Source organism: Coffea arabica, chromosome 5c (genome assembly GCF_036785885.1).
Source record: "Coffea arabica cultivar ET-39 chromosome 5c, Coffea Arabica ET-39 HiFi, whole genome shotgun sequence".
Taxonomy (NCBI): domain Eukaryota; kingdom Viridiplantae; phylum Streptophyta; class Magnoliopsida; order Gentianales; family Rubiaceae; genus Coffea; species Coffea arabica.
The window spans coordinates 45,403,561-45,455,949 of NC_092319.1; the positions used below are offsets into that span (position 1 = coordinate 45,403,561).

General features: G+C 36.2%; 5 protein-coding genes and 1 non-coding gene across 8 annotated transcripts; 5 read left to right on the forward strand and 1 right to left on the reverse strand.

Annotated features, from left to right (window-relative positions):
- The first annotated feature begins 1,675 nt into the window (after nt 1-1,675).
- Nucleotides 1,676-17,078, forward strand: LOC113690248 (putative callose synthase 8). Of its 2 annotated transcripts, XM_027208085.2 has the most exons (41): nt 1,676-2,012; nt 2,576-2,676; nt 3,271-3,392; nt 3,478-3,559; nt 3,678-3,788; nt 4,008-4,127; nt 4,264-4,356; nt 4,442-4,533; nt 4,783-4,909; nt 5,814-5,951; nt 6,041-6,117; nt 6,217-6,370; nt 6,657-6,791; nt 6,874-6,991; nt 7,322-7,650; nt 8,043-8,095; nt 8,189-8,249; nt 8,716-8,797; nt 8,882-8,931; nt 9,162-9,248; nt 9,314-9,445; nt 9,531-9,619; nt 9,696-9,780; nt 9,856-10,016; nt 10,163-10,286; nt 10,382-10,476; nt 10,556-10,688; nt 10,815-10,966; nt 11,175-11,281; nt 11,411-11,533; nt 11,641-11,709; nt 11,872-12,040; nt 12,205-12,337; nt 12,799-12,918; nt 12,990-13,105; nt 13,218-13,301; nt 13,638-13,750; nt 14,090-14,319; nt 14,711-15,559; nt 16,446-16,631; nt 16,718-17,078. In XM_027208085.2, exons 1-41 carry the CDS (start codon nt 1,775-1,777, stop codon nt 16,949-16,951), a joined length of 5,874 nt encoding a protein of 1,957 aa, XP_027063886.2. In that variant the 5' UTR covers nt 1,676-1,774; the 3' UTR covers nt 16,952-17,078. The 2 variants fall into 2 exon arrangements, with proteins under 2 accessions (XP_027063886.2, XP_071907292.1); XM_072051191.1 differs by lacking the exons at nt 1,676-2,012; nt 2,576-2,676; nt 3,271-3,392; ... (1 more) ...; nt 3,678-3,788; nt 4,008-4,127 and having other exon boundaries at nt 4,258-4,356; nt 4,446-4,533.
- On the forward strand, nt 11,638-11,716 carry LOC113691165 (small nucleolar RNA J33). The gene has a single exon (XR_003448577.1). It is a non-coding gene; the product is annotated as a small nucleolar RNA J33 (small nucleolar RNA).
- Nucleotides 17,079-17,877: 799 nt separating the features above from the next.
- On the forward strand, nt 17,878-19,847 carry LOC113690251 (uncharacterized). The gene has a single exon (XM_027208088.2). The coding sequence runs from the start codon at nt 18,004-18,006 to the stop codon at nt 19,213-19,215; it is 1,212 nt and encodes a 403-aa protein (XP_027063889.2). The 5' UTR covers nt 17,878-18,003; the 3' UTR covers nt 19,216-19,847.
- Nucleotides 19,848-20,389: 542 nt separating this feature from the next.
- LOC113690249 (C2 domain-containing protein At1g53590) lies at nt 20,390-25,576 on the reverse strand. The gene is made up of 12 exons (XM_027208087.2): nt 25,305-25,576; nt 25,134-25,208; nt 24,718-24,861; nt 24,444-24,539; nt 24,209-24,340; nt 23,763-23,915; nt 23,589-23,630; nt 23,375-23,423; nt 22,917-23,009; nt 22,647-22,830; nt 22,041-22,164; nt 20,390-21,730 (listed from the first exon to the last, which is right to left on the reverse strand). Exons 1-12 carry the CDS (start codon nt 25,431-25,433, stop codon nt 20,681-20,683), a joined length of 2,271 nt encoding a protein of 756 aa, XP_027063888.2. The 5' UTR covers nt 25,434-25,576; the 3' UTR covers nt 20,390-20,680.
- Nucleotides 25,577-34,589: 9,013 nt separating this feature from the next.
- LOC140007818 (persulfide dioxygenase ETHE1 homolog, mitochondrial-like) lies at nt 34,590-38,916 on the forward strand. Of its 2 annotated transcripts, XM_072051192.1 has the most exons (9): nt 34,590-34,988; nt 35,793-35,921; nt 36,107-36,214; nt 37,200-37,334; nt 37,630-37,671; nt 37,815-37,874; nt 37,953-38,006; nt 38,408-38,432; nt 38,522-38,916. In XM_072051192.1, the coding sequence occupies exons 1-9, from the start codon at nt 34,734-34,736 to the stop codon at nt 38,611-38,613; spliced, it is 900 nt and encodes a 299-aa protein (XP_071907293.1). In that variant the 5' UTR covers nt 34,590-34,733; the 3' UTR covers nt 38,614-38,916. The 2 variants fall into 2 exon arrangements, with proteins under 2 accessions (XP_071907293.1, XP_071907294.1); XM_072051193.1 differs by lacking the exon at nt 37,815-37,874 and having other exon boundaries at nt 38,522-38,806.
- A 1,698-nt stretch (nt 38,917-40,614) lies between these two features.
- LOC113688041 (large ribosomal subunit protein eL20z) lies at nt 40,615-43,902 on the forward strand. The gene is made up of 4 exons (XM_027205638.2): nt 40,615-41,049; nt 41,913-41,994; nt 42,942-43,056; nt 43,657-43,902. Exons 1-4 carry the CDS (start codon nt 40,809-40,811, stop codon nt 43,708-43,710), a joined length of 492 nt encoding a protein of 163 aa, XP_027061439.2. The 5' UTR covers nt 40,615-40,808; the 3' UTR covers nt 43,711-43,902.
- Nucleotides 43,903-52,389: the final 8,487 nt, after the last annotated feature.

Sequence of the window (52,389 nt, forward strand, 5' to 3'; positions counted from 1 at the left end):
TTCGCGTCTAAAAGGAAGAAACACTTTTTCATAAAAGATTATATATTTCAATCTCGTCATTGATGTGAATGCGATATGAAAATTGTGTTGATGAGCAGTCTCTAAAAACATAAATACACGACATTTGAGGTGCATAAAAACGTTGCTAAAACGGTGATCTGCCATTTAATACAACATTTGAGGTGCACTGCTAAAAGGACGACCTGTAAGAATACACGAACTTCACTAAAAGGGCGGTATGTAAATTTATGACATTTGAGGTGCACAGGGACGTTGCTAAAAAAGTACATGCAGTTTTGGGTTTTTTTTTTTTCTCTTTTTTGGGAAGGGGGAAGACTCCTTTGGGGCTTTAACTACTGGCAAATTTTACTTTATGAAATTTTTTGTTCATCTTTAAAATAATAGCCAAAAAAAAAAAAAAAACAACTCTTAATTGTTCAAACGCTAAAGTAATATTCATTCTCTTTTACAGATCTTCCAGCCTAAGGAAGGAAGGAGGCATCAAGGTCAAAAATAAAGCAACCAGCACTGCTGTTTCTCCTGCTCATACGGGATGCATCTTTGGCATACTTAATTAGGAAGAAAACTGCTGGAAAGGGCAAGTTTGTTTACTCTTCTCAGCGTCGTCTTACTCCTCCAGTTTTATCTTCAGATAGTAACACTTCATCATCTAACATGATAAATTGACCAACTTTTCAATCAAAGAAACTTTGATGACCACATGAATACGAGTTCAACAGCAATAAATTTTTGTTTGTTACAGAAAAGCAAAAGGTGATTTGGTAAGCCCTCCACTTCTGAAATGGATACATTAGGTTGCTTTTCTATCTTTTCTTGACCTTTTTTATCTTTTACAATACAGCTTGCATGCCACATTTACGCTAGCACCCTATGTTGAAGTTAGAGAACCAAACAGAAGAAAGTGGGCTCTTCTCTTTACAGCCAGCACAAAAGCTAGCTTTATGTTCTTTATTTGTAGCAGATCAATGCAATCAACTATTGTGAGTACTAATAATAGGGGGATTTTAACAAAACATACAGGTGCAATCAAGTCTGCAATCACTTCTCTGGAGGAAGACCAATGAAGTTGCATCGAACGAATTTCTTTAATGCTGTCTAGCTTGTGACTTTAATGATCAACTCTTTTCTGAAACTGTGGCTCTGTTTGGATTGTAAATTATTTGAGATATTTTTACTGTAGCACTTTTTGTGATGTGATGTCTGTGAGATAAAAAGGTAATTGAGAAGATAAAAAGGTGCGTTGAAAATTGTAATGATGATGTAAGCAAATAAATTTTGGCTAATAAATCTCTATACAAACAAACCCTGTGTATTTGCAAATTCTTGAACTCTCTATGAGGTTGTCATAACCCCATTTCATAATTCGTCAAATGTCATTCCTTAGCGAGGTGAACAATGGCTCTGTCTCGTCTCCTTTTACTACCAAACCTTTTCCCCTCACGTTAGGCCTCCACTTTCTTTTTCCAACTTTTAAAAACCCCGCCTATCGCACACAGCTTCAAAAAGAGAAGCTCAACGCCAACTTCCCCTTTCATTCCAGACCCCATAAGACACATTCCCAAATTTTCATCAAAAGCAAAAGTGAAAAAGATCAGTCCACCCCACCAAGCTAAAAAAAAAAAGCATCCCAAAAAGCAAAATCAGATTGTCAACAACAATTTAATAGCAGCATGTATATACACCAAAGATCCCATTTTTATACTTCCATGCTCATGCATCTCAGTTCTTGCTCTGCTTGGCTTTCCCAAGAACAATGGCAGAGATTGTTCCTGCAGATCCGAGCACTAGTAATTCTGCAAGTACTAGCAGCAGAAGAGTATATACGACAACTAATACAAGACCCTTTACAAGATTAATCACTTCTGGGCGTGATCATGTGGTTGAGCCCTTTGACAGTGAGAAATTGCCGGTCACTTTGGTTTCAGAGATCCAAAAATTTCTTCGTGTTGCTAATCAGATAGAACTTGAAGAGCCTCGCGTGGCTTATCTTTGTAAGCACCTAAATGGTTTAGAAACAAAGATTGAAACTTGTGCTAGTCATTAAAAAATTCGGTGTTTTAGGTGTTGGATTCTTGATATTGTGTTAGTTAATTATAATGTGTTGCAACATGGAATTTCTTGTAATTGAATTGAAAATCCTCTATGGGTTGGTTGGTTTGTATTGTGATAATTGTACGCTAAATTAGTTTAGACAGTAAGAAAACCGAGTTTCTTGTCTTGATTTTGTTCACCCTTTTGGCTATTAATCTAAAGTTCCTATACTGATTCACTGGCATATCTGTTCTTATTTGTTAATGATAAGCGAACGAAAAAGGTGATATTTTATTCAGTCGAAAAAATGTTGCAGAAGACATCAGAGAAGTGTATCTGAAAAGAAAGAAAATGCACTTCAAGGAGTGATTTTGTTGCTCTTTTCCTTGCTTTTATAAGCACATTCAAGAAAAGAAGGTTTGGTTGTAATGGGATCGCATAAATGATTATAGCACTCAAGAGAGTTTGGTCTGTATCTTTTATGCTAACGATAAAGCACTTATGGATTGATTCTTTTGTGTAGGCCGTTTTCATGCATTTGAAGTGGCACATAACTTGGACAGAAATTCCAGTGGTCGAGGAGTACGGCAATTCAAGACTTCTCTGCTTCAGCGTCTTGAGCAGGTAAAAAATTGAATGAAAGCCACCATCAATGGAAATGTTCTTAAAATACCAAGCAATCTTCTCTTTCTTTTTTCAGCGGACAAAGTTCGTTCATCCTAAGAAATTTGATGATTATTGTTTTGTAAGACTACAATTTCAACCAGACTGCTCTACAACTAAGAGATGGGCTCAACATTTTTAATCCCAAACTCTGCAGTTATTAATCATTATGTCTCTGGCCTAAAAAAATAAAACCACTATGTCTCTGATATGATTCTTTTACATCCATGACAAATACATCAAAGCTGTTATTCTGGTGCCTTTTCTCTTTGATTGGGCTGCAGAAAATGATTCAGCATAGTGTAAGTAACCCTCAATAGTCTTGTTACAAAAGATATCTGTGAAGGAACTTTCCAGATCTTACTATGGGTCTGTATCTTCTGGTTATTGGCAAATTTGTAAATTCTTACAAGTAAAATACTATCAAGCTGAAAATGGCTGCCACCTAAACTGTCACCATCTGTCATTCATTAACTAATTTTCCTCTATTTTCTCGGAACTTTCTTATCCTTTAGTAATAAAATTCTGTGCCCTGACTATTTATGTAACCGACAGGATGAAGAAATTACAATCAGGAAGAGGAAGGAAAAGAGTGACATACGTGAACTTAGACGTGTTTACCGTGAGTACAAGGACTTCATCATCAAGCACAGTGGAGACAGTAATTTGCAAAACAGGTGATCATTCTCTTTTCAAGTGAAATGCTAACAATGTGCTTGGTTGTGTTGTTGAGTAAGCGCATTATTTATCTCTCTCTTACAGCGAAAAAATGATAAAAGCCCGAGCTATTGCTTCAGCTTTATCCAAAGTGTTAAATACAGTTACTACTGCAGCCGGTCCACAGGTTACCTTAGTTTCTGTTTTATTTTTTTTTGTTTTGCTTAAATAGTTTCACTTGTTTTCCTCCCAGGTTATGCTACTTCCATAGAATATGTAGGTTTTAAGTTTGCTGTACATTGCAGGTCCTTGCCGAGAGCGAGAGCATTCATGCAAAACCTGAACTGTATGTCCCTTATAATATTCTCCCTCTGGATGAAGGAGGTGCCAGTCAAGCAATCATGCAGCTGCCTGAGGTCTTAATATGTGCATTAATTAAGTTCCATTCATGGATACTTGTTCCAGTAAATTTATTTTTTCTGCATGTTATCAAGCTCCTGATTGCTGCATGCTTTGAATGAGCACAACTTACTGTGCCCTTTATGCCAAGTAATCTTATCATCTTGCATGCGTTATATGTAAATTGTATCATAACAGCTTGATTTTTGACCAAAAATTTTACATTAAATAATCAGATCAAGGCTGCAGTTGCTGCTTTTCGTAAGGTTCGCGGTTTGCCATTTGTTGAAGATTTTAGGAGAAGGGTAGTTTGCCTGGATTTGTTCGATTGGCTCCAGTTTTGCTTTGGATTTCAGGTGATCTCCTTTCTTCTTTCAATTTGCAATACAAGACAAATTATATTCTTCATTGATATCATCCTCTCTACATTGAGCTCCACAGTTTCTGATGGAAGAGAATGTTTTAATACGAACATTGTTCATCTTCTTTCAGAAAGGAAATGTTGCAAACCAAAGGGAGCATTTGATCCTGCTCCTTGCTAACACTCACATACGGAAAAGTCATAAGGAGACATCAGTCTCCAAGGTGCTATAACAATTATAGCATGAACTCTCTCTACTATAACTGATTGTTTACTTAGTTTGGGTTTTTACTCATTTCATGATACTAGTTAGGTGATGGAGCTTTGGACGAACTGATGAAGAAGTTTTTCAAAAATTATACAGATTGGTGCAAATTTCTGGGGAGAAAAAGCAATATACAGTAAGATTCGTACTCTCATAGTGCTTACTTACATTCTTGTCCCAGGATAGGATTTCTGTCACCTATGCCCTTGAAGTTTCTCTAGTGCATTTAGTGGTGTAAATGGCTTCAGTGAATTTCCCTAGGGCAATAGTTTGTATCTCTTCTTCAGCTTGCAATGTAATTGTTTGACATTCTCATTCAAATTATCGTAGATAATTATCAGTAAAGTCCAGGGATTTTTTTTCTGATATTCTGCTTTAAATGCAGGTTGCCATATCTGAAGGAGGAAGCCCAACAATATAAACTTCTTTATATTGGACTTTATCTTCTAATATGGGGAGAGGCTGCAAACATAAGATTTATGCCAGAATGCCTCTGCTATATATTTCACCATGTATGTTGTGCCATTTCTTTTGGCTGCTTTACCTGTTCGTTCATTGTCTTTCAATATTTCGTCCTCATACAAAATGTGCAAAGCATCTTAGCCATCGTTTTAGCAAGATTGTTCAGTATTTCATCCTCATGTTTCTTGCTTGATTCAGTCTACATTATTCTGACCATAAGACAAATCATGATTTAGTAAGATTTTTCTTACATCATAAACCACAAAACCTAAGTAAAGGTAATACTATCATGTCCATAATTGGAGAGAAAAGAAAACTCTTTTCTATAAGTCAGCACTACTTATGGTTTCTCTTTGTGATTAACAATATGGCAACTCTTGTTTTACTTTCTGTGGAAGAACCATTTTATGGTAAAATGGCAACTTTGATATTGAGCTTTCCTATCCAAGCTTCAGACTGGATTTTTCTTTAAGTTGTTTTTCTTTGTTGTGTCTCCAATCTTAGCCTCACTTGACTTCTCGGCTCACTTCCTCTGTTTGTTTTCTTCTCTGGCTTCTTACTGATAAGCAATATTCTTTACTTGGCTCCCTTTGTTTCTAGGAAACTTTATCTTTTACCTTAGTTTGTTTTTCTCAGATATGCATAAACATACATGTAAATGTTCAGTTCTGAAACTGCATATATGATTGAGTTATGGTTTGGAAGTAACAATCTTGATCTTATAATTTGTGCAATGAATAGTTATACACCCGTTGGATTGCACAATTATCCATTTAGATTCCTGAAACCTATGTTAAAGGTGTTCTCAATTATATTCAACTGATTTTTGCTGATTAGAGCTCTGCATGGATTTCAATTTTTTTTTCCCTGACAGATATTTTTGAACTTTTTTTGGTTGACCAGTAAAACTTTCTCTAATTTGAAAGAATTTTTTTTTTTCACGTGTTCTTTCAGATGGCATATGAGCTACATAGCTTGCTAGTTGGTGCTGTAAACATGGAAACTGGAGAACGGATTATGCCAGTGTATGGAGGAGGATCTGAGTCTTTTCTTAACAATGTAGTCTTTCATCTATATAAAGTCATACATGAGGTACAAAATGTTAGAGCACTTAAGGAGACATTTGCTGAACCCCTAAGTACTTCAATATTGTAACACTAATTTCATTCAAATCAATGAAGGAAGCTATGAAAAACAGAAATGGAACAACTGACCATTCATCATGGAGGAACTATGATGACTTGAATGAGTTTTTCTGGTCAGACTCTAATTCCTTGCTTAATTGAAATCTTTTACATCTGTTGAACCATTGGTTGTTGAAATTACCCCTGAGTTGCTTGTTCCTTAAAATGCACAGGTCTGAGGATTGTTTTCAAATAGGTTGGCCTATGCGTCTGGAACATGATTTTTTCTGTATAGACCCTTCCAGTGATAGCAAAACAAAAAAGCCTCGGCAATCAGTCAGGACTGATGAAGACAAGAAGAGTCCTAATGAAGATGAAGAAATGGAGGTAAACTTTGCCTTTCACTTTAAATGTCTAACATCAAACCATAATTATCAATTATGGAAAATGGTGCATGTATAAAAGTTTAGTATTGCATGACAAAATTTCTATGAAAATAGGCATTAGTTCCCGTGCAGACCACCTCCACTGATATTGCTCAGACTTCTGCCTAGACACCAGCTTCATATAGGCCATTAACATTTGATATCAAGTCATCCATGTTTTTTGTTATCAAGATCCAAGTCATCAATTGCTTCCTAGGATCATTAAACATGCTTATGGTGGTTTTCAGGACATCCCCGATGAAGGACACAAAGTGCGGGAAGGAAAATGGCTAGGAAAGACAAATTTTGTGGAGATTCGCTCATTTTGGCAAATCTTCAGAAGTTTTGATAGAATGTGGAGTTTCTTAATTTTATGCCTTCAGGTGTGCGTTGAGGAGAGAGATGAGTAGTAATTATCTGTGTTTTGCCTATCAGGATCATTGAGTCATTTTTCCTTTGGTATAGGCAATGATAATCATGGCATCGCATGATTTAGAATCTCCACTTGAAGTGTTTGACGCAACAGTTCTTGAGGACGTAATGAGCATCTTCATCACATCAGCAGCTCTCAAACTTATACGAGGTTCATTACTTTTGGAAGATATGGTGAAATTTTGTTAGTTAATGTCGCAAGACTCAAAATGCATTTACAACGGACAGAAACTCAGAAAGCTATAGAAAAATCAGGGCAGGAAAAAATTCTTACCACTAAAGTACCACAGCTTCTTGCTTGACACATGAACAACATGATATTTCGCGATTGTTGTGTGTCCTTTTTTTCTTTTCTGTTTCATCAGCATGTATCTTATGTTCATTGTTTCAATTGAACCTGATGAAGATATTCAGAGTGAATTCTCAAAATTCCAGGATACAAATTTTGAGTTGTCATAAACTGAAATAATTTGTCTTGCAGCTATTCTTGACATTGTCTTCACATGGAAAGCAAGGAACACAATCGATTCCTATAAAATCAGAAGAAATGTGCTGAAGGTGTTGGTCCCAATGATATGGACTATCACACTACCTATATATTATATCAATCATAGAGGGAAATATACTTGTTATTCTACACAGAGCCAGAGCTGGCTTGGAGAGTGGTGCTATTCCTCCTATATGGTCGCAGTTGCATTCTATTTGATGACTAATGCATTTGATATGGTCCTATTCCTTGTGCCTGTGGTTGGGAAGTATATTGAGACCTCAAACTCTCGAATATGCACAATGTTGTCATGGTGGAGACAGGTATGACTTCATATATCAGTTGTAATATGTGGAAATGATGGAAAAGAAAAAATCAGTTTCTCATGTACCATGCCATTCACTAGAATAACAACCTTAGTGGGACAGAGGGGAGCATAAGATTTTGTATTGTAACAGGAGACAGCCAGGAAATCAGTACTTGACTGGGCGCAAGATGGGCATAAATCATCTGATATTTCTTGAGTTGTAGGGTTATTAAGATTGACATTGTTATTGGGAGTTCCCATGAAGTTAAGCCTTTATCCATTCAGTTTCATTGAAATAAATTCCTATATCCCATGTTTGCTTGATCATCCTGTACAACTTGTCTTCATCCTTTGGAATGTTTGTTTGTTAGGCTGATTTTTTATCCTCTGAATTTTTGCATCACTCAGCCTAGGTTGTACGTTGGACGTGGAATGCAAGAGACCCAACTTTCCCAGTTCAAGTATCTATTTTCCCTTACTCAGAACTTTTCCATTATCTATTGACGTTCCCTATGATGGATTTCTGAGGTGTGCATCCCTTGTGTTGCATTTAGGTATACTATGTTTTGGGTGCTTCTAATGCTAAGCAAGTTCATATTCAGTTACCAATTTGAGGTCAGTCTTTTACTTTCTGCATTTTCTCAATACTTGTTTCATTATAATTCAAGAGTTCTTTCTTCAGCCATCTCATTTTTCAAGTGGAACAATCAGGATGTAGTAACACTAAGTTTAATTATTGCAATATGTTAATGATTGCAAGGGATTATGTTGTCTTAATGTCTTTCCATGTCTTTTGGAAATTTTTGGCCACTTAGTGTTACCACCTACTTTCATTTTTTTGCACTCATAAAGTTGGTATGATTCTTTTTAAAGTCTTCCAGCTAGAATTCTTGTAAGCATTTGAATGTTTTTCCTCCATTTTCGCAATTGAAATTTTCTTGTGCTGAAACAATTAAAAATTTCTGTAAGTGAATGATTACAAATTGTTAATTGGTGAAAGAGTCAGTTTAACGAAAAGAGTCAAACTATAAATCCTTGCAAGTGCAATGGTGGGAGTATTAATTTCTTCCCGACTGTCCAGATTAAACCTCTTATATCACCCACTAGACAGATCATGAGGATTGGCATAAAGAACTATGATTGGCATGAGCTCTTTCCCAAAGGTAATTGTCTATTGATATATCCCTTCAATATTAGGTGGTTATATAAGGAACTGGAAAAATCTGACATTGTGTTTATTGATTCAGTCAAGAGTAATGCTGGTGCAATTGCTGCTATTTGGGCTCCTATTATACTTGTAAGATTAAATTCTATTGTACATGATCCCTTACACTTAAAGCATTGAGTATCCTCTGTATGACAACATGTCTAGCATAGGAAAAATGTTTTAATGCTTCCCTATTTAGTATTTATGAATCTCTTAGTCCCTGATGTGGGTTAATAAATGATTTTCCGCAATAAGTATTGTTTGCTAATGTAGAATTTTGTTTGTCATTATATGAATAATTAGTTATCTAATGTTTTCAGGTCTATTTCATGGATGCACAAATATGGTACTCTGTCTATTGTTCCATATTTGGTGGAGTTTATGGAATTCTTCACCATCTTGGTGAGGTAGGATATGTCTCTTGCTCGCTGAGAGTTAGTATGAAGATGTTCTCACTCATCATGTTCTGCAGATTAGGACACTGGGAATGCTGAGAATTAGATTTCACTCTTTGCCAGATGCATTCAGTGCATATCTTATACCACACAAGGAGAAAGATAACAAGGAAGGAATCAGTAAGTGGTTCCTCTGCCTGAGAGAAAAGGTATGGACTAATCTATTTCATGATATAGTTATTATTAATTCTAAGACTTCCTTGCTTCCATTCTAGATAATTTATGAACTTTCAGGCTTTCGAAAAGAACAGTATTGTGAAATTCGTTGTCGTATGGAACCAAATTATTAGTAGCTTTCGTGAAGAGGACCTCATAAGTAACAGGTGTGTAAGCATATCAGATTCTTCTTTGACCATGAAGGTATAGTAGAAAACTAATGCTGGTATATTCAAAACTCAGGGAAATGCATTTGATGAAAATGCCTTTGTCATCAGAACTGTTCTCAGGCCAGATTCGTTGGCCTGTTTTCCTTCTGGCAAATAAGGTATTGTTTCCTGCATTTCTTGATGATCCCGAGTGCTGTTTTCAAAAATCTCTCAGTTGTGGTCTTTCTATGCAGTTCTCAACTGCATTGAGTATTGCAAGAGATTTTTCAGGAAAGGATGCTGATCTTTTGAGAAAGATTAAAAGAGATGACTACATGTACTTGGTAGTAACTGAATGTTACGACTCGCTGAAGTACGTTCTTGAAATCCTTGTAGTTGGGGATTTTGAACAAAGGTAGAGTAAGTAGAATGAATTGATGCCATAAACAAATCTAATGATCCATCGCAGTATCTATTTTTCATTATATGCCCTATAGTTTCCCTGCATGTTTTAATAACAAAATTTGAATACTCATTTATCTTGTACGGTTGGTCATTCAGGATTATATCTGGAATATTGGATGAAATCGAGGGAAGTATAGGGTGCTCAACACTTCTTGAGGACTTGAACATGAGTGAATTACCAGCTCTACATACTAAATGTGTTGAATTACTCGAACTACTGGTAAAATGTTGCACACAAATCTCGAATGGTTTCTCTTCATTTTTCAGCATGACACCTATCCAACTCCTTCTAGTTGATACCTTTTCTTCATTAAGGTTGAAGGAAATGAAGAACAGTACTGTAATGTTGTGAAAGCACTGCAAGATATATTTGAAATTGTTACCAGTGATCTGATGCTGAAGGGATGTAGGTAAGCTGGAAGAAGGATTTCTTTGGTTACCTAACATGCATTGAAATCAATTATGTTGATATCAGCCTAAATGTTCCAGAACATTGGATTCTCTTTATGCTCATCGTGATGGAGATGATTCTGAACTTTTCACGCACATAGAACCACAATTATTTGCTTCGGCTCGTTCTATCCATTTTCCACTGCCAGATAGTGGCCTTATAGTGGACAAGGTGCATATCTTAACTTTCGATGATACATGTTTCATGAACAGCAAATACATGGTTCCTTTACATTATTAAACTTATAAATATTGTAGAGCTGATTTTTTTTTTTTTTTTTTTTGTTTTTGGGGCCAGATCAAGCGTTTTCTTTTGCTGCTTACCACAAAAGATAAAGCCATGGACATACCATCAAACTTGGAAGCTCGAAGACGGATTTCATTTTTTGCAACTTCTTTGTTTATGGATATGCCGAGAGCACCAAAAGTGCGCAACATGTTATCTTTCAGGTCAAACATAAGGGTGGTTTTCTGGAAGTATTATTGCCAGGCACTCTTCTGATTTAATAGTAGAGTTTCTAATTACTAAACCACTTGACAACAAAAGAGACAGCATTATAGTCATTGAATTCCATGACATACTATTATTGCTAATTATTATCTGAAGATATTGTGATACCTATAGTTTGTCCTGACCTGGAGGCTTTTGTTTAAACAGTGTTCTGACTCCTCACTACATGGAGGATGTGAAATATTCATCAGAAGAGCTTCATTCTAACAAAGAAGGCGTTTCAATCCTCTTTTATATGCAGAAGATATTCCCAGGTTACTGCATGCAGGACCTCTTAAGGCTGTGATTTATATATTCTTCTTTTCCTTTTCAGCAGTATTGGAAAGTTAATATTTTAAAGCATGTCCAGATTACTCAACTCTCCTTTTATCATTGTCTCTCAGATGAGTGGGAAAACTTTTTGGAACGTGTTGGAACTGAAAACCTTAATGCATCAAATGATGAAATAAATGAGGAGGATCTTAGAAATTGGGCTTCTTTTCGAGGGCAAACTCTATGCCGAACAGGTTTGTGGTGCCATTTTATTCTTAGGAAACTGGTGTCTGTTTTCTGAATAATAAAAATTAAAAACTATTACAGTTTACTTCTAAGTTTTCTCATATACACGTTGCAGTTCGGGGGATGATGTACTATCAGAAAGCCCTAAAGTTGCAGGCATTTCTTGACATGGCTGCAGATGATGGTATCTGTCATTACTGGCCTGCTTCCTACTACTATTCTTTAATGATTGCATGAAACGTTACTTATTACAGAAAAAAGCAGAGCTTGATACCTTTTTTCTTCAACCTGTTGCCTGCTTGATAAGCATTTAAACTAGTTGCAAATTTTGAATTCTCTTAAACAGATATTCTTCAAGGTTATGATGCCATAGGGAAGGGGAACGATACATTATCAGCTCAACTTGATGCACTTGCGGACATGAAATTTACGCATGTTATTTCTTGTCAAATGTTTGGTTCACATAAATCTTCTGGAAACCCTCAGGCTCAAGACATACTTGACTTGATGATAAGGTAAATTTTTTAATGAAACGCATAGATATTGCAGATGAACGAACTAAGTGTGCAAGAGAGTTGACTATTTAAGGAACTTTTCAATTGACTATTGTGGTAGTTCTTGTTTAAACTGAGAATTCTTTAGTGCATTTTTGTTTTACCTACATAACTGTTTCTTGTAGGTATCCTTCACTCCGTGTTGCTTATGTTGAAGAGAAAGAGAAGATTGTATCAGAGAAAGAGAAGATTGTATCAGATAGGCCTCCTACAGTATATTCATCTGTATTAGTCAAAGCTGTCAATGGTTTTGACCAGGTACCACCTTTGATTTGTGCAGCATTTGAAAAAAAACTGTGAACAAGATAGAAGTGCTTAATTTGATAGAAGTGCATTCATACAACAAAGACCATGAAGTGATTCAGGCCATATTCTTGCATGGTAAAAGCACAGCATACAAATTATATGTGGAAGAGGAACTGCAACATATGTTTAAACGAAAAGTGAATGAAAGAATTGCAGGATTCATCAAAATATGTTTCCCCTCTATAGAACATTAAAATAATTAATAATGCCTATTCATAATTGACTTGAACTTCCATAGAAGTGTGTTTCTTGGTAGCAGAAAGCATTCACTGTTCAAAATTAACTAAAAACATGCATTCCTACAGTCTTAATACCATCAAAAGATAGGTTTGAGTCTCTGCATTTGAACAATGTCTTCTTTGTTTTCCTATATCAGTATTGTGCTTCACTTTTAGATCCCTTCGCTTTTGTAGGAGATATATCGCATAAAACTCCCAGGTCCACCAAATATTGGGGAAGGAAAACCCGAGAATCAGAACCACTCAATAATCTTCACCCGTGGTGAAGCTCTCCAAGCAATAGATATGAACCAAGTAAGTTCAGCCTTGACTAGATGAAGATAAGATGGTTGAGGATATTGTCATCCTGAGCTTGTTTCTTGTAGGATAATTATATGGAAGAAGCTTTCAAGATGAGAAATATCTTACAAGAATTCCTCCACGAGCGAGGACAGAGGCCTCCCACAATTCTTGGGATGAGAGAACACATATTTACAGGAAGGTCAGCTTTTAGGACTCATGAATACTAATTCTGGATATGGCTAAGTCCAATTATAACCTCTACCACCTTTTTGAAACCTGCTGAATGATCTTATCTACCTCTCCACTTGCAGTGTATCTTCTTTAGCATGGTTCATGTCATATCAAGAGACCAGCTTTGTTACCATCGGCCAAAGACTTCTAGCTAATCCACTCAGGTTATTAATGCCTTGTTCTATTACTTATGTATGATAACTTATATTGGTGTCTTCTGACTAGAGAATAAAAGAGATATTGGCTGATGTTTGTTTTTTACAACTGAGATGTAAAATTTTTCTTGTTTTGTCATATTGGTGCCAAGCTATCATAGTAATGCACAAGAACCTGAAATTCTATGAATAATTATTTAGTACTTTGAAGTACTATTGACATTTAGTTATCACAGACAAGCTGCATGCAGGGTTTTTTTTAATCAATTTCTTTATTCTATTAATCTGATATTAAGAAAAGTGCTTATGCTTGTGTGACGTTTTCCTCTTAAACTTGTAATACAGGGTTAGATTCCATTATGGACATCCTGATTTGTTTGAGAGAATTTTTCACCTAACAAGAGGTGGAGTTAGCAAAGCATCAAAGACAGTAAACTTGAGCGAGGATGTGTTTGCAGGTAGTAAAAGTGATTCCTTGTTTCAGTAGATGCATTACTTTTTTTATTAAATCTCTTACTTTACTATCCGTTGGATAATATTCTCCATTTTTTATTGAAAACAAAACTTAAGACTATAAGCTAATGTGTTTCCTCTAATTAACTTGTATGGAATTAAATATTCTCACATGCTTCAAACTTTCTCCTTAGACTTCAGTCTTTGCATATGGTGGTTCCTACAGATAAAGATACTGCACTTTCTTGTTAGAAGTATCATGCCAAGTCAAACTTTTGAAGACATAAAATTGTGGATGGTAGGATTTTTAGTTTGTTCTGGTGAACTAATTTTATGTGCTGTAGGTTTTAATACTACACTGCGACGGGGAAATATCACTTATCACGAGTATATGCAAGTTGGCAAAGGGCGTGATGTTGGTCTCAACCAAATTTCAAAGTTTGAAGCCAAAGTAGCAAATGGCAACAGTGAACAAACTCTAAGCCGTGATATATACCGCCTTGGGCGTCGATTTGACTTCTTCCGAATGCTCTCTTGTTATTTCACCACCATTGGCTTTTACTTTAACAGCCTGGTAATCAAATATCCTTCTTTTTGAAGTGAATTACAAATTTTATGATTTTATCTAGCACTTTTCTGTTTAATCTCGAGAGTTTTCCAGCAGACATTCTTAGAACAAAACAAAAAAATCTTGAAACATTAGTGTGCTTTAACCTCTTAAATATCACCAATTCTGCTCCAAAAAAATGCGATAGAATCAAGTAAATATGATTTGTTGCACTTCATGCTGCATCTCTGTCAGTTTCTCTACCGAGAGCAATAGTTCTTCGTTAGAAAGATTGCTTACTGTTGAAATAGTAATTTTCACATGCAAAATTAAGTCTATATTCCTTTTGCCTTCTACAGTCTGCGTTTTGCTTATGCAGACTCTGGAATAAATATTCATGCTTGTTGACATTATGCAGATATCAGTAATTGGAATATACGTATTCCTATATGGGCAGCTATACCTGGTCCTTAGTGGTTTACAAAGAGCACTGCTTCTTGAGGCTAGAATACAAAACATAAAATCATTAGAAACTGCTCTGGCCTCCCAGTCATTTATCCAGCTTGGGCTCTTGACAGGCTTACCTATGGTGATAGAGATTGGACTTGAAAGAGGATTCCTTAATGCTCTTAAAGATTTTGTTCTCATGCAACTGCAGCTAGCAGCCGTTTTCTTTACTTTTTCTTTTGGAACAAAATCTCACTATTATGGTCGAACTATTCTTCATGGAGGAGCCAAGTATAGACCAACTGGCCGTAAGGTGGTGGTTTTCCATGCCAGCTTCACTGAGAACTATAGGCTGTACTCTCGCAGCCACTTTGTAAAAGGATTTGAGTTGCTGCTTCTGTTGATTGTGTATGATTTGTTTAGGCGGTCCTTCCAAAGCAACATGGCTTATGTGTTAATTACGTATGCAATATGGTTCATGTCAATGACTTGGTTGTTCGCGCCATTTCTGTTTAATCCTTCGGGTTTCAACTGGGGTAAGATAGTTGATGACTGGAAGGGTTGGAACAAGTGGATTGTGCAGCAAGGTGGAATTGGAATCCACCAAGACAAGAGTTGGCAGTCCTGGTGGTATGATGAGCAAGACCATCTTCGTCATTCAGGGCTGGGTTCTCGGTTGATAGAAATCCTGCTTTCACTTAGATTTTTCATTTATCAGTATGGATTGGTCTATCACCTTGACATATCCAGGCAAAACAAAAATTTCATCGTTTATGTCCTCTCATGGGTTGTCATTGTCATGATTTTTCTGCTGATCAAGGTAACTCAAAACCCATCCTATAGGCATGAGATTAAAATTCCCTTCTGCTGTTTCCTCATGTAGATCAGTGTTGTTGCCTTTAATATGTTTCAACAAGTTTACTTTGACCATAAACCCTTTGTGCCACATGTGTAGTTTAGATGCTTTTTCATTTGATAATTCAGTAGCGACAATTACATCGCACTAAATTGATGCATATCAGATGCAATAATGGTGTGTTTCCATCCCCTTCATTTTTACTCACCTGACTGGAACCTTATCAGTCACAATCAATAATATTTTACTTTTAAGGTTCTTTACATGATATAGACGTGGAAAAACTCCATAGAGACATCATTTAAGGCTTTCAGGTGCCTGACTAATGGCTTCAGGATTGGTGTTCTCTTGTTCTTAAGCTACCTTATTGTCACCTACAATTTCTTGTAGTAATTCCACCATGTTGTTGGGCTTTAAGATGGACTCAAGTTGAAAATCAAATTCAGAGCTTCAGAGACTGAATGAATCTTGGTTTTTTTTTTTATTTTCTTTTTAGATATATCTGGCAGGATGTGAGAACATGTTAGTTTGAGCTCCACCAGAAGTCAAATTGGACACTAATAAGGATGGTATCTTATAAACGATATTCTAGCAGCGCTTAATGGAGTGTGTTTCTTGTTGTGTAGTGATTCCAAATCCCACCTCCCAATCTTCTAATTTTTGACAATGTGTGCATCCTTTTTGTTATGTTTTCATCTTTAGGGAAGAGATGCCGATATGATTGAAAGAACTATAGCTATAGTTTTACATGTCTTCTTAAGCTTCACAGACAAATGTGTTTATAACTCGCGTTCATGCAAGTTTGTAATGGATCCTCAACTGTGCTACCTATGAAACATGCTATATACAGGTGGTGAACTTGGGGAGGAAATATTTCAGTGCGAACTATCACCTAGTATTCCGGCTATTTAAAGCACTAATTTTCCTTGGAGTTCTGGCTACCATTATTACTCTGTCAATCATTTGTGATCTATCTTTCAAGGATTTGGTTGTTTGCTGTCTGGCCTTTCTGCCAACTGGTTGGGGGTTGATATTGGTAAGTTCAGAATGAACCTCGTTTGATTATGAAAGCAGTCATGTATGACCTATACACTTCTTTTACTAAAGTGACAATATATCCAGGTTGCACAAGCTGTTAGACCCAAGATTGAAGGCACTGCATTGTGGCATTTCACCAGGGTTTTTGTTCAAGCATATGATTATGGCATGGGTATAGTTCTTTTTGCACCAATTGCTTGTCTGGCATGGCTTCCCATCATTTCAGCTTTCCAGACTCGTTTCCTTTTCAACGAGGCTTTCAGTAGGAGACTGCACATTCAACCAATTCTTGCAGCAAAGAAGAAGAAGCATAGATGATCTTAACTGTAATCGAGTTTAATGTACATAAGATCTGTACATGCAGAAGTAATACGAAAATCATTTTCGTGTATAGTTAGGACAACCAATTATCCTATGCTAAGCTCATTATTTATTCAGGGAATAAGGAGACAGGCTTAGATGTTTAAGCTCCTATTGGCTTTCAATTGCATTCATCCGCCTATAACAATGAATTGTCCTAGTGACAATCATACACCTTTTACAGGCTTAAAGTGGGGACTTAATTGTTGCATCAAGTATTCTTAGAACTTAAATGATGATGTTTTCTTGCTGTGATGCTAGTGTATTTTACTAGCATAATTTTGTTAATTTTTACATGTCGCCTAAGTTAATTTTTTTTTTATTTGGGCTGAATAATTCATTATGAAAATTGTGGGAAAATAAAAAATGGCTTCCACCCTATAAATGAAAGAGGTGACTATTCAAGATAATTTTGTTGCACAAATTAAATCGTGACTTCCTTTCTTGAACTGATTTTCATATGCATTGTAGACCAATCAATGCATTTCACATTCTCTGTGCAAAGCATATGATGATCTTGTAAACAAATGTTCCCGCAATTAGATCTAAAAATCATGACCTCTTGTCTAAAAGATATTATTACATTTTAAACACTTCTGGTGTATACTGTTTTGCTGTAATTCTGCCAGCTGAAGGTATTGTTTTAGTATTGCATCTATTCTAGACTTGTTCTTTCAACCCTAAGTCGAATTCTGTGCTGACATAATTTGTAAAAAAACAAGAAAATAACAAGTTTGAATGTATACATTATTGTTAAGAGCCAAGAATTTGCTAGTGTGGATATGTTGCCTTATATGCATCTGTAAATTTTAAACATTTACGTGATATTACAACAAATAAAAAAGAACCAAAATATCAAACATTAATGACAAAAAACGATTTAGACAAAAAATGAAAAAGATAGATCAAATTATGAGAAAAATGAAGAAGACGGATGACATAAAAGGTGCAGACTTTAGGCAGCTTTGAAGCCATCCTGTAGCTCGTCGGACAGTCTCAGAGGGAAGACCATGATTTCACGTTCGTTGCTGGTCAAGAACGCCAAATTTCGGCTAGCCATCTTCAAATCTTCACTGTTCTATCAATCTCTTCTGCAAAGATCAAATTTTTTAACGTCCTCTCATCCATTTTCTCCATCCCAAGAATCCCATATCCCCAACCTAGCCAACCACAAAGACTGGTTAAGCCCAAATGAGACCATCAAAATTTTCCAATCCCTTAAAGATCCCAACTTTACTCTTCCTTTGTTCAACCAAATTTCGCAAAGGAAAGACTACAATCCCAATGAAGCCCTTTACTCTACAGTCATAAATAAGCTTGCACTAGCCAAAGATTTTGATGCAATTGAAGCCCTTATGGAAAAAATCAAGCTTGAAAGAAAATGCAGACTTTCTGAGGAGTTTTTTGTTAATGTTATGAAGATTTATGGTAATTTAGGTGGGAGAATAAATAGTGCTATTAAGACCCTTTTTTATATGCCTAGTTATAAGAGCTGGCCTACTGTTAAATCCTTCAATTTTGTGCTGAATTTGCTTGTTTCAGCTAAGCAATTTGAAGTTATTCACGAGGTTTATATGGGTGCTTCTAGGTTGGGAATTGAAATTGATGCTTGTAGTTTGAATATTATGATCAAAGGGTTGTGCCAATGTGGGAAGATCGATGCTGCCTTTGCTGTGCTTGATGAATTCCCGAAGCAGAACTTTAGGCCTAGTGTGAGAACATTTTCCACTATAATGCACGGTTTATGTGATCGTGGGCGTCCTGATGATGCATTTGGGTTGTTAGATAGGATGGAAAGGGATGGTATTGAGCCTGATGCGATCACTTTTAATATATTAATTTCCGGGCTTAAAAAGAGTGGAAGAGTTGAAGAGGGTATTAAGCTTTATGATAGGATGGTGATTAAAGGGTGCGATCCAAATCCTGGAACTTATCAGGAGGTTTTGTATTGTTTACTTGATGCCAAGAGGTTTGTTGAGGCGAAAGATTTTATGTGTAGAATGATTCAGAAGGGTGTAAATCCAAGTTTCGAGTCTTACAAGTTGGTGATACAGGGGTTTTGCAATGAAAATCTTGTGGGAGATGTCGAATGGGCGTTGAAACAAATGACAAGACAGGGTTTTGTTCCCAAAATGGGGATGTGGAAGCGCATTGTTCAGTGCCTGGTTTCTGGTAGGATTGAGTCTACCATTTTCCCTTACGAAGAAATTGTTGGAAGCTAATCCAGCATGATATATGTGTACGATCTGCTGATGGAAGTCGAAGTAGCTGTGATGTTAGTCAGTAATCAAAAGATTTAATGCTTCGAGGGCAAAAGTCAGGGGACCCATTGATTGGTTTTAGTCATAGATTGAGCCAAGTTCCTGCTTTCCTTCACTGGTGGCACAGCTAAATAACACCTGCATTGGCATTGAGAAAGTGTTGTATAGGCTGTCAATATGATGGTCTATGTACTGGTTTTACTTGCCTGAATAGTCAGATGTGCAACTTCTGGCAGTTCTCTGCTGCTGAACTGGGATCAAACTGAATACTTTAACAGTACTAACAGTGAGATGTCTACGAGATTTATCCGTCACTTGGTATGGTTGCCCAGATTTCTTTTCTGAATTTGTGAAAAGAACTCTGATAGCAGATTTTAGTTCTCCGAGTAGCTGAGCAGGGGAAAGAGCTGGAGCTCACAAAATTTTGTTTCCTCGGGACAGCTTAAAGTCATAGAAATGCAACAGCAGCTGTTCTGTTATCTATTGGCATCACCAAGCATGTAAAATGGGGATAAACTGTCATTTCAATATCCAACATTCCTGAAAGATAATACATTTTACGCACCAGCCCAGATTTCTGGTTAGCTCATAGATATCCTAGAGTTTTCATTCTGGCTGTTTCTGTGGTTTCTGGTGGTTTCAGTATCATCGACAGACCCATGGTGGTCTTAAACAACGAAATCAGTAAACAAAAGAAATGGTTCACACCTAATGACTGCAGAAGGGTCAAGGGCCACAAAGGTCCCCCTCTCCCTCAAAAAATAATACTTGAATCTCTATACTATTCTTCTAGCACTCAGCTTATGAATGGACTTCTTTGTGTGGTTAATGAAATTTTTTCCCAGATAGCCTTAAAAATATCGAGACAGTAGGATATTCAATTGATCACTACACACAACTTTCAATAGCTGTTCATACTGAACTCAAATTTCGAAAGGATCTGATTTATAAATGCAGTACTTCTAAGTTTGGACTTTAAAGTAGCTGATTTACAACTGCAGTTTTTGCTCGAGTTTAAGTCTGCGGCAATTTCCTAGTGTCACGACAATATAGCGTTTTGGGACCTGTAGTGTCACGATGCATGAGCACATTAGACAGAAAGTTACCCAGTCGCAGAAGATGCGGAAAGTGAATATCAGCAAAAGTGCTAAGGTAGTTTTCATAATTGCCGTCACTAAAAGGAATTCGAACATCTTTACAGAAAATCTCTTCAGTTTTAAACATCAGCCAACAGATTGAACAAATTACAGGAACCAAAAACTATGTACTATCAAACAAGCATGACTCTGTCTATGATATCCAGCAAAAACAGCTGTACATACAGATCACCAAAGACCTCAATCTACAAAGCCAAGGCTATCTCCCAACCAGTATGCACTTTTAACACATGACCAACTACCTCTTGAGCCTAAGAAAAAAATAAAAACTATTTGTCTACCTTCATATCTCCACCAGGCAGCTTGGGACTACTCTTAGATTCTTCAATTGCTTCATTTCTCTGAATGCAGCCGGATTCGTCATCACCTATTTTAGATTCGGGAATAACCTTTTCTTCTTGTATTACAATATCCTTCACAACATCACTCGAAGGAGACTGGATTCTGTTTTTACTAGGACTAGAGGAGTCTTTGTCATGATCAGAGATGGGGTAGGAGACAACCGAGATTGGTTCGACACGAGGGGTATAAACCACTGATGGAAGTAAATCCTCTTCAGAAGTAGTAGATTCCACTGAAACATCCCTTTCTGTAGGTTGTGATTTTGATTCAAAATAAAATTTCTTTGATCCTTTCCTGGAAAGAGCGTGCTTTATGCCATAAGCAGATTGCTTTAAAATGCTTTTTGCCCTGTCTTTTACCTTGCCCCTGTGTGGACTTTCGGGCCCACTATCTTCAGAACTTTCTTTTCCATCTGGTTGCGGTATGTTTTGAGCAGATGGAGCAGTAACAGGGTCATCCACTATGAACTTCACACCAATTTCGTCAGAATTCATGGATCGAAGATTAATGTGTCGCGGTGGAAGTGGCTCTTCAACACAAACAGACTTCTCACTTCTCTGTCCTCGATGAAACAATGAACTCATCTTATGTAAGCCCCTTTTTACAGCATTTGGAGAATGCTCTTTTTCAGCACCTGCAGTTTCTTCTGCATTCTTACTGTCATTGTTACGTGATCCAGATGCTGTTGACTTGAAGGTGCCTGCAGAGTCAACACCCTCACCATGAATGTGGGTGTCAAGGATCCTACTCTTCCCCTTCCTTGCCTCCCATATTTGAGCAACTTCACTCCCTGGACGATGAACCCATATCCCAGTTCCCTGTTGCCCTTCAACATCTATAGGCTCATAAGCATCTGCTACTTTCAGAGATTTCTCAGATGTAACCGATGAGAAGGAACCTTGATTAGTTGAATCGGTTGCAAATGACTCTCTTTTATATTCATCTAAATTCTCTTTTCCAAATGTTTCATTAGACCCCTGCACATGAATTATTACTCAGGCAACAGTAAACACAAAATCCGAAAGAACGAGCACCTTGTCTCACAAAGCCCTCAAGCACGTTTGCGTCGACAATAGTCACAGGTTTTACAATAATTGAGTAATATGTCTTGCAAAGCCATTAATTAAACTCTTGGGAATAATGTAAACTGAAACAATCAATTAATCCTTGCAAGTTTCTTCTTCTGGTTTCAGCAAACTAGTAATTATATATCACTATCATCAAGAACACAACGGGAACCCTAAAAAAGACAGGCAAGTAACTACTTAAATCAAGCACTAAGATCACCTTTCCATTGCCCTCAGTCACAGTAATTGCAAGATGTAGCCGTCCTACTTTAACATTCTGTAGAGACAACCACATGTCATGCCGCTGGCCATCTCTGGACTCATTTAGGTTTATGGAACATTCCCTGAAAATATCATGAGGCCCTACTATCATTATTTCGTTACAAAAAGTAGTAAGAAATTTCATATGTTTCGCAGGCTTTAGATCACAAGATCAAATTACCATCACACGATGGAGGACAAGGAATCACCTTGATGTCAGTCATACTACTCTTTTCACCAAAAAAATTTGAACATAAAATATGTAATAGAAAACAGCCTCTAGCTTCTTAACGTTCAGAAGAAAATTTCCTTACGACCCTTGTGGTGTTTAAAATCAAAAGAGACTAACACTACGACACAAGAAGAAACAAAAATGAAACCAATTACCACATGCAGAAAATAGAGACAATTTAATAAAAAATTATCTGGGCATGGAAGCAAATTTCAAGAGAGAAAGAGAGATAGTAGAACCACTCTACAAATTATAAACTGAGAAACTCAAAAGATAAGCTTAAATATAATTCTTTGTAGCTGCAGTAAAACCAAACTGAAAATAAGCACGGACCCCATCTTATCATCGACAAAACGATCTTTGTCCCGAACTTCGATTCCAAGAACATTTGGTGACTCCCAGGTACGGATGGGGACCTTAAACTCCTCATGCCATTTTGGAGTTAGTGTCCTCTTCTGCGTCTTCGTCCTAAATCTGTAAGGACCAAGCTGGCCCTTGACATAAGGATCAGCCAATCCTGAAAAACAAAGTAAATGAATACACATGTACATGTCATTGTATATTGTCATTTGTACAAGATGTCATCAACGTGTTTGAGCTCACCATTTAGATCCGAGGGCTTCATTTCAGCTGCTTCAATTACTTCAACAACAGCATAAGCTACAGGCTGCTTCTCATCAATAGAGAACCAGCTTTCTGATGTATCAACAGAAAATTAATAACAAACATATAAAGAGGAATAAGTATTATTTGAGGACTATAAAATATAATACACTCATTGTACTGAAACCATCAACCATATATTTCCCAATAATTATAATACAAACAAAAACCAAGCTCCTCTGACCCTAATGGACCAAATACATCTACCGATTATTACAGCATGTAGTATTAGTACATTAGTTCCATAATCCTCCAAAAACGCCAATATAAGCATCAGCATCAGACGAATCCCATCAAATCAACAAGATGTTGGCTTACATGCTTAGTTGGACCATTACATGGGAAGAACCCAAGAATGTCTGGAACCTTAAATTGGTAAACTTGGGTCATGAAATTACCTGCTTGCGGTGAAGCAAATTTCTCCATATCAACCACCAACATATTTGGCTGCAAAGTTCCACAAGCATGTTTAGTTGCATTAAGAACACTTCCAACAAATTTTATCCTCATAAATGAACATGAAGAATGAAATGTTAAAAAAGAACGAGATGCAGTAATTTCCTAATCATTGAGAAGATTGCAAATGAAGTATTATAGGTCCAAGAATATTACCTCAACAAGTGTCTGCTCAAAGGCAACAGCCATAAGTTTATCCTAATAAACAGGAAAGTAGACGATTAGTATGAGTTAGATAAACTGGTACACAGACTCGCACGCTTGAGGTACTCACATGCTCTCAGACATACAAAAAGAGACATTTAAACAGATCTTTCCACATTTACTTACCAGCCATCCTGCAATCCCTGGAAGTACAGTAACATCAAGGCCATGGGTGAATATTGGTTTCACAATCATCTGAAAGTATGGTGGCTCAACAAAGCATAGACGCACACGACCAAGGAAGGGCCATTTTCGTATAAACTTCACCCCAACCAAGACCTGAAAACAAAATAGTGAAAATTTTCATAAAAATTTGTCTCAGGGCATGAACTATTACGAGAAGTAATCATTTTCCTTGGCAACAAATAGGCTGGTGGAGCATAACTATTAACTACAGCAATTCATTCTATTAGAAGATTACAAATGAGAAATCCTCAGTTGGCAGAAATGAAGCTAAATAGAAAGCAAGTATATGCATTTACGAATATAGTACATGCAGAATTCTCTAGAAACTGGCACGATTCTTCCAAGATGCCATACTGAGGCTAGGACTTGAGAATCGGGTAACCTACCTTTCCTTCGACATGCATGCCTAACAAGTGCAACCTCGCCCACATCCCAAAGCCCAATCTTTTCCGCAGCTTAACTGCAAGCAATGCATTCATATCATCAGCAGTTCGGAAGTTCAGTCCCAACTCTAGTACCTGCAATTGATAAGCAGTATGAGGAAATAAGCGTCAAATGAATCTAACGAAAAATGTGCTAGCAAACTGCTGAAGAGTAGTGCTCTTAACACAAACCACATACCAAGTGATCATCGCCTTTAGATTGATGAAGAACCCTCATTTCTGTAAACATTGGTGGGGATCTCCCCAAGCATAATTCTTGAACAACTCCTTCCTTCTGCAGATATCACGAAGCAATCAAGAGTGATGCGCAGATCAAGACCATATTAGTGTTGCGTGACAACCACAAACTAACCTTCCAAATAGCATCAATAAGACAGACAACTGGAATGCAGAAAACAATAGCATCCTTATATAACCTTTTGATAACGCAACAGAGGAATTTAATTACATACCACAGTCCATGGTTTATACTTTTGCAAGAACCATGGCACAATAGGCAATAATATTTTCTGCGAAACAATCTGCTCCATACAAACAGGCCACATCTTCTCAACGGCATGGTTCAACCACCGTACTGTTTCAGAGTCAGAAAGAATCTGCAAAAAGCAAAAGAAGAGGGGCCTGAGAACCACTTCTACGGTATCTGTGAAAGAATCTAAATCCTAAAAGTCCCTTCACTTGAAAAGTAGATTTATTACCCATCAGTAACAGCAAAAGCCAGAAATCAAAGAAAATTGTACAATTCAATTCAGTTTCAAACAAACTTTTCATGCCACCTTTCTGCTATCATCTTTCCAACGCATAGTCTATTTCATCACCCACAGTAACCAAAGGAATACAGCTGGAAGAATTTGCTTACAAGTCTTACCTTTCTTTGATTTGAGTTTCTTTTCTCCTCAAATTCCAGTGTCTTCCTCAATCTTACCACATACATCTCATGAACCTTCATCAGTCAAAATCAAAACTTTTAACATCTCAAGCATCCAATCCAACCATCAAAAAAAAAAAACAAAAACAAAAAGCATACAAGCTGACTTACCAGAAAAAGATAGACAAAAGAGATAAAGTAGGCAACTGGGTTGCAGTAATTGAATGAATTGAGCATCCATAGCACTATCAACACAATGCCTACATGATGTAGTAGTGTTGCCTCCAATACACTTCCCATTTTGCTGCCACGTCTAAACTTTTTTTTTTTCCTTCAAGAAGAAAGGAAAAGAAAAGAAACAAATTTATACACAACCCTGATCCAAATTTATACTAACAAACTCCACAAGAAAGCCAAAATAGCATTAAAAAATCCAAACTATATAGGCATTCCTATGGAACAGGGGCCATATGCAACCGGCGTGAGTCAACACTGGGTTTTGAAGATCTGTGCTTCTGACGCAGTAAAACGGTGTCGTGGAGTTGAAGTATAGTGCGTGGTGGCGGTTTCACAACGACACATGTGGACAGTTGAATGAATGTAAGGAAGTGTTTAGATTAAATGGGAAATAGGATTAGAGAAGGAAGGAGACGATGATATCTATAAAAATGAATTTTAACTAGCTATCTACAAAATTAACAGTAAGTTAACTACTTGTACAAGCGTTATTATTGTAAAAATAAATTTTTTTTTTTTTTTTGTTTTTGGCTTTCTTAACAACACCCACAAAATATTTGATGCCAAATTGTTAAGTATACAAAAAGCAAAGATTGCTGTAGTGGCCAAAGCTTATGAGAATGATGAGAATTGAGAAATGAGTTAAATAAAATCAATACACGTCTTTAATTTTTTTTTTAGTGTAAATAAAATGTTTCGAACTTAGAATTTTCACTGCCACTTAATTCATTCCTTTCCTTCCTGTATACACGCATTTGAACAAACTAATGACTCATATTTGATGTAAATTAAATCACGTTAAACTAGCTTTCTTACGACGACTACACGTATTTGAACAAACTATTGGATTACAACTACAAAATGTAGGCAAACAAAATCATGATGCAAAAAATGTGCGGTAATATGTTGGAAGAGGCGTGTGGTCTGACCAAATTGGAGGCACATGCAAAGCAACTTTTGGAGTAGGCGCAGTGCAAGGGTCGGAGGCAGCAGCGCGTGGTTTAGACCACACGCATGAACTAATAATTTTCATCTTTTGCAAGATGTGGATCTGTTAAAATACGATCCCACCAGCACCTTCTTTGGTGGAAAATTTACTTATTAATAATAAGATTTCTTCCACTGGAATAATGAAAACTTAGGTCCATTTGGATTGCTATTTTTTGAAATTTATGTAGAAATATTTATTATAGAAATTTGAGGCGTGTGAGATAAAAAAGATAATTAAAAAATACATTCATGAAAAACTTAAAAATTTTGCTGTGAAAAACTACAATTCAAACATCACCCTATCGAAAGAAAGACCGGAGAGAAATAGTTTTGATTGCGTAGAATTTGTGTGCGAGTTGATAATAGAGATAAAAATAAATTTGAAAATAAACATCAGATTAACTACACAGGCTTTATTATTTATTATCGTAAAGATGACTACAAATTGGGATAAAGCAATTGGGATAATTTGGCACTATGACTTGGCAGATAATCTGACAATGGAATCTCCGGTAATATGTGATAACTACAGTAACTGCTATTTCTTGTTTCAGAAAAAAGCTTCATGCTTGCTTAACCGCGTACTAGCTTTTTAACACCCGAATAAGGGGTTTGTTTGGATTGTGAATTATTAGAGATATTTTTACTGTAACACTTTTTATGATGTGATGTATATGAGATAAAAAGATAATTGAAAAGATAAAAAGATGTATTGAAAATTATAATGATGATGTAAGCAAATATATTTTGAAAATAAACCACAATCCAAACAAACCCAAGGTCAAGGTTTGGATACAATGGCGGATAAGGTGTCGTGAGGTAGGGCCGGCCGGGAAAAGCGACTGCTTGCCGACGTTGCCATGCTGTCTGATGATTCATTAATGCTAACAACTCCACGGCCGTGGTCCGGGGGACCTCCACCTCCAGGCCCTCCACAGCAGGTTGCACGTTGCAGCTGTTCGGGACAATCCTGAATCCCTGATAAAGGCCTCCTTAGTTTGATGGCGTACATTCCCGCATGATTAGTGTACAGAAAATATTCTGGTGAATATGCACAAGGCAGTGCCAAAATATACAGTATAAGGTTTGAATTGGACGAATTCGGAATCCAAAGTCCAAACAGGTGGGGTTGTGATTGACTTATTTGTTTCATGTTTTGGAATATATTTATATGGCTATGTATGAATTAGTGTTTTTCGTCAAAAAACAGTTTTTTTCAAATACAAATTTACACTAACACACTGTAAATGTATTAGTATAACAAAGCTTTAAAAAAAAAAAAAAAAAAAACACTACCCCTTTCTTTCTTTACCACCACCCTTACCCACCAATCCCCAACTTCTCCTAAAATATCCCAAAATTCTAAAATTTTAAAAAAGCCTTAAAAAATATTCAAAATTTAAAAAACACCCTAAAACATATCATACGAACAAAACTTTTCTACATATATATATATATATGGTACATTTTTTTTTAAAAAAAAAATCCAATCTATGCAGACCTTATATTATTCTGTTGTGTGCATCTTATTGTATTTTTATTTATTATAAGTATGGATTTTATTTGTGCACAATAAATCTTATAAGAAATACAACAGTCTATGAAAGATGAACACGATATATTATAAGAAGTATAACAAACTAGACAACAACCGTACTAAATTATAATCATCTTTGCCTTGCACCTAGGGGTGCAAACAAATCGAACTTGATTGAGTAGTTCGCGAGCTTGTTCAGTCAAAACTCGAGTACGAACTCTCATTGATCGAGTTTGAGCTCAAGTTTGAGCAGCTCAAACCATTTGACGAGTCGAGTTCGTTCTTAATATGTGAAACTCGAAAGCTCGTTAAACTTAGTCGAATTCAATCAAGCTTCACACATACACACATATGTTTTTTTATTTTTTATTTATTAATATGAAATGTCTAATTTGTCCCTTTTTTTCTGAAAATGATATAAAATATAAATTTATATTTCTTAAATTCAATTGGATTCAATAAGCATGAGTTTGAATTCAATCTCGAGTAATGCAAAATAAAATCGAATTCGAGCTTAATTTTCAAGAGTTCGACGAGTTCAAATTCGAGTTTGAGTCCAAATTTTTTAACTTGAATCGAGTTTGAGTAGTGTGCACTACTCGATTCGATTACACCCTTACTTGCACCCACAAATTCATTGGAGAACCAATTCTCACTATTAAATGTCTGTAACTTTTTTTTTTCCGACATCAATAATATTTGTATACATTAATCTATTTTATTCTACAGGGGAGAGGCTCTGTAAGAGATTAGCAGGTATATAAATCTGACTAGACTAAAGGAGTATTTTGACACCTCCTTTAAATTCACTTTCATTGTAAGTGGGGTTCAAGCCCCCGACCTATCCTTTGAAGAGTAACTTAGTCACTTTTTAGTATCAACTGGCCAATGCTCAGTGGTTACTATTGTTTGGATAGTGTATTATTTGAAATATTATTCGGAATAATTATTGTAACATTTTTTGTGATATGATGTATGTGAGATAAAAAGGTGATTGAGAATATAAAAAGGTAGGTTGGAAAATGTTTTTGTGATGCAAGCGAAATATTATTTGGAATAATTTTTTTTGATATCCAAACATTAATGTTTATTGGACCTAAGACGGAGAGGACTCCAAATTTTTATGAGGGCCCTCTTCCTTTTAGCTTTACTTTTTTGTTTCTCTTGCATCATCCGTTATGGAAGTGGGATATATCAGTATCTCCCAGGTATAGCTGTTAACGAGCCGAGTCGAGCTCGAGCATGTGATAATCGAGCTCGACTCGAACCCCTAATCGAGCCAGCTCGAGCTCGCTCGATTAGTAATTCGAGCTTCACAAACTATTCGAGATCGACTCGATATGCTCGGTAGAAAACTCGAGCTCGAGCTCGAACTCGAGTTCAAAATTGAGTCGAGCTTATCGAGTTCGAGCTCGAGCTTGTCGAGCTTGTAGAGTATCAAATACACAATAAAAATGACGTTAATACCCCTACTATTCGAGCAGTTTCGAGTTCGAAGTCGAGCCTATCGAGCCTATAGAGTATCAAATACATAATGAAATGACACTAATACCCCTACTATTCGAGCCTGTCGAGCTTAAACGAGTCGAGCTATGCTCGGCTCGTCTATTAAACGAGCATCAAGTTGAACTCGAGCTCGGCTCGTTTCTCTCAATAAACGAGCCGAGTCGAGCCCTTATCGAGCCGGGTCGAGCTCGGCTCGCGAGCTACCCGGTTCGATTAACAGCTCTACTCCCAGGTGCTTCTTACACGCCCTTTTTGCTTTACTCTGTGTCTGGGACGAGGATTCAATTCTTCTTCTTCTTCTTCTTTTTTTTTTTTTTTTTTTTGAAGCAAGGATTCAATTCTTCTTAATCTATTCTTATAAGAATTTTGCACTAGAATATAGGATGATATTTTGTTTCAAGGGAACGTTTATTTTAGAAGAACATTTACTCTATAATCTAAGGTTGTGTTTGGATTGCATTTTCCGTCATTTTTCATGGAAAAATTACTGTAGCGATTTGATGTATGTGAGGGAAAAAGGTGATAGAAAAATGTGATCACGAAAAACAACGTAATTTTCCGACGGAAAGTTGCAATCCAAGCAAGACCTAATAGGCAAAGAATTAAAACGCCTAACTATAGGCAAAGAATTAAAACGCCTAACTATAGTACATCTAGTAATGTCTCAGTAATGTACATCTAGTATAGCTTATAAGCACTACAAATTTTAGCGTGTAACATGCATGAGATGAATGGAAATGTTTATTTATCATCTTTTTGTACATGCACAAGTGTAGTAGACTGGGCATTTATCTTGTCATGAATTTTTAAACTACAAGTAAATTATTTTGATACATGTCACTGCAAGAAATAAATTAGTCTTTTCAACAGCGTACACAAGACATAAATTCCATATTAATTTTACCATACTTAAAGAGATAAAATTTACCAGAATTATAATACACTTGTATATAAATCCAAGAGTCTGGTATATTGACCAATACTTCTTCTATGTCTCCATGTATATTAAAAAAATTAATTTGAAATTTTTTGGGTCATCCATTATAATTTTTTTTTTTTTTGGAGTAATCAATTATAGGCGTGTTCTCATTGATCATCTTAACTGATTATATATTATGATTTTGATTAATCGATTTTTTGTAATTATCGATTACTTTTGCATTCTAATAATAGATTTTTTAATAACAAAAAAATAGCTAAAATCTATGTATTCAATCTCTATTACTCTTAATAATCAGCCTTTATAATCAGATTTTGTAAAATTAAAAACAACGGAGAATAAGGCTTGTAATATTTTTTGGGGTGTGGCATGTAGTAGTAAGTACCAAACGAACAGTGTACTTTAGTTACATTGCCATATCTGACTCGCTCTCCTGCGTCAGCACCAGCACGCATAATAAGTCTACCATAAAAATGACCATGGCCCACTTCACCAATTTACCAGTCTGCTTCTCTTCTGGGCCCAATTCTTGCAAGAGGATTAAACTATACTGAAAAATTGCTCCCCAATCCTCTATTCAGATTCTTTGCCCCGCAATCTCTCCCCTTCGCCCATTAACTATTCATTCTTTTTTCCTTTTTTAACTTGCTGATTTGCGCATATTTCACCCGCCTCTATTGTTGTTGATTTTTTCGAATTCTTTTCTTTCACCTTTTCCGCTGCCCCACAACTTTCTTCTTGGTCACAGAACAGAAAAAATTTTCTTTCTTTTTAGTGATCTTGTACTGCTTTCCCTCCTTCCTCCCCATCAATTTGTGTGCCCATATCTTTTTGTCCAATCCCCGTGTTTCTCAAAGCAGATAACGGTAGCTGTCGGCATTGACATTTAGGCACTCACTTGAGATTGGCTTCATTACGTAACCATTTGACTTTGATCCATCCGACGGTCAAGAATAGCTTCATAGAGTGCTTCCGTGCACGTGCACCATCGGACATTCAAATCTCACCTGATGCACTAAGAGAAAGCATACTGTTTCATTTCATCAAAAATTCCAGAGAGTGTAACAGTGTACTTCAGTCTGTATTTGATGTCTTTTTTTTTTTTTTTTTAATAAAGAGGAGTGAGATTTAGAGAGTACGGAAGGAAGGAAGGAGAAAGAGAGATTTAAATATAAAATTTTTAAATTTTGAAACTTCAACTTCTAGTCATTAAATCAAAACCTCTTTGGCATCATTCCTTTAAGTAAGTTTTTACTTCAACTTTTCCTTCTTTTAATCATTTGCTTTAATAACGGAATATTCTTCGCCAATGAAGTTTGTTTTTCTTCACAAATTCAAAGTTGAAACAATGCCTTACGACGCCGTTAACATCAATGCAAACGTGTGACAAAGCGCAGGACGAAGTCAGCCTGGCTTATCTTCTTCGTAATTAAACCCAAGATACGTAACCAAATTAGATGATTTGGACATTTCTAAAAAATAAAAATAAAATTAGATGATTTGCATCCTTGAGTATTGGTACAAGTTACTCCCGAAAAAAAAAAAAAAAAAGAGTAGTATTGGTACAAGTGGCACATCAAGGAATTTAGCTAAATATCCATGGCACCACTAGTTAGGTGGAAGGTCACAATTATGTGTTAATCTCTCTAATCTAGTGCCCCTTTTCTAACAGATTATATCATAGTCTCCAAACCCAAACCCCACGAAAACACATCCCTGTTGAGTGTTGACCTGCGTATCTAGAATACGCATTTCACTAGGTCCATTGGTTCTTGGCTAGGATCATAGTTGGAAAGGTTGGTTAATGTAATAATGTTGATTTAATCTTCTAACCTTGAACATGCTCACTAAGATAGTCTTCTAACCTTGAACATGTTCACTAAGATAGTAAGGGTGCATTTGATAACATTGAAGTCTGAAATTTGAAATCTGAATCTATTAAATTATTGAATTGTTAAATATTAAATCTAATATATTTGAGCGCATATTACATTTAGTGATAAGTGAATAGTTTATCACTTAATTTTGGGAGCAAGTTTTGCTTGGAAAATTCACTATCACTTAATTAATTTAGATGCTCAAATTTTGGTTATTAAACGGCCTGAATATGTTCAGATCTGAATCCATTAAATTTAAGTATTGAATTGGTTATCAAACAGGGTATAAGATTCTCATCTTTTGCGTTAATTTCTGAATGGAGTATGAAATGGGTCTCGAGGAGAAAATTCTTTATGTCATTTGCTCTATCAAAGTTACCACGTTATGAAATTTCATAGTTTGAGAGAAAAGGGAAAAATAAAAAGGATATGAAAATTCATAGTTCAAGAGAAAAGGAAATGTGTGTGTATACATATACACACACTCTTAGTGTAAAAAAATTTTTTTTTTACGCTAACACGTATATAACATTAATCCAAAGCAAAGTAAAAAGAATGACGAAAGTCCTCTCTTTCTTGAAGGTTGTTTTCTGAAAAGTAAAAGTAGGACTAAATCCTGAGGCTTTACTTCCTATTGTGAGGATTTTTTTTCCTTCTTTTTTTTTGGGTTCTAGGGAGAAGAATTTAATCCTTATAAAGGGGAGAGAGGAAGTCAAAGATTTTAGTACTAAAAGTAATGTCTTTACGAGCTTAGCTGAATTGGTCACACATTAATTCCAAAAACTAGTAGGAGTAGAACTTTTCAAGGTAAAATTGACCAACGTAAATTCAAGGCGTTGATTTCTATAACGCAATAAAAGAACCTTGGGCCATCTCACTGTTACTTCTCGCTTTAGGGGCCCGATTCCCAATCCTGACTCTCGAATACCGCTTTTAGAGGAAATTGCAAATTCAGCCTTGTGGTTTTAGAAAGAGAGACTGTGAATGAAGCAAACATGACATAGAAGGAAAAACCTATGTATCCCTATGTTTTTCTCTAGCATACATTGCTCTACTAGTGTGTTTTTCTACAACACTGTGCAATTTCCCACTCTAAAATCACCAAAAAAAAAAAAAACCATTTAAGCTTAAATATTATGTTTTTCTACTATTACCATTTAAGTGTCCCTTTGTTCTTCTAAAATTAAAACAAAAAAGATTTAGAATGTTTGTTAAGGGTCACTCTTGATGTGCTCCTGGCAGCTGCCAGGGTGAGGGATTCAAATCCGAACTTGGCAACGGTACGTGTATACTCCTCCCAGATTGTGGGATGTTCCTCTTACCATCTGGGTCTCGGTCGGCTTCTTGCACTCTTTCTTGTAGAGTTTAACAAGAGTTTATACCATTGGGTTGGCCCAATCATTAGGCAGGTGTCTTAGCCCTGTTTGATATTTTAATTCAACGTTTAAAATTAATGGATTCAGATCTTAACATATTCAAACGTATTTGATAACAAAAATTTGAGCATCTGAATGAATTAAGTGACACTGAATTTTTTAATCAAAACTTGCTCTTAAAAATAAGTGATAAATTATTCATTTATCACTTAAATTGATATACACTCAAAATTCAAATTTAATAATTTAACAATTCAATAACTTAATGGATTCAAACATCAGATTTCAATTTTCAGACTCCAATTTTGTCAAATGCAGCATTAGGCCTTGTTTGATAACCCAATTTAGAACTTAAATTTAATGGATTCAGATCTTAATACATTCAAACCGTTTGATAACCAAAAATTGAACATCTGAATTAATCAAGTAGCACTGAATTTTCTAGGCAAAATTTGCTCTAAAAATTAAGTGATAAACTATTCACTTATCACTGAATATGATATATACTTAAATGTATTAGATTTAATACTTAACAATTCAATAATTTAATAGATTCAAATTTCAGATTTCAGATTTCAATTTTATCAAATCCAGCCTTAGAGTTGAGGACTGCCAAATAGTATTTACACTCAATTTAATTAATTAAGGATTCATTCCCAATGAAAATAAACTAGAGCATCATGGTATCAGACCATTAGTCATTGCCTAAAGTGCCCATTCGGGCGCATTAGAGTGCTGTGCCTCTTGAAAGCGTGACCGAGGAGGTAGACAAGGCTGGGAGTTAACTACCAGGCCACAAAGACAAGAAGCAGACAGCATCGTCCGTTGTAACCGCAACAAGCGTTGCCACCGATCACATCATTAAGTCCCAATCCGAAAATCGCACCTGGGAAAGCACGACACCGCCATTTGCCCATTCCCAGTTCCCATCTCGCTTTATTATTGGACAGTACCGAACATGATCACGACTGGTTACGCACTAAACAAATCCAACATATCCGAAAACTCCGTCATAATTCATCACCCCAGCCAAGCTGTTATGGACCATGAACAGCTGACAAACAAACCCCCTCTTGATTGAATCGATATTAGATTAGCATTTCTTGTTATAATGCTACTATATTCTTCACAGCACAAATGCTACGCTTTCGATTATTAAGTTTCTTTCCATCTCCAATCTCATCATCATCATCTCCAGTTTATAAGCCTCATACGCGGAACCGTTTTCTTTTCTTGAATAAGCTAAGCTCGCAAATGGGTTCTTACACAACGGCGTCTGAGTCTCAATTATCAGGCTCAAAGAAGCTTCTTTTCCGGCAGCTGTTTGAGAAGGATTCTTCTACTTACACCTATCTCCTTGCAGATGCTTCTCACCCTGATAAACCTGCCCTGGTATAAATATTGCTTCTCTTTTCACTTTAGAACTATTTTTTAATACTTATTGTTTGATTTCTGAAATTGTTCGTGTGGCTTTCGGATTGTTTCAAATTAAGGGTAGTGATGAATTAAGTTACTGTACTTTGCAAGATGGGTTTTTTTGGGAAAAGATTTTGTCAATAAGCTCTGTTTTTGTGTTTGAAATCTTGTGCTTTATAGTTTGAATAGTTTTCAAATTAGTAGTATAAATTTGGGAAATGCGAGTGTTAGGTTGGGCTTTTTGGAATTTTTGGTGTGACACATTCATATGGTGGACCACTAAGTGTTTGAAAGAGTGTAAGGTCATGAGAAAAAAAGTTTAGAATCATTAAATGGTTTTGCAATAAAAGTGGAAAGAGACTGAGTTATTTTAATACTATTATAGATGAAGATCATAAGACTGATCTCGTGAAATGAGAACTGAAACAAGTTCGGTTCCGTGTCATGAAAGGTCCGGACTTGTCTGGCCATGGAGGCCAAACAATGCTCCGAGCTCAGGTTTTCCTGATTGTAACTGATGGTTTTCATATTGTACTTTCTAGTTCCAATTATATTCAAGTTTTGCCCTGATACCTTAGACAGGAGAGATGTACCATCCTGCGGTTATTGTAGCAAGATTGGCTTTTAAACCGATTTGTGTAATGCGATTCATGTACGTGTTTAAATTGTGGTTATGATGCTTCAGACGTCTCTCCCATGGAGAATAATACGTCTATTAGTTGATTTTCTTTGTTGTTTTAAGATTTGAAGGGTATGTTGATTTGAATACTCCAAGTGCAGTTGGTTGACCCAGTAGATAAAACAGCAGAAAGGGATCTATCTCTTGTCAAAGAACTTGGTTTGAAGCTTATCTATGCTATCAACACTCATGTACATGCTGATCATGTTACCAGCACTGGCTTGATCAAGGTAGGCCTTGTATACCTTTTGGACTGACCCTTTTCATGGTTCATTTTGTAATGCTTAACTGGCACTCATCAAAATAACACTAGGAGGACAAAGATACTGTGTTCACTAGATGGCTATCTGCCATCATAAAGTAGATTTTATCACCATTTCAATTGACTATGGTTTACTTGTTTTCTATACTGTAGAGTAAGGTTCCAGGGGTAAAATCTATCATATCTAAAGCAAGCAATGCACAAGCTGATCTTCTAATTGAACCTGGTGACAAAGTCTATTTTGGTGATCTGTTTCTTGAGGTATGTAGAACACATTTATTCAGTTCTGTCTCATGTCTTACATTGTTAGACATAATGCAAGTACTGCTGCTTAACTGGTTTCTTGTTAAAGTTAGTTGACTCATAATACCTCATGAAGGATTTAACCACTGCATATAGCCTTGATTCCTGAATTATGGTTTGAGCATGTACTACTTTTCATGAAAATGCAACTATTCTTAATTTCATTCACTGTGTGATGGTCAACATTTTAGTAATTTCAATACACTTGAGCCTTCTGATCTCATTATAGCTTATACTAGGTCTTAGGAAAAAAAAAGAAAAAAGAAAAGAACTTTTTGGAGCATTTCTTTTTAAGAGTAAGAATATATTCTATAGCCTATTATTATGCTAAATTAACCAGTAAGTAACGTTTGGAGTAACAAAATGATCAGAAAATGGAGTTCCTTGTTTCAGGAGTGAGGATGTTTGAAGTAAAATTTATGGTAAGAAACAAAACTGAGATGTTATAAGGAAAAACTGTAGTTATCATATTCATTGTAGACATTTTGTTTTTTACTGGTGTCTTTATGAAATGTAAATGGAAAAAGGATTATCCATTTAAAACTGTCAACCATGACAGATAATCATTTAAGCAAGATGAATCCTTGGTTTTGTGATGTGACGTTTTGCAAGAGTGAGCTGTGCAATCATGTGAACGAACAACCTACTGTTGCCTGCCAAAATAGTAAATAGTTGCTATTATGAACTTGTGTTGAATGTTAAGAACATATGAGGTACCTATGGTGTCAAAGTGATGTTCTTGATTTGCATTTATTTTGTTAGTAATCATCGTGTGTTGCACTTTTGCAAGGGTTTAATGAGGGAGATATTATCTGATTTAGTCTATGATAGGTAAACTTACAAGCGTATGAAACTAGGATTTAATTACTTTCTTCAGTTTGGTGGCTAGACTTTGTAATTATGCCTATCAGAGCTGCCTCAACAGCTGGTGTCTGGATGGCAGGTTCGTGCTACACCAGGTCATACATTAGGTTGTGTGACATATGTTACTGGGGATGGGCCTGATCAACCTCAACCAAGAATGGCTTTCACCGGTGATGCTCTATTGATTCGTGGATGTGGTAGGACAGATTTTCAGGTACAGCTTCTTAGCAAGGACGTGTAGATTTATATTTCCTTGACTGTGTCAAACACACTTTTTCTTCCGTAACTCAGAAAAAATTTCCCTTTTGAAGAATATTTTATTTATGATATTTTTTATAGAGCACTAAACACCAGAACTAGGGCAGTGCAGTAAACTATATGTGGATGTTGTGGTTTCAAGCTCAGAAATCCATTTTGTTGTTGAATTTAAGTTGCACACTAAGATCAGAGAATTCAGTTTTCTACTTCAGAGAATCAATTCTGACATTGGCATCTATATTTCCTTTCAGGGTGGAAGTTCCGAGACTTTATACAAATCAGTACATACACAGGCAAGGACTGCAATTATTTCTTGCATATGGGAGTGCTTAAGAGCTTATGGTAGCACTAGGAAGTGAAAAATATTGGTGTCTTTTGTCTTCTCCTTGCTCTAAGCTATGTTTTTCTTCTTACCTCTGTCATCTTGTTGGCATAGATCTTCACGCTGCCAAAAGATACATTGGTGTATCCTGCTCACGACTATAAGGGATTCACAGTAAGAAAAGAATCATTAATATTCTTTGTTCTCACTATACAAACAAATTGCTTATGTATAGTCATTTTTCTTTTCCAGGTTAGTACTGTGGGAGAGGAGATGAAGTATAATCCTCGCTTGACCAAGGATGAGGTAGTTTCCAGTTTCTGTTGATTACGGTTCATTGCCTTGAATGTCCACTTATGCGCAAAACTCTGAGTTGCTTGTTCTCAGAGACAGTATCTTGCCAAAGAAATGTGGTATTGAATAAAAAACCTGGTTTTTGTTTGGTTAAGATCTTTATACGTGACAGGGATTTTAGGTGATATAGTTGACCTGAAATGTATACATGTCGTCCACTATGCATTAGGAGTCATCCAGAGCACTCTTCCGCGACTAAAAAGTCTGGAGAAATAATCCTACAGCGTCTTGCTTAAGCATGATCAATGTCATGAATTAATCACAGATCATTTCTTTTTTTCTTTTCTGCACTTGTTCCCTGTGCCGTGAATGTCTGTCTGACTATGGTTCTAACTGTGCGTATGCTTATGCAGGCCGGATTCAAAGGCATCATGGAGAGTAAGTGATACTTCTCAGTACTAGGAATGAATACATATTCTGCACATTTGACTGAAATGAAAATATCATTATTTTTCATCTAATGACAGATCTGAACTTGCCATACCCAAAGATGATGGACGTAGCAGTCCCTGCAAACGTGCTTTGTGGATTGCAAGATGTGGAATCCAAAGCCAATTAAAGTTTTTGGCGAGCATATTACCATTCCCTCGGAGGACTTTCTCATCCAAGTGCAGGATTTCACATGTGAATAAGGAAGAGTGAAAACATCTCTGCTACTCGGCTGCATGCCAACCAATGTGTCGCCTGAAGCATCCTTGAAAGTGGTGTATAATAATATTACGCAATAATAGGTCCATGATTTTACTGGAAAATGGGGTGGAATACGCAAAAAACACATCTAACATGCTTGTGCTTAAACTTTTGGCAAAGGGGTCTGTGAATTCCTGAATAATACTACTGGAAAACAACTGATTGGAAACAACTGATTTTCTTGCTGCACCACTTTAGAGGTAAAACGTCCTGCCTCCTTGAAGAATGAAACAACAGTTGTTGAGGATAAGTTGGACAAGGGACAAAGTTCAAAGAAGCTTCCAGGAAATTACTTCTAGTACACCATAGGATTTTTAGTCCATTAGTGTAGCACGAAAGCTCTTTTAACTCTTCATCTGATAATGCCAAAGATAATCATATCAGGATCAAGAACGCAAATCCAGCGAGAATCGTGTGAGCTGGGATGCCAAGGTCCTCGTCAGACGTCAACCGCACCCGAGCATGAGTTCGCATGATGCATATATATATATATATATATATATATATATATATATATATATATATATATATATATATATGTATATATGTGTGTGTGTGTGTGTGTGTGTGTGTGTGTGTGTGAAACGTTCTTGACCCAGAAAAGAAAAAAAATATAAAAAAAAATAAATCTAGATCGTGAATACTTGAACTATGATCAGATCTTGCCCAGCTGGCTAATGCAGACTGATCAAATATAATCATACATATTTAGCATGACGACAACTGCCAAGCTATTTGGAAACATGTTCTCAGTAGCAGCAAGTCAACTTGTGTTACTGAAGCCTCAGTCTTTAGGATTAGTTTCATGAATGCACTTGGTCCTACAACCAAATACTCTTAATCCCCAATTGCCATGCTCTTAACCCGCATTGGTTAACAACTTAATCAACGATTTAAACCGTGCCATCATGACCTCATAGGAGGATGTTATGATTCTTCTTCATTTATATTAACAATTTTCATATGTATCTGATCTGATATTTGATTAAAAGTGCAGGACTCATATTTTCATTATAGTTTATTTACATGTAGAGAAAATGCTTAGATACAAGTCTCAGAATTCTTTTACTTCTTCTCCAATTTTTCTGTACTTTTTCTCTTCTTCTCAGAAGGCCTTTCTCTTTAGGAGAGAGACCCTATTTTTAATTTATTTTTTCTAATAAATTCTCTTCTACAATTTCTTAATGAGAGTTCTCTATCTCTCCTAAAGGTTACTACTGAATTTTTTTTTTTTTTTGGTTATTTTTGTAGGAGCTCCTAGTTAGATTTTGGTGCATTTTTCTTCTTATTTGTTGTTTGATTTGAATTTTATTTTAGATCTGACAAGTAAAATTTCGCGATGGCAGTGCACAGGCTTATTCATATTTTTTCAAATATTTGTATCTATTAAATTGTAGATACGTTGTTATATCTAGTGTATGTCCATTGGTGTAGATTTCTATAATATTAATCAAATCGCACGATTTTTAGCAAAATAAATTTTGCTTTTTATAAAAAAAAAATGCTTAAATAGATGTACAAGCATAATAAAATTTGCTTTTTTATTAAAAAAAATGCTTAAATAGATGTACTATGGGGAGGTCCCACGGTACCCACTTGAGATCCTCGGTGACATATTTTCTATGCCAATCCAATGCCACCAATAATGTTGTGCCAAGTGTCATGTTATTATTTACATTTTAATTTTCTAATAATTTAATTTGGCTTGATTTAACACAAGGGTAAATAATAACATGACACTTGGCACAATACTATTGGTGGCATTGAATTGACATAGAAAACATGTCACCGAGGATCTCAAGTGCACAGTATCATGTGTATTCTTGTTACAGATGAGAATTGAGAGCGCTAAAGCTGATCAGGGACCTATTCCCATTACTGTTCCTTTACTCTTCAGGATCAGGGGCATGGACAAAGCCAGAGCTACCCCAACTAACAAAAGCCAAAAAGCCAAGTTCAATTATTGCACTTAATTTTGTTTTAATTTTCGACTTATACTTCCAATCAATCAAATTTCTTCATTCATTTACCTAGTCAAGGAAATATCCTTCTAGCCTAAGAAAAATGAGTGACGATGGGAAAGAGAGCTACCGCTCCCACCACCACCACCACATATCCCACCACCATGATGACGAAGAAAAACAAGAATCACCACCACCACCACCGCCACCACCACCCGAATATGGAACTTTCCAAGGAGTAGCCAACTACCCTCCTCAACCAGTGATCGGCTTCCCTCAGCCGGTCCCACCTCCAGGTGCCTCAGATCGACCATACTATGCTCATGGTTATCAGGCTGTCCCGGGTAAACTAATCTCTTCAAACACTGGAAGCCTCTTTCTTCTTTTTAAAAATTTTTCTTTTACTATATATTTTGAAAATACTTTCATTTCTAGAGCAGTAGATATGAGTTTTCCCAAGTCAGTTAATCAAGAAAAGCTAGAAGGAACTGAGAAAAGATCAAATTTTTATTTTTGTCTTTAAAGAAAATTAAGTGATTTACAAAGGAAAACAAAAATGAAATGATGATTTGAAGTGGGATTAATTATCCTTTTGTTTTCTTTTTTTTTTTTTTGGTTAATTTGAGTCAAGTGGCAAATTTAGGCTTTATATTGTTTCCTTATGAGAACTGCATATTGCAGTGTATGCTACAGGATTTGAGTTGCATTTGTTCACAGCATGATTCCAATAACAATTCAATTTCTCTTATTAAATGATGCTGAAAATATGTTGTTCTTGTTTGTCCAAACTCCAAAGCATGCTTTTTAACTAGTTGTCGTAAATATAAGTTGAGAGATGGTGTATCAGATCATGTGTTAGTGATTTACATTACCACCCTGCTTTCATTATGCTGTATTTAGGACAGAGTAAAGGACAGTGCAACGCGTTAAAGGCTTTGTTTGGTTCCTTGTGAGATCTTTGGAGCCTTAAATGGAATTTCTACAAAGCATGATTCCACTTCCAATTCACATATGGGCGACCAAACACTGCCTTTCTGATTTGTGTCTGTATTGATATCTTTTATTTAACTGAGCCCGAGTCATTTTTACTGTGATGGGAAGGGTATAATGATATCAGGCTGTAAACCCTGTTGATTTAACTTTATGCTGTGATTACAAATTTTGTCTAGCTTGACCATTGTAATTTGGATAATCATTGCCATACCAGGACATACTGTTGCCGAGGGAACACCTGTAACAGGAAGACAGCGTCGTCTCCCTTGCTGTGGCATTGGCCTTGGCTGGTTCCTGTAAGTGGTTACTTTGTTAATGAATTTCAATGAGCCATCTTGTAATTTTATCTGCTGTTCTATAGGGTGTTCTCTCTCTCTCTCTCTATCTCTCTCTCTCTCTCTGGTTTCTTTTGGTCTTTATGAAATCTGAATTTCTATTCTAAGAAAAGGTGTGTCTGGTTTGTCTTTTTCCTTCCCAATGAATTGTTGATCATTCTGCTTGCATTAGCCAAGGCTTTTCAAGTTTTATTGGATTTTGAAGACAGGAAGAAGTTGAAATTATAGTTATGCTTTTCATCTTTATCCTTAATATTGCTTATTCTACCTCAGGTTTCCAACAGGGAAACCTTGAGAGAAATTGATTTTTATGAGTAGCTGTTGGAGCCTTAATTAGGAATAGACTGTAGTGCATAGGCTTTCCTCTGACAATTAGAACTATAGCTCTGAAGCATGATCTGTTTTATTCTGATAATGGAGAGGAAGGATGCTGAATAGGCTATCATGTAGTTACATCATTTTCGATATTATACAAAGCTATGTACAGCATATAAACATGTCCACTTACTGAGATAGCTACGGATAAGTTTGGCTTGCCGAAAACTTATCCATTTTCACAAGCTTGTTTTCTAGTAATGTTCTAGAATAGTACGATAACAAATCTACATGATACAGAAAGTGATGCTAGATTTGCTATTGAAGTTTTTATCGGAAACCTTTTAGTTGCAGACTACTATATCCTCAAAAGAACTGCTATGGTTATCAAGAATTGTTCTATTTGGATATCAATATTCTATATTGGCTATTGTCAAGTTAAACATGTTGCAAATGTGATGTAAGATGAAGAAAATGACTGAATATTAATATGTTATTTTGTTAAACATCTCTTTTACATGTAATAAAAGTTTGCGTAACACTTAGATTTTACAGTTTCTTTACATAATTCTGAGATGCATTGTTTTCCACAGGTTTATCATTGGGTTCTTTCTTGCTGCAATCCCCTGGTATTTTGCTGCATTCATCATACTCTGTGCAAAGGTTGATCCTCGAGAAAAGCCTGGATATATTACATGCACTGTTGCTGTAAGTAATCTTCAACTCTCTTTATAGTACTAAAGGGTGCAGCTGATTTTCCAACTGCCTTAATTTTCTGATCGTTGCTGCCTTATCAGGATGTCATTTTTTTTTCTTGTCAATGAACTATGAAAAATTCCTCTTCAATATGTTTGCAAAATATTCTGGAGTCCTTTTGCATTGGATATGCCTGTTTGATTATGAACTTGTTCGAAGCAAAAAAGAGTCCACTGTAGTATGTGATCCAAATAGTCCTTGTTTGCCTCGAAAGTCCTTCCTTTCAGATGGTGAGATTCGATATTTGTGCTGTATTTTAGCGAATTGGATGAACCACTGAAGTAGGAAGGACTCAAATTCACATTTTTCCCGTTTTTCAAGAAAAGGTTTCGTAGCCATAATTGACTTGAGACTGCAACCTGACTTGTAAATTCTTCAATCTCTTGTTGAGCCTAGCTCACTCAAGGCATTACGACATTGCAGTGAATATTTTCGAGCCAGTATAAACTCGAAGGATTAGCAGCATTGATGTGTTTTTAATCTTCTACAAAAGCCGATAGAGTCCCAATATGTTCCATATCTTCATAACCTGTAATTTTTTCCCATTCACAGGCCATTCTTGCTACTATTGCTATTATTGTTGGCGCGACGAAGAGGGACTGGTGAAAATCTCTTTCCAGAGGGTTGTACAGGTTCATTATGGGTGGATGTATATGCCTAAATCTACTTGTTATGAGTTTGCAAAGAAGATAATTTCTTTTTTATCCTTTGAATCCTCTTAAATCAGAAACCTAACGTAGTTGTGTACTATGTTGTGAGAGAAATCCATCTACGACATCGTTTGCTTCTTTTCGACCATGTTTGCGTAAAAATCACACATCTTGAGGCTTGCAATCAATAGTGAGTTTTTTTTTTTTTTTTTTTCTTTCTTTTTTTGCATCGGCGGTGTTAACATCTAGCATTTGAATTTAGGTTCATTTCGTATCCATTTAAGCCTGTCAGTATAAAAAATTTGTTACCTGACACTGCATAAAAAATTAATTCATGGATATTACTGGTAATCTTTGCAAAGACAGATTGGGCCTTCACCAGAACTTATATGTGTCTGGGCTATTTCTTCTAACTCGAGTCTCTACAGACAACTCTCTAACTAATTGCTGGATTATGGGCTAGTACTTTTCTGAGCCTAATCAAAACTGGTAGATGATATATGGTGGGCGACTCCCAAGGCCCGTGGCGGTTTCGGATTTGTGTTAACTGGATTAAGGGATTACTTTTTTTTTTTTTTTTACCCCTTTTCCTGGAGGGAAAGGGATGATTGTTTTCTTATATGAAAACAAACTAAAGACCGAAGGCCATTGATTCTTGAAAACTCTTGAGAATGGCAAGCCAAGGTTGTAGCCCGAAAAGACAGGCATGGGACCTAATAAGCGAGCTTCCAGATCCATTGTTATGCTCAATAGTCTCGTATCTTCCCACAAAAGAAGCGATTGCAACGAGCATACTATCCCGCAGATGGGAGATCCTTGTGGAAGTGTCTCACTCGCATTGATATTGGTTTCTGTCCCCGGTCATTGTCGGGAAAATCATACTCGGAAGAGATTGAAAAAGTGCTATTTTCGCAAGAGAACAGTTTCATCTCCGTTTTCCAGGTAGTCCTTAGCCGAGGAAACCCGACTCTGGAGGAGTCGGGAAGAACAAAATTGAATATCTGAAGGAAGAAAACAACGTGGAACAAATTTCACTTATTGGTAAAAGACTCGTTCGTACACTTGGACTAGAATTCACCCCAACAACGACGGATCCGGGGCTGGAACGGTTGTTAGAGCAACCGTTCCGGAAGGTGTAACACCATTTGCATATGGCGTAACATCATTTGTACAATGTGTAATAATAGAACAACAGCGAGTAACACTAGAACAACATTTTTGTAGATCCCACACGGCGTGAAAATCGAGTTACAAGGAGTGATCTGAATCGCACAAAATTTTTTGGCCTAATCATGGCCGTGAACCTTCCGGAAGAGACAACCGTTCCAGCCCCTCCTCCAACAACGACATGGCCTGCTAACTTCTTTCGCGGCAGAACTCTTCGTTTGGTAGAACTGACATATTTAGCGATTCGTGATGCATCTGCTTTTGAGGGTTGTATAAATCTGGAGACATTAATTCTCGTTTCTGTGAGCGTAGTGGATGGAGTTCTTGCTAAGATAATTTCCAATTGCATATTCTTGGAGAATTTGACCCTTATAGGTGCTAGGTACTAGAAAAAACTGGACATTCGTGATACAAGACTCAAATACTTGGAAGTCGGAAATTTGTGTCTAATAACCAAATTTGAGCTCCGCGCTGAAAGTTTGAGATAATTGTCTCAATAATGTCTCTTGTTCCGCCTTCATCTTTGAATGCTCAAACCTTGATGAATTTCAACTTTATTCCACAACAGGAAATCAAATTTCGAGGGTTTCATGTGTTCCCAAGGCTTCACATTTCCTAGAGAGGTTAAGCGGCATACGGGTGAGAACCCATCTCTTTGTCTCATTGAGTCTATGAATAGCATATTGCACGTATGGCCAAATTAATGTGCAAATACTAAGTATTGTTTGAGTATTCTAAAAGACTGTTAAATACTACAATTCGTGATTCTGTTTGCTTCCTGATTTCAGGGAACTATTAGCAATGCTCAGAAAGATCTAACAAGTTCAGACTCATACTTTTGCAACGTGAGGGCATTGCACACCAGTTTGGATCTAAGCAATCTGGATGACAATATCATACTTCGCCACTGCTTTTACGTTTGGACTAAGCTAGAACGACTGCATATATATTACCAATGAGGTTAGTCAATTTTCAACTCAATATTCTTGGGGCTGCTGTACATAAAGATTTTTAGCTAGTTGAGTTATTTTATTTCATATTAAGATTTTTGGCTAACTGAGTTGTGCATCAAGGTGCCCGTTTATGTTACGATATATTGAGCTGCCACAAAAAACAGAAACCTTGAAAATTTACTCAATTTTCCCTCACATATCTGCATATATATATGGACAGTTTAGTTTGATTTCGTAGTTATATAGAATTAATTTTGCCATTGTAATGTGTATTTTATGTATATAATGTCAGGTTGACAGAGACATAACCCCAGAGCATCAAAGCATCTTTCTTCCATATCCGGAGTTCTCTTTTGGGGAAGGACGTACACTTGCCAGATAGCATCACCCATCACCTCGAGGTTGTTGAGATAAAGGGTTTCAATGGAAAGGAAAGAGAAATGAGGCTTGCCACTCATCTGATAGAGAGTGCTACAAAATTGGACAAACTTGTGATCCAATTTGACAAAGTCTGTCCAAAAGTAATAGAAGAAGATGCCAAAAGAAAGCTATTATCGGTGCCAAAGGCTTCCATCAACGCTGCTATTGTCTTGAATCATGAGTAAGATCGATATTCAACTTGGCATTCAGGAGCTATTTTTGAGAGTGATGTCGATGTTCTCGCTCTCCCTCTAATAATTTCCAGCTGAAGAAGTCCTGTGCTTAGGATTGCTTTGATGTGTGATCAAGTTATGGAATCGTTGGGTCCTCGTGAATTTGTTCAGGCACTGTCATTTTCTGATTCAGTTGCTAACTGTTGCTGTTTCTCTTTACACATTATTCTTGGATAATCTAACATGAATGCAAAGTCAAATCCACCTCTTGTTTTTTTAGAGAAAATATACTGGAAATTATGTTTAAAACTTCAGGAATTATGTGACTAAACGACAACTTCATACTGCTAATGCCAAAATACCACAACGCCGTTTTGGCTTAGTTATATATAGTCGCTGTCTCATATCTGCCTACCCACCTCCACCGACTTCCAACCAAACTAGATGTTTGGAATCTTGATTTCCAGCAACTTAGTCAATAAAATTACTATCCTTTGTTATTTGGGAAAAAAAAAAGAAAAAGAAGAAGAGAGGGGGAGTCTTGATTTGCTAGTTCGGGCATTTATATACCTAGAAAATCATTTATCTAATACTATCTCGAAGCAGTGAGATAGGCAGTCGTTTTCATAATCGGTTCATCTGTACCACAATTTTTGTTAATTTATATTGACATGTCGAATTAAAAATGTAGTTCACTATAAAGTCAAGTGGTCGCTTGACTCCAACCACGGGAAAGTTTAGGCTATTCTATGCTCTCCTAGAGTAAATGCAACGAACCCCCTTTTTTTTTTTTTTGGCAGAGATTGGTACTATTGTTACAGAAATCAATGCTTTTGCTTCTTAATTTAATCGAAGCAGACAATTTCGAAAACTACTTCACCACCAACGAGAAGAAGAAGACAAATCATCAGTACAAAACTAGTAAAATACTTATTTAGCTGCTTGCCAAAGAAGGAAATTTTCATTTTGATGTCAGAGGGCAAGAAAAGGAAGCAAAACGGAATTGGAATAAATAAAACTTCAACAATAAAAGGCAGTTGCATTAGTTCTTACATTACATCTTTTTCATTGACACAAGGAGGAATGGTTTATTATTTCAATTATGTAAAACGACATGACATATACAGTTTGGACATCAAGAAGTTATAGATGTATACAAAGAGAAAATTAACTCAGAAGGTGCAAGAATAGACAGATTAGTTCTTGCTTCATTTCACCCTGTACACCAACAATAACTAAAGATTGGAATGTGCAGAATGTCAATGTAACTTTTATCGTACTTTTTTGATCGAGTAATGAAACTTGAGGATGGCAAGAATAGACAAAAGAAAACCATCAGATAATTCGGTATATGTGTTTGGAGCTGGCTGCTTTAGCCATGGTGTTCATCTCCTTCGTATCTCCATGTCCTGTAAGAGCTTTCTCAGGCACTCGTTTCTATCTTTCTGCGTTCAAAATTTGACCCACTACACTGACCAAGTATTCTTCCTGCCAAGAAAATTTGCAATGGAAACAAGCAAAAAAGACTCAAACTGATAGCAAAAAGGGTTGCTCTCATTTCTTGAACTTAAGCAAAATTTCTCACAATCTGCTCCTTAAAGTTAGGGAATATATAATAAACCTTCCCGCATACATGCCCTTTCCGTACAACTGGCTAAAAATTGCAGCACAGATTCTGCACTTAGTCTATCGTGTTGCTGTACTTGGTCTTGTTCAGCAGTTCTGCCCCTCACTCTGAGAATCTTTTATTGCCTGATGGACGTACAGCATTAGTCATTGACTGAAACACTAGTTTCGGTTGAATGGTGTTAATTTGATATCAGTAGTAGCCCTTGCCATCACTTGGCAAAACAAAACGAAAATATCAAATGAAGGATGCAAGTTTTTATGCCTGAGCTAACCTAACAGTCAAGAAATGAAGTTTATCAAAGCCAATTAATTAAAAAAAAAAATTAAAACTACATATTAAATAAAAAGTATGCATGCCACCCAATTATTTCGATGATAAAATGTTCCAGACACGGGTTTAAATTTAGAGACTGATGAGAATGATGCAACCATAATCATTACAAAACTTTGCTATATATATGTAGTTTTAGGACAGGATACCCTAATGCATAGCATCTTAAATCTCGTGATCATTAAAATACTCATATAGGAACTCTAGGTCTAGCCGTTTAGGTGCCCATCGGATGGTGCAAACCCTACTGTTGTTCCCCATGTAAAAGACAAAACAAAAGTACTTGTGTGGTGCTAATACTTATACAGACTGGAAAGGTTAATTTAACAGACGAGAGCTCACTAATTTAGACATTTTTCTATGACACAGATGTCCTAAGCTTGGTCGTAGGACTATTTTGTTATATGTTTTCACAATTTATCGGTACTAACTTTTTAATCTTTATATACAGCTGGTAGCAAATCCAAAAACAAACTGTGTCTCAAGTATCCCTTCTTCCCCCATGCAAAGTTGCCTACCCACCACCCCCCCTCCCCAAAAAAAGAAAAAAGGGAAGGAAAATAAGTAACTAAAGCTCTTAAATCTGATATAATCTTTCGGAAAACCCTCATTGCTCCTACTTTTCAAATAATTTATCAAATAAAAGAAAATCTAACTTTCAACTCTTTAATTTTGGTACTGTATTTCTTGCTAATATTACTCCATCTAAGTGGCTGACAGAAGATTGAGTGTTGAAAGATAATCTGCATTCATAAGCATCTGGAGTTACAGGTAAGTACGAACTGATACCCGAGCTTCTACATGGCACTGGACCAAAAAAAAAAAAAAAAAGTGCGAATTAAGAGAATTACCCTTGCCGATTCAACTCTTACTCCAACGACCATCTCAGTTCGATACTTCTGTTCTGTCAATTACATACTTTGAGAGTCACCCCTGAAAAAATGTCCAAAACCTAGCTAAGCCATAATAGGCCACATGCAGAGCTTGGTTGGCAGAGCTTGGGTCTGCTTCTCGTTACCCAAGAGTTACATTAGATGCATCATCCATGACAGTTCATGATTATATACATTTTACAAGTTATTTTTGTGGAAGCACATGATGGAAATTAGCAGTGAGATGCCCGTGCATTGTTGTGGGCTTATGGCTGTCAAAAATATTAGTATATTTTTCTCGGTGAATACTCGCACGGAAAACAAAATGCAAATCAGTTTGCAGTGTCTCTTTTGTAATCTCTTCTAAAACCCAAAAAATAAAATTTGTAAAGGATTGCAATTTACGGGGATATCAACACACTTTTAACATAGACTGAACCATGCATGTAATCACTAGCTAGTTACTAGTTTGTCGGGGAAAATGAGGATATTTTTTCAACTTTGGTCAGACTTTTTTTTTTTTTTTTTTTTTTAGCTCTTCTTTCGAGCATAAAAATATAAACATGGAATAAAAAGGAATTGCTTTACTGTCCACTATTTCCGATTCTCAAACTGGTTTTAATAGTTAATTACCTGAAACGGGGAAAAGTTAAAACTATATGTGCTGTCTCTATGTTTACATAACTTCTAGCTAGCTAGCATCCCATTAAAGGTAATGAAAGTATTAATATATTAGTACTAATTATTATGGGCGTCTTGCTACTCGGAATCTGCTTTAGTCAATGCCAACCACTTGGTTATCACGCTAGACCTCAAACATATAGGCAATGGACCATTCTAATTAGGCTGTTCAATCCTTTTGGACGGTGGAAGATAGTGCACATGAATTGATGATCACTTAATTAACTTCCACTCTCTTACATATGCTAATTATATTCATCTAGCACCATGATCTGTTTTAGTCACAATGGAAGAGAAAGCAAAGGAAGCCTTAGCTGCCAATGGAATATACATATATACACACATATATATATATACATATATATAATTGTTGGTGAGAAATGGGTTCTGTTAGTAAAGTGTCTTTTGTTTCGTTGCTTCTTAATCATCGAAATTAGTTAGTGGTTTGACCAGTTTGCATACATAAATTTGGATAAATTTTATTTTTGGACCCTTCAATTATAGACGTAGTTTCATTTTGCTTCTTAAAATTTAATTTTAGACATTTTAGCCCGTAAAATATAATATTTATCTCACTTCATTACAATAATTTAGAATCGTCAAAACAGACAAAGTCGTAGACAAGTGATGTTCAAGTGGGATCGTATATTCCTTTAGTTTTAATGATTAGAAGGTTAATGAAGATTGTAGTAAAGTGGCACAGCATTCAAGAGATAAAAAGTGTCTAGAATTGAAATTTAAAAAGTTGAAAGTGGGAAGACATCAATAATTTAAAGTTCCAAAGTTGAATTTACACTAAACCTGTCTAGACGAAATTGACAATTCAGAAGTGAAATGCTGAATGATCTAACCAAAACGAAGGTATGCATCAGTTTGAAAACTACAAGCATTTTAGGTTGTCGTTCTTATGATCAAATTATAGTACTTTTTTAATTAAGAATGTTATCCTGGTTCTGTTAAATCAATCCGAGGTCACAATTTTCATAGATTATAGTGCACTGTATGGTTTCTGCTATACATTGCTACTGCATGAGAATCTGGATATAATGTGGAGACCCTTTGGCCTTCGATCTTTTCCATCTTATTGCATGTTACTTCCTTCCTGTTGGTGCTGATATTTCTCAATCTCATACATGAAAATTGAGCTCTGAATACAGCTAGTGAGTTCAGTACTTTCAATTTTTAGTCAGTCCATTTGCACCGTTTGTTTCTTCCAGCTTGAATGGTGGCAGAACTATAGTAGCCGGTGAGACAGTTGAATAGGCCCTTCATTGTATGTTTAATTGTTCTGCTAACCCAATTCCAGCCTACATTGATCTCCTAAGAATTTTTCCCAAGTCCATCTTCCCTCGATATTAATTCTTTTCCCTGTTAAACGCGCGCCCATCCCCCCAAAAAAAAAATCCCTTCTGGTTTCCAAGATTTCTTTATGTTTTTTCTCCTTAAAACACTCAATATTCTTTTATGAAATGCAAATTTATCAGGTGCAATGCATAGGCCGAAACATTAGACATCGAGTTTTATGGTTAATAACATAGTTAGGAATTTCGCTTTTCAAGAATAAAGTGATTCCATGAAATCGCAATATCAAAGAAACCACAATTTAACCCGGCTATAAGACAGCATAACAATTAATATTGAACAACAACACATAGAGAAACTCACCACAATTGAAGGACTTTTCGTCCGTAAAGATAAATATGTAATTTTCAATTGACTTCACCTTTTCAAGTACTATGTATTGTCTGGTTTTGAAAAGTGCCCACTGTACAATTGCATATTCCCCATGATATTACAGTTTCATGGCTCAAAAAATTGCAATAACTTAGATAACGATTGTCTATGTTCATCTATAAAACAGTAAGGGGAATAAAATGAACTGTTGCAGTTGCCATAGACAACTTTCCAATCAACCACGCCCACCATACAGTTGCCCTTGCCACCTTCTGATCCTGGCTCCACCATTTCCAATAGGAAGCATCTCCATCTCAATCATTGATCTGAAGTTAATTTACATCTCACAAAATAGAATCTGGACAACTTGTGAAGTTTAAAAGATAGATAATGTGCATACAATGGGCAGTGAGCAAAGTGGTCTCATTCTAAGGTTGATTTCACTTACATATGTCACTTCAATTTTGTCCTGAACGATGACCACCAACCAACTTGGACGATAAAGAAATTAAACAGGAGAATTATAAGCGCCTCTCCTCCATTACCTTCTTGTTTTTTCTACTTCATATGACCAGTCACCAAATAAAAACGCATCTAAATTTTGGGGGCAGCTAAGGCTTCCTGGGATTCCTTTTTTCTTGAAAATGGAGATGATCTTCTTGTCAGTACATGGTCTCTAGTAAACATCTAACAGGCAAGAAAGTAAGAGATGAATTTATGAGCTTCATCTTCCTT

What these genes read in the sequence shown, in the direction of transcription:
- LOC113690249 (XM_027208087.2), bottom strand. Translation starts at nt 25,433, where the DNA reads ATGGGAAGTGTATTGGAGGCAACACTACTACATCATGTAGGCATTGTG. An exon ending in GAAACTCAAATCAAAGAAAG is followed by an intron (nt 24,862 to 25,133) that starts GTAAGACTTGTA and finishes TGCTTTTTGCAG; the next exon opens with ATTCTTTCTGACTCTGAAAC. An exon ending in TTGAGCAGACACTTGTTGAG is followed by an intron (nt 23,424 to 23,588) that starts GTAATATTCTTG and finishes GGAACTTTGCAG; the next exon opens with CCAAATATGTTGGTGGTTGA.
- LOC140007818 (XM_072051192.1), top strand. Translation starts at nt 34,734, where the DNA reads ATGCTACGCTTTCGATTATTAAGTTTCTTTCCATCTCCAATCTCATCA. An exon ending in CCAGCACTGGCTTGATCAAG is followed by an intron (nt 35,922 to 36,106) that starts GTAGGCCTTGTA and finishes TCTATACTGTAG; the next exon opens with AGTAAGGTTCCAGGGGTAAA. An exon ending in ACAAATCAGTACATACACAG is followed by an intron (nt 37,672 to 37,814) that starts GCAAGGACTGCA and finishes TTGTTGGCATAG; the next exon opens with ATCTTCACGCTGCCAAAAGA.
- LOC113688041 (XM_027205638.2), top strand. Translation starts at nt 40,809, where the DNA reads ATGAGTGACGATGGGAAAGAGAGCTACCGCTCCCACCACCACCACCAC. An exon ending in TGGTTATCAGGCTGTCCCGG is followed by an intron (nt 41,050 to 41,912) that starts GTAAACTAATCT and finishes TTGCCATACCAG; the next exon opens with GACATACTGTTGCCGAGGGA. An exon ending in ATTGGCCTTGGCTGGTTCCT is followed by an intron (nt 41,995 to 42,941) that starts GTAAGTGGTTAC and finishes TGTTTTCCACAG; the next exon opens with GTTTATCATTGGGTTCTTTC.
- LOC113690251 (XM_027208088.2), top strand. Translation starts at nt 18,004, where the DNA reads ATGATTTCACGTTCGTTGCTGGTCAAGAACGCCAAATTTCGGCTAGCC.
- LOC113690248 (XM_027208085.2), top strand. Translation starts at nt 1,775, where the DNA reads ATGGCAGAGATTGTTCCTGCAGATCCGAGCACTAGTAATTCTGCAAGT. An exon ending in GGGAGAAAAAGCAATATACA is followed by an intron (nt 4,534 to 4,782) that starts GTAAGATTCGTA and finishes CTTTAAATGCAG; the next exon opens with GTTGCCATATCTGAAGGAGG. An exon ending in TCTGCTATATATTTCACCAT is followed by an intron (nt 4,910 to 5,813) that starts GTATGTTGTGCC and finishes GTGTTCTTTCAG; the next exon opens with ATGGCATATGAGCTACATAG.